The sequence below is a fragment of the Limanda limanda genome, chromosome 5 (assembly GCF_963576545.1).
Source record: "Limanda limanda chromosome 5, fLimLim1.1, whole genome shotgun sequence".
Taxonomy (NCBI): domain Eukaryota; kingdom Metazoa; phylum Chordata; class Actinopteri; order Pleuronectiformes; family Pleuronectidae; genus Limanda; species Limanda limanda.
Window position 1 is genome coordinate 28,310,858 of NC_083640.1, and position 72,089 is coordinate 28,382,946.

Below are 72,089 nucleotides of genomic sequence, written 5' to 3' on the forward strand. Positions count from 1 at the left end.
AGATGGCGCCCGGAGAGCCGCGGGTGGAGAAGACTACATCTTCAGGGCACAAACGGAATATGCCAGCCCCTCAGAGCAACGGCTGCAGATCCAGAGGAAGGGCCTAATCGTGGACACGGGCGCGTCGTCCCACATCATCAACGACAGGAGCAAGTTCAAGAGCTTCGACAGCACCTTCAAGCAGGAGAGACACAGCATGGAGCTGGCAGACGGGAAGCGAACCGTCGGGGTGGCAAAAGGCAGGGGAGACGCACAGGTATGCCTCATAAACAGCGAGGGGCGCAGGTGTGCAGTGACTTTAAAGAACGCTCTCTACATCCCCTCCTACCCCCAAGAACTCTTCTCAGTGAAGTCTGCTACCGCTCACGGTGCCAAAGTGTTCTTCGAAGAAGGTAAAGATGCCATAGTGTTGCCGAATGGAACCAGGTTTAATATTTATGTATGTAAGAGGATGTATTACTTACAAACCGAGTGTGATGTAGATGATATGTGTCATGTCAGCTATGATATCCAGACATGGCATGAGATAATGGGTCACTGCAATTACGAGGATATACTGAAGCTACAGGATATAACAGAAGGCATGCACATTAAAGGTGCAAAGCGTAGGCCTGATAAAGAATGTGCAGTGTGCATAGAGGGAAAGTTCACTCAAACGAGAAACAGAGATCCGACTGAAAAAGTAAAGACACCACTTGAGCTGGTGAACACAGACCTAGCTGGTCCAGTAAACAATGAGTCCATAGATGGTTTCAAATACATGCAATCTTTCACAGATGTGTGTACGGGGGCAGTGTTTGTTTACTTCCTGAAAGCAAAAAGTGATGCAGTTCAAGCCACTGAGAAGTACCTGGCAGATGTGGCGCCTTATGGCACTGTGAGATGCATTAGATCAGATAACGGAACCGAGTTCACTAACAGAGAGTTTCAGACACTACTGAGAAAGAACAAAATCAGACACGAGACCTCCTGTCCTTATTCCCCGCACCAGAACGGGACAGCTGAAAGGGAAGGGCGCACTCTTTTCGAGATGGCCAGATGTAAGCTTATTGACAGTGACCTACCTAAGAGTCTTTGGCACTATGCCATCCAGGAGGCTGCCTACACTAGGAACCGGTGCTTTAACAAGCACACAGGCACAACCCCATATACAGCACTGACAGGTAAAAAGTGTAATCTAGCCAGGATGCATAAATTCGGGTCAGTGTGCTATGTCTACCAGCAGGACCTAGGAAAACTAGATTCTAGGTGTGGGAGAGGACTCTTTGTAGGGCATGACAAGGGCAGTCCCGCCTATCTCGTTTACTACCCCGATAAAGGAAAAGTGCAGAAGCACAGATTAGTAAAGTTTGTCACCAAGACAACCTGTGAAAATGAGACTCAGACACAGGAGGTAGAACTGGACCCCAATGTAAGTTGTGACAGCAGAGCAGAGACTCCACAGCCTAGTGGACTGAGTACAGAGGTACAGCGTGACGGTCCACGGTCAGCACAAGAGGATGATGGCGAGAAGCACCCCAGGGTGACGTCACATGCCTCAGACAGTGGGAGATATCCCAACAGAGAGCATAAAATCCCGGGGTATCTGAAAGATTATACCCTGGAAGATACAGATGATGACAGCACACTCACTAGTATAGATTATTGTTACAGAGCAGTTTGTGGTGTACCTTTGACCTTTATAGAGGCCATGACATCAACTGAGTCGGGAAAGTGGAAGAAAGCGATGGACGAGGAGATGAGGTCCCTAGAGGACAACCAGACCTTTACCCTGACTAAGTTACCAGAGGACAGGAAGACAGTGGGAGGAAGATGGGTATACTCGATCAAATGTGACATTGACGGACACGACCAATACAAAGCTAGGTTTGTAGCGAAAGGATACAGTCAGAGAGCAGGAATAGATTATGGCGAGACATTCTCACCAACAGCCAATCTTACAAGTATACGTGTAGTGATGCAGAAGGCAGCACAAGACGATTTAATCTTGCATCAAATGGATGTGAAAACAGCCTATCTACACGCCCCCATTGATCGAGATATCTATATGGAACAACCTGAAGGTTACGAAAAAGAGGGAGAGAAGCTAGTGTGTAAACTAGAGAAGTCAATTTACGGCCTGAAGCAGTCGGGGCGTAATTGGAATGAGATGCTCCACACATGCCTAGTAGATGATAATTTCACTCAGAACCCAACAGACCACTGCGTCTACGTAAAAGAGTCTGAAGAGGCAGGGAAGGTAATAGTAGTTATCTGGGTGGATGATCTTATCATCGCAGCCAACAATGACGAGAGTCTAAAGAAAGTGAAAAACATGCTTTCTACCAGGTTTAAGATGAAGGACCTAGGTAGATTGAAGTATTTTCTGGGCATGGACTTCAGCCAGTCTGACGGCTGTGTAAAAATGTCACAAAAGAGGTATGTTGAAAAGATACTGGAACGTTTCGACATGCAGGAGTGTAGAATTAGAGAAACACCATGTGACACAAAGTTAGACTACTCTGAAGATGCACCAAAAATGTCTGATGTGAAGAAGTATAGGGAGGCTGTCGGCAGTCTCATTTACTTGACAACCTGTACACGTCCTGACCTATGTTTTGTGGTGAGCAAGTTATCACAGCATTTTGCTGACCCTACTGTAGAACATTGGGTTACAGTTAAACATGTTTTGCGCTATCTCAGGGGTACTGCAGACAAACAACTCTGTTTCAGAAAAAGCAGCGAGAGTCTAGGCTTACTAGCATATAGTGACGCAGACTGGGCTGCAGACACTAGTGATAGACGCAGTACCACCGGGTATTGTGTGAGTATGTGCAAAGACAGCTCCTTAGTCTCCTGGAAGGCGAAGAAGCAACCCACGATAGCACTATCCACATGTGAAGCCGAATACATGGCTTTAGCTCTAACAATACAGGAGTGTATTTATTTGGAGCAACTACTGGGGGGTATAGATACCTATGTGTATAAGAAAACTGTTGTTTACGAGGATAACCAGGGGACAATTGCGCTTGTTAGGAACCCTGTGCGTAGACAAAGATGTAAACATGTGGACATTAAATATCACTTCATTAGGTCTACCATAAGGGAAGATAAGATGTCACTTGTTTACTGTCCCACAGACGACATGGTCGCAGATGTTATGACAAAGCCCGCCTCCAGACTTAAGCTGAGGAAATTTGCAGGAGTCATGTTTGGGGTGTAAAATGTTTACACTTGACTATGCCATGTTTTTGTTTTGTTTTATTTATTTTGTTTTGTAAAAGTTGTACAGTATACATGCCATTCATAAGTGGGAGTGTTGAGAGTGAATAAGTGTATGTATGCATGCAACTGTGTTTGTCCAGGAGGAGGCGCTGTTGCGCCTCATATGACATGAAGTCACCTGTGACTGGTGACATCACCATCTTATAAGGGGGTGTTACCGTCTTCCTTCTCTCTGTTACCTGACTCTCCCGGAGAGCAGTATGTTGTGAACACCTCTGCAATAAACAACGCCATTCGATGGATGACCAAAGAAACGCACGTCTGTTTATCAGTTAGGATCATTATTCCGTTGTGCAGGTAGGCAGAAGTTATAAGCCTACCTGTTAACAACACATCATCCCAAATGTCACTAAACAGCTGGAAACGGGGAGATAAGCCTTTTTTGGAAGCAATGGTTAACATTTTGACTTTTTCATCACATATCAGCTCCAGTGTCAGAAAAGCGCTGGAAACAGGGAGATCTGCCTTTTTTTGGAAGAAATGGTTAAATTCTTGAATTTTTCATCACACATCATCCCAAATGTCACTAAACAGCTGGAAACGGGGAGATAAGCCTTTTTTGGAAGCATTGATTAAGATTTCTGACTTTTTCATCACATGTCAGCCCAAGTGTCAGAAAAGCGCTGGAAACAGGGAGATAAGCCTTTTTTGGAAGAAAAGGTTAAATCCTTGAATTTTTCATCACACATCATCCCAAATGTCACTAAACAGCTGGAAACGGGGAGATAAGCCTTTTTTGGAAGCAATGGTTAACATTTTGACTTTTTCATCACATATCAGCTCCAGTGTCAGAAAAGCGCTGGAAACAGGGAGATCTGCCTTTTTTTGGAAGAAATGGTTAAATTCTTGAATTTTTCATCACACATCATCCCAAATGTCACTAAACAGCTGGAAACGGGGAGATAAGCCTTTTTTGGAAGCATTGATTAAGATTTCTGACTTTTTCATCACATGTCAGCCCAAGTGTCAAAAAAGCGCTGGAAACAGGGAGATCTGCCTTTTTTTGGAAGAAAAGGTTATATTCTTGAATTTTTCATCACACATCATCCCAAATGTCACTAAACAGCTGGAAACGGGGAGATAAGCCTTTTTTGGAAGCATTGATTAAGATTTCTGACTTTTTCATCACATGTCAGCCCAAGTGTCATTAAAGCGCTGGAAACAGGGAGATCTGCCTTATTTTGGAAGAAAAGGTTAAATTCTTGAATTTTTCATCACACATCATCCCAAATGTGACTAAACAGCTGGAAACGGGGAGATAAGCCTTTTTTGGAAGCATTGATTAAGATTTCTGACTTTTTCATCACATATCAGCCCAAGTGTCAGAAAAGCGCTGGAAACAGGGAGATCTGCCTTTTTTTGGAAGAAAAGGTTATATTCTTGAATTTTTCATCACACATCATCCCAAATGTCACTAAACAGCTGGAAACGGGGAGATAAGCCTTTTTTGTAAGAAATGGTTAACATTTTGACTTTTTCATCACATATCAGCTCCAGTGTCAGAAAAGCGCTGGAAACAGGGAGATCTGCCTTATTTTGGAAGAAAGGGTTAAATTCTTGAATTTTTCATCACACATCATCCCAAATGTCACTAAACAGCTGGAAACGGGGAGATCAGCCTTTTTTGGAAGCATTGATTAAGATTTCTGACTTTTTCATCACATGTCAGCCCAAGTGTCAGAAAAGCGCTGGAAACAGGGAGATCTGCCTTTTTTTGGAAGAAAAGGTTATATTCTTGAATTTTTCATCACACATCATCCCAAATGTCACTAAACAGCTGGTAACGGGGAGATAAGCCTTTTTTGGAAGCATTGATTAAGATTTCTGACTTTTTCATCACATGTCAGCCCAAGTGTCAGAAAAGCGCTGGAAACAGGGAGATAAGCCTTTTTTGGAAGAAATGGTTAAATTCTTGAATTTTTCATCACACATCATCCCAAATGTCACTAAACAGCTGGAAACGGGGAGATAAGCCTTTTTTGGAAGCATTGATTAAGATTTCTGACTTTTTCATCACATATCAGCCCAAGTGTCAGAAAAGCGCTGGAAACAGGGAGATAAGCCTTTTTTGGAAGAAATGGTTAAATTCTTGAATTTTTCATCACACATCATCCCAAATGTCACTAAACAGCTGGAAACGGGGAGATAAGCCTTTTTTGGAAGCAATGGTTAATATTTTGACTTTTTCATCACATATCAGCTCCAGTGTCAGAAAAGCGCAGGAAACAGGGAGATCTGCCTTATTTTGGAAGAAAAGGTTAAATTCTTGAATTTTTCATCACACATCATCCCAAATGTCACTAAACAGCTGGAAACGGGGAGATCAGCCTTTTTTGGAAGCATTGATTAAGATTTCTGACTTTTTCATCACATGTCAGCCCAAGTGTCAGAAAAGCAATGGAAACAGGGAGATCTGCCTTTTTTTGGAAGAAAAGGTTATATTCTTGAATTTTTCATCACACATCATCCCAAATGTCACTAAACAGCTGGAAACGGGGAGATAAGCCTTTTTTGGAAGAAATGGTTAACATTTTGACTTTTTCATCACATATCAGCTCCAGTGTCAGAAAAGCGCTGGAAACAGGGAGATCTGCCTTATTTTGGAAGAAAGGGTTAAATTCTTGAATTTTTCATCACACATCATCCCAAATGTCACTAAACAGCTGGAAACGGGGAGATCAGCCTTTTTTGGAAGCATTGATTAAGATTTTTGACTTTTTCATCACATGTCAGCCCAAGTGTCAGAAAAGCGCTGGAAACAGGGAGATCTGCCTTTTTTTGGAAGAAAAGGTTATATTCTTGAATTTTTCATCACACATCATCCCAAATGTCACTAAACAGCTGGTAACGGGGAGATAAGCCTTTTTTGGAAGCATTGATTAAGATTTCTGACTTTTTCATCACATGTCAGCCCAAGTGTCAGAAAAGCGCTGGAAACAGGGAGATAAGCCTTTTTTGGAAGAAATGGTTAAATTCTTGAATTTTTCATCACACATCATCCCAAATGTCACTAAACAGCTGGAAACGGGGAGATAAGCCTTTTTTGGAAGCATTGATTAAGATTTCTGACTTTTTCATCACATGTCAGCCCAAGTGTCAAAAAAGCGCTGGAAACAGGGAGATCTGCCTTTTTTTGGAAGAAAAGGTTATATTCTTGAATTTTTCATCACACATCATCCCAAATGTCACTAAACAGCTGGAAACGGGGAGATAAGCCTTTTTTGGAAGCATTGATTAAGATTTCTGACTTTTTCATCACATGTCAGCCCAAGTGTCAGAAAAGCGCTGGAAACAGGGAGATAAGCCTTTTTTGGAAGAAATGGTTAAATTCTTGAATTTTTCATCACACATCATCCCAAATGTCACTAAACAGCTGGAAACGGGGAGATAAGCCTTTTTTGGAAGCAATGGTTAACATTTTGACTTTTTCATCAAATATCAGCTCCAGTGTCAGAAAAGCGCTGGAAACAGGGAGATCTGCCTTTTTTTGGAAGAAAAGGTTAAATTCTTGAATTTTTCATCACACATCATCCCAAATGTCACTAAACAGCTGGAAACGGGGAGATAAGCCTTTTTTGGAAGCATTGATTAAGATTTCTGACTTTTTCATCACATGTCAGCCCAAGTGTCAGAAAAGCGCTGGAAACAGGGAGATAAGCCTTTTTTGGAAGAAATGGTTAAATTCTTGAATTTTTCATCACACATCATCCCAAATGTCACTAAACAGCTGGAAACGGGGAGATAAGCCTTTTTTGGAAGCAATGGTTAACATTTTGACTTTTTCATCACATATCAGCTCCAGTGTCAGAAAAGCGCTGGAAACAGGGAGATCTGCCTTTTTTTGGAAGAAAAGGTTAAATTCTTGAATTTTTCATCACACATCATCCCAAATGTCACTAAACAGCTGGAAACGGGGAGATAAGCCTTTTTTGGAAGAAATGGTTAACATTTTGACTTTTTCATCACATATCAGCTCCAGTGTCAGAAAAGCGCTGGAAACAGGGAGATCTGCCTTATTTTGGAAGAAAAGGTTAAATTCTTGAATTTTTCATCACACATCATCCCAAATGTCACTAAACAGCTGGAAACGGGGAGATAAGCCTTTTTTGGAAGCAATGGTTAACATTTTGACTTTTTCATCACATATCAGCTCCAGTGTCAGAAAAGCGCTGGAAACAGGGAGATCTGCCTTTTTTTGGAAGAAATGGTTAAATTCTTGAATTTTTCATCACACATCATCCCAAATGTCACTAAACAGCTGGAAACGGGGAGATAAGCCTTTTTTGGAAGCATTGATTAAGATTTCTGACTTTTTCATCACATGTCAGCCCAAGTGTCAGAAAAGCGCTGGAAACAGGGAGATCTGCCTTTTTTTGGAAGAAAAGGTTATATTCTTGAATTTTTCATCACACATCATCCCAAATGTCACTAAACAGCTGGAAACGGGGAGATAAGCCTTTTTTGGAAGCATTGATTAAGATTTCTGACTTTTTCATCACATGTCAGCCCAAGTGTCAGAAAAGCGCTGGAAACAGGGAGATAAGCCTTTTTTGGAAGAAATGGTTAAATTCTTGAATTTTTCATCACACATCATCCCAAATGTCACTAAACAGCTGGAAACGGGGAGATAAGCCTTTTTTGGAAGCAATGGTTAATATTTTGACTTTTTCATCACATATCAGCTCCAGTGTCAGAAAAGCGCAGGAAACAGGGAGATCTGCCTTATTTTGGAAGAAAAGGTTAAATTCTTGAATTTTTCATCACACATCATCCCAAATGTCACTAAACAGCTGGAAACGGGGAGATCAGCCTTTTTTGGAAGCATTGATTAAGATTTCTGACTTTTTCATCACATGTCAGCCCAAGTGTCAGAAAAGCGCTGGAAACAGGGAGATCTGCCTTTTTTTGGAAGAAAAGGTTATATTCTTGAATTTTTCATCACACATCATCCCAAATGTCACTAAACAGCTGGAAACGGGGAGATAAGCCTTTTTTGGAAGAAATGGTTAACATTTTGACTTTTTCATCACATATCAGCTCCAGTGTCAGAAAAGCGCTGGAAACAGGGAGATCTGCCTTATTTTGGAAGAAAGGGTTAAATTCTTGAATTTTTCATCACACATCATCCCAAATGTCACTAAACAGCTGGAAACGGGGAGATAAGCCTTTTTTGGAAGCAATGGTTAACATTTTGACTTTTTCATCACATATCAGCTCCAGTGTCAGAAAAGCGCTGGAAACAGGGAGATCTGCCTTTTTTTGGAAGAAATGGTTAAATTCTTGAATTTTTCATCACACATCATCCCAAATGTCACTAAACAGCTGGAAACGGGGAGATAAGCCTTTTTTGGAAGCATTGATTAAGATTTCTGACTTTTTCATCACATGTCAGCCCAAGTGTCAAAAAAGCGCTGGAAACAGGGAGATCTGCCTTTTTTTGGAAGAAAAGTTTATATTCTTGAATTTTTCATCACACATCATCCCAAATGTCACTAAACAGCTGGAAACGGGGAGATAAGCCTTTTTTGGAAGCAATGGTTAACATTTTGACTTTTTCATCACATATCAGCTCCAGTGTCAGAAAAGCGCTGGAAACAGGGAGATCTGCCTTTTTTTGGAAGAAATGGTTAAATTCTTGAATTTTTCATCACACATCATCCCAAATGTCACTAAACAGCTGGAAACGGGGAGATAAGCCTTTTTTGGAAGCATTGATTAAGATTTCTGACTTTTTCATCACATGTCAGCCCAAGTGTCAAAAAAGCGCTGGAAACAGGGAGATCTGCCTTTTTTTGGAAGAAAAGTTTATATTCTTGAATTTTTCATCACACATCATCCCAAATGTCACTAAACAGCTGGAAACGGGGAGATAAGCCTTTTTTGGAAGCATTGATTAAGATTTCTGACTTTTTCATCACATGTCAGCCCAAGTGTCAGAAAAGCGCTGGAAACAGGGAGATAAGCCTTTTTTGGAAGAAATGGTTAAATTCTTGAATTTTTCATCACACATCATCCCAAATGTCACTAAACAGCTGGAAACGGGGAGATAAGCCTTTTTTGGAAGCATTGATTAAGATTTCTGACTTTTTCATCACATGTCAGCCCAAGTGTCAGAAAAGCGCTGGAAACAGGGAGATAAGCCTTTTTTGGAAGAAATGGTTTAATTCTTGAATTTTTCATCACACATCATCCCAAATGTCACTAAACAGCTGGAAAGGGGGAGGTAAGCCTTTTTTGGAAGCAATGGTTAACATTTTGACTTTTTCATCACATATCAGCTCCAGTGTCAGAAAAGCGCTGGAAACAGGGAGATCTGCCTTTTTTTGGAAGAAAAGGTTAAATTCTTGAATTTTTCATCACACATCATCCCAAATGTCACTAAACAGCTGGAAACGGGGAGATAAGCCTTTTTTGGAAGCATTGATTAAGATTTCTGACTTTTTCATCACATGTCAGCACAAGTGTCAAAAAAGCGCTGGAAACAGGGAGATCTGCCTTTTTTTGGAAGAAAAGGTTATATTCTTGAATTTTTCATCACACATCATCCCAAATGTCACTAAACAGCTGGAAACGGGGAGATAAGCCTTTTTTGGAAGCATTGATTAAGATTTCTGACTTTTTCATCACATGTCAGCCCAAGTGTCAGAAAAGCGCTGGAAACAGGGAGATAAGCCTTTTTTGGAAGAAATGGTTAAATTCTTGAATTTTTCATCACACATCATCCCAAATGTCACTAAACAGCTGGAAACGGGGAGGTAAGCCTTTTTTGGAAGCAATGGTTAACATTTTGACTTTTTCATCACATATCAGCTCCAGTGTCAGAAAAGCGCTGGAAACAGGGAGATCTGCCTTTTTTGGAAGAAAAGGTTAAATTCTTGAATTTTTCATCACACATCATCCCAAATGTCACTAAACAGCTGGAAACGGGGAGATAAGCCTTTTTTGGAAGCATTGATTAAGATTTCTGACTTTTTCATCACATGTCAGCCCAAGTGTCAGAAAAGCGCTGGAAACAGGGAGATAAGCCTTTTTGGAAGAAATGGTTCAATTCTTGAATTTTTCATCACACATCATCCCAAATGTCACTAAACAGCTGGAAACGGGGAGATAAGCCTTTTTTGGAAGCAATGGTTAATATTTTGACTTTTTCATCACATATCAGCTCCAGTGTCAGAAAAGCGCTGGAAACAGGGAGATCTGCCTTTTTTTGGAAGAAAAGGTTAAATTCTTGAATTTTTCATCACACATCATCCCAAATGTCACTAAACAGCTGGAAACGGGGAGATAAGCCTTTTTTGGAAGCATTGATAAAGATTTCTGACTTTTTCATCACATGTCAGCCCAAGTGTCAGAAAAGCGCTGGAAACAGGGAGATAAGCCTTTTTTGGAAGAAATGGTTAAATTCTTGAATTTTTCATCACACATCATCCCAAATGTCACTAAACAGCTGGAAACGGGGAGATAAGCCTTTTTTGGAAGCATTGATTAAGATTTCTGACTTTTTCATCACATATCAGCCCAAGTGTCAGAAAAGCGCTGGAAACAGGGAGATAAGCCTTTTTTGGAAGAAATGGTTAAATTCTTGAATTTTTCATCACACATCATCCCAAATGTCACTAAACAGCTGGAAACGGGGAGATAAGCCTTTTTTGGAAGCAATGGTTAATATTTTGACTTTTTCATCACATATCAGCTCCAGTGTCAGAAAAGCGCAGGAAACAGGGAGATCTGCCTTATTTTGGAAGAAAAGGTTAAATTCTTGAATTTTTCATCACACATCATCCCAAATGTCACTAAACAGCTGGAAACGGGGAGATCAGCCTTTTTTGGAAGCATTGATTAAGATTTCTGACTTTTTCATCACATGTCAGCCCAAGTGTCAGAAAAGCAATGGAAACAGGGAGATCTGCCTTTTTTTGGAAGAAAAGGTTATATTCTTGAATTTTTCATCACACATCATCCCAAATGTCACTAAACAGCTGGAAACGGGGAGATAAGCCTTTTTTGGAAGAAATGGTTAACATTTTGACTTTTTCATCACATATCAGCTCCAGTGTCAGAAAAGCGCTGGAAACAGGGAGATCTGCCTTATTTTGGAAGAAAGGGTTAAATTCTTGAATTTTTCATCACACATCATCCCAAATGTCACTAAACAGCTGGAAACGGGGAGATCAGCCTTTTTTGGAAGCATTGATTAAGATTTTTGACTTTTTCATCACATGTCAGCCCAAGTGTCAGAAAAGCGCTGGAAACAGGGAGATCTGCCTTTTTTTGGAAGAAAAGGTTATATTCTTGAATTTTTCATCACACATCATCCCAAATGTCACTAAACAGCTGGTAACGGGGAGATAAGCCTTTTTTGGAAGCATTGATTAAGATTTCTGACTTTTTCATCACATGTCAGCCCAAGTGTCAGAAAAGCGCTGGAAACAGGGAGATAAGCCTTTTTTGGAAGAAATGGTTAAATTCTTGAATTTTTCATCACACATCATCCCAAATGTCACTAAACAGCTGGAAACGGGGAGATAAGCCTTTTTTGGAAGCATTGATTAAGATTTCTGACTTTTTCATCACATGTCAGCCCAAGTGTCAAAAAAGCGCTGGAAACAGGGAGATCTGCCTTTTTTTGGAAGAAAAGGTTATATTCTTGAATTTTTCATCACACATCATCCCAAATGTCACTAAACAGCTGGAAACGGGGAGATAAGCCTTTTTTGGAAGCATTGATTAAGATTTCTGACTTTTTCATCACATGTCAGCCCAAGTGTCAGAAAAGCGCTGGAAACAGGGAGATAAGCCTTTTTTGGAAGAAATGGTTAAATTCTTGAATTTTTCATCACACATCATCCCAAATGTCACTAAACAGCTGGAAACGGGGAGATAAGCCTTTTTTGGAAGCAATGGTTAACATTTTGACTTTTTCATCAAATATCAGCTCCAGTGTCAGAAAAGCGCTGGAAACAGGGAGATCTGCCTTTTTTTGGAAGAAATGGTTAAATTCTTGAATTTTTCATCACACATCATCCCAAATGTCACTAAACAGCTGGAAACGGGGAGATAAGCCTTTTTTGGAAGCATTGATTAAGATTTCTGACTTTTTCATCACATGTCAGCCCAAGTGTCAGAAAAGCGCTGGAAACAGGGAGATAAGCCTTTTTTGGAAGAAATGGTTAAATTCTTGAATTTTTCATCACACATCATCCCAAATGTCACTAAACAGCTGGAAACGGGGAGATAAGCCTTTTTTGGAAGCAATGGTTAACATTTTGACTTTTTCATCACATATCAGCTCCAGTGTCAGAAAAGCGCTGGAAACAGGGAGATCTGCCTTTTTTTGGAAGAAAAGGTTAAATTCTTGAATTTTTCATCACACATCATCCCAAATGTCACTAAACAGCTGGAAACGGGGAGATAAGCCTTTTTTGGAAGAAATGGTTAACATTTTGACTTTTTCATCACATATCAGCTCCAGTGTCAGAAAAGCGCTGGAAACAGGGAGATCTGCCTTATTTTGGAAGAAAAGGTTAAATTCTTGAATTTTTCATCACACATCATCCCAAATGTCACTAAACAGCTGGAAACGGGGAGATAAGCCTTTTTTGGAAGCAATGGTTAACATTTTGACTTTTTCATCACATATCAGCTCCAGTGTCAGAAAAGCGCTGGAAACAGGGAGATCTGCCTTTTTTTGGAAGAAATGGTTAAATTCTTGAATTTTTCATCACACATCATCCCAAATGTCACTAAACAGCTGGAAACGGGGAGATAAGCCTTTTTTGGAAGCATTGATTAAGATTTCTGACTTTTTCATCACATGTCAGCCCAAGTGTCAGAAAAGCGCTGGAAACAGGGAGATCTGCCTTTTTTTGGAAGAAAAGGTTATATTCTTGAATTTTTCATCACACATCATCCCAAATGTCACTAAACAGCTGGAAACGGGGAGATAAGCCTTTTTTGGAAGCATTGATTAAGATTTCTGACTTTTTCATCACATGTCAGCCCAAGTGTCAGAAAAGCGCTGGAAACAGGGAGATAAGCCTTTTTTGGAAGAAATGGTTAAATTCTTGAATTTTTCATCACACATCATCCCAAATGTCACTAAACAGCTGGAAACGGGGAGATAAGCCTTTTTTGGAAGCAATGGTTAATATTTTGACTTTTTCATCACATATCAGCTCCAGTGTCAGAAAAGCGCAGGAAACAGGGAGATCTGCCTTATTTTGGAAGAAAAGGTTAAATTCTTGAATTTTTCATCACACATCATCCCAAATGTCACTAAACAGCTGGAAACGGGGAGATCAGCCTTTTTTGGAAGCATTGATTAAGATTTCTGACTTTTTCATCACATGTCAGCCCAAGTGTCAGAAAAGCGCTGGAAACAGGGAGATCTGCCTTTTTTTGGAAGAAAAGGTTATATTCTTGAATTTTTCATCACACATCATCCCAAATGTCACTAAACAGCTGGAAACGGGGAGATAAGCCTTTTTTGGAAGAAATGGTTAACATTTTGACTTTTTCATCACATATCAGCTCCAGTGTCAGAAAAGCGCTGGAAACAGGGAGATCTGCCTTATTTTGGAAGAAAGGGTTAAATTCTTGAATTTTTCATCACACATCATCCCAAATGTCACTAAACAGCTGGAAACGGGGAGATAAGCCTTTTTTGGAAGCAATGGTTAACATTTTGACTTTTTCATCACATATCAGCTCCAGTGTCAGAAAAGCGCTGGAAACAGGGAGATCTGCCTTTTTTTGGAAGAAATGGTTAAATTCTTGAATTTTTCATCACACATCATCCCAAATGTCACTAAACAGCTGGAAACGGGGAGATAAGCCTTTTTTGGAAGCATTGATTAAGATTTCTGACTTTTTCATCACATGTCAGCCCAAGTGTCAAAAAAGCGCTGGAAACAGGGAGATCTGCCTTTTTTTGGAAGAAAAGTTTATATTCTTGAATTTTTCATCACACATCATCCCAAATGTCACTAAACAGCTGGAAACGGGGAGATAAGCCTTTTTTGGAAGCAATGGTTAACATTTTGACTTTTTCATCACATATCAGCTCCAGTGTCAGAAAAGCGCTGGAAACAGGGAGATCTGCCTTTTTTTGGAAGAAATGGTTAAATTCTTGAATTTTTCATCACACATCATCCCAAATGTCACTAAACAGCTGGAAACGGGGAGATAAGCCTTTTTTGGAAGCATTGATTAAGATTTCTGACTTTTTCATCACATGTCAGCCCAAGTGTCAAAAAAGCGCTGGAAACAGGGAGATCTGCCTTTTTTTGGAAGAAAAGTTTATATTCTTGAATTTTTCATCACACATCATCCCAAATGTCACTAAACAGCTGGAAACGGGGAGATAAGCCTTTTTTGGAAGCATTGATTAAGATTTCTGACTTTTTCATCACATGTCAGCCCAAGTGTCAGAAAAGCGCTGGAAACAGGGAGATAAGCCTTTTTTGGAAGAAATGGTTAAATTCTTGAATTTTTCATCACACATCATCCCAAATGTCACTAAACAGCTGGAAACGGGGAGATAAGCCTTTTTTGGAAGCATTGATTAAGATTTCTGACTTTTTCATCACATGTCAGCCCAAGTGTCAGAAAAGCGCTGGAAACAGGGAGATAAGCCTTTTTTGGAAGAAATGGTTTAATTCTTGAATTTTTCATCACACATCATCCCAAATGTCACTAAACAGCTGGAAAGGGGGAGGTAAGCCTTTTTTGGAAGCAATGGTTAACATTTTGACTTTTTCATCACATATCAGCTCCAGTGTCAGAAAAGCGCTGGAAACAGGGAGATCTGCCTTTTTTTGGAAGAAAAGGTTAAATTCTTGAATTTTTCATCACACATCATCCCAAATGTCACTAAACAGCTGGAAACGGGGAGATAAGCCTTTTTTGGAAGCATTGATTAAGATTTCTGACTTTTTCATCACATGTCAGCACAAGTGTCAAAAAAGCGCTGGAAACAGGGAGATCTGCCTTTTTTTGGAAGAAAAGGTTATATTCTTGAATTTTTCATCACACATCATCCCAAATGTCACTAAACAGCTGGAAACGGGGAGATAAGCCTTTTTTGGAAGCATTGATTAAGATTTCTGACTTTTTCATCACATGTCAGCCCAAGTGTCAGAAAAGCGCTGGAAACAGGGAGATAAGCCTTTTTTGGAAGAAATGGTTAAATTCTTGAATTTTTCATCACACATCATCCCAAATGTCACTAAACAGCTGGAAACGGGGAGGTAAGCCTTTTTTGGAAGCAATGGTTAACATTTTGACTTTTTCATCACATATCAGCTCCAGTGTCAGAAAAGCGCTGGAAACAGGGAGATCTGCCTTTTTTGGAAGAAAAGGTTAAATTCTTGAATTTTTCATCACACATCATCCCAAATGTCACTAAACAGCTGGAAACGGGGAGATAAGCCTTTTTTGGAAGCATTGATTAAGATTTCTGACTTTTTCATCACATGTCAGCCCAAGTGTCAGAAAAGCGCTGGAAACAGGGAGATAAGCCTTTTTGGAAGAAATGGTTCAATTCTTGAATTTTTCATCACACATCATCCCAAATGTCACTAAACAGCTGGAAACGGGGAGATAAGCCTTTTTTGGAAGCAATGGTTAATATTTTGACTTTTTCATCACATATCAGCTCCAGTGTCAGAAAAGCGCTGGAAACAGGGAGATCTGCCTTTTTTTGGAAGAAAAGGTTAAATTCTTGAATTTTTCATCACACATCATCCCAAATGTCACTAAACAGCTGGAAACGGGGAGATAAGCCTTTTTTGGAAGCATTGATAAAGATTTCTGACTTTTTCATCACATGTCAGCCCAAGTGTCAGAAAAGCGCTGGAAACAGGGAGATAAGCCTTTTTTGGAAGAAATGGTTCAATTCTTGAATTTTTCATCACACATCATCCCAAATGTCACTAAACAGCTGGAAACGGGGAGATAAGCCTTTTTTGGAAGCAATGGTTAACATTTTGACTTTTTCATCACATATCAGCTCCTGTGTCAGAAAAGCGCTGGAAACAGGGAGATCTGCCTTTTTTTGGAAGAAAAGGTTAAATTCTTGAATTTTTCATCACACATCATCCCATATGTCACTAAACAGCTGGAAACGGGGAGATAAGCCTTTTTTGGAAGAAATGGTTAACATTTTGACTTTTTCATCACATATCAGCTACAGTGTCAGAAAAGCGCTGGAAACAGGGAGATCTGCCTTATTTTGGAAGAAAAGGTTAAATTCTTGAATTTTTCATCACACATCATCCCAAATGTCACTAAACAGCTGGAAACGGGGAGATAAGCCTTTTTTGGAAGCATTGATTAAGATTTCTGACTTTTTCATCACATGTCAGCCCAAGTGTCAGAAAAGCGCTGGAAACAGGGAGATAAGCCTTTTTTGGAAGAAATGGTTAAATTCTTGAATTTTTCATCACACATCATCCCAAATGTCACTAAACAGCTGGAAACGGGGAGATAAGCCTTTTTTGGAAGCATTGGTTAACATTTTGACTTTTTCATCACATATCAGCTCCAGTGTCAGAAAAGCGCTGGAAACAGGGAGATCTGCCTTTTTTTGGAAGAAAAGGTTAAATTCTTGAATTTTTCATCAAACATCATCCCAAATGTCACTAAACAGCTGGAAACGGGGAGATAAGCCTTTTTTGGAAGCATTGATTAAGATTTCTGACTTTTTCATCACATGTCAGCCCAAGTGTCAGAAAAGCGCTGGAAACAGGGAGATAAGCCTTTTTTGGAAGAAATGGTTAAATTCTTGAATTTTTCATCACACATCATCCCAAATGTCACTAAACAGCTGGAAACGGGGAGATAAGCCTTTTTTGGAAGCAATGGTTAACATTTTGACTTTTTCATCACATATCAGCTCCAGTGTCAGAAAAGCGCTGGAAACAGGGAGATCTGCCTTTTTTTGGAAGAAATGGTTAAATTCTTGAATTTTTCATCACACATCATCCCAAATGTCACTAAACAGCTGGAAACGGGGAGATAAGCCTTTTTTGGAAGCAATGGTTAACATTTTGACTTTTTCATCACATATCAGCTCCTGTGTCAGAAAAGCGCTGGAAACAGGGAGATCTGCCTTTTTTTGGAAGAAAAGGTTAAATTCTTGAATTTTTCATCACACATCATCCCAAATGTCACTAAACAGCTGGAAACGGGGAGATAAGCCTTTTTTGGAAGAAATGGTTAACATTTTGACTTTTTCATCACATATCAGCTACAGTGTCAGAAAAGCGCTGGAAACAGGGAGATCTGCCTTTTTTTGGAAGAAAAGGTTAAATTCTTGAATTTTTCATCAAACATCATCCCAAATGTCACTAAACAGCTGGAAACGGGGAGATAAGCCTTTTTTGGAAGCATTGATTAAGATTTCTGACTTTTTCATCACATGTCAGCCCAAGTGTCAGAAAAGCGCTGGAAACAGGGAGATAATGCCTTTTTTGGAAGAAATGGTTAAATTCTTGAATTTTTCATCACACATCATCCCAAATGTCACTAAACAGCTGGAAACGGGGAGATAAGCCTTTTTTGGAAGCAATGGTTAACATTTTGACTTTTTCATCACATATCAGCTCCAGTGTCAGAAAAGCGCTGGAAACAGGGAGATCTGCCTTTTTTTGGAAGAAATGGTTAAATTCTTGAATTTTTCATCACACATCATCCCAAATGTCACTAAACAGCTGGAAACGGGGAGATAAGCCTTTTTTGGAAGCAATGGTTAACATTTTGACTTTTTCATCACATATCAGCTCCTGTGTCAGAAAAGCGCTGGAAACAGGGAGATCTGCCTTTTTTTGGAAGAAAAGGTTAAATTCTTGAATTTTTCATCACACATCATCCCAAAGGTCACTAAACAGCTGGAAACGGGGAGATAAGCCTTTTTTGGAAGCAATGGTTAACATTTTGACTTTTTCATCACATATCAGCTACAGTGTCAGAAAAGCGCTGGAAACAGGGAGATCTGCCTTTTTTTGGAAGAAAAGGTTAAATTCTTGAATTTTTCATCAAACATCATCCCAAATGTCACTAAACAGCTGGAAACGGGGAGATAAGCCTTTTTTGGAAGCATTGATTAAGATTTCTGACTTTTTCATCACATGTCAGCCCAAGTGTCAGAAAAGCGCTGGAAACAGGGAGATAAGCCTTTTTTGGAAGAAATGGTTAAATTCTTGAATTTTTCATCACACATCATCCCAAATGTCACTAAACAGCTGGAAACGGGGAGATAAGCCTTTTTTGGAAGCAATGGTTAACATTTTGACTTTTTCATCACATATCAGCTCCAGTGTCAGAAAAGCGCTGGAAACAGGGAGATCTGCCTTTTTTTGGAAGAAATGCTTAAATTCTTGAATTTTTCATCACACATCATCCCAAATGTCACTAAACAGCTGGAAACGGGGAGATAAGCCTTTTTTGGAAGCAATGGTTAACATTTTGACTTTTTCATCACATATCAGCTCCTGTGTCAGAAAAGCGCTGGAAACAGGGAGATCTGCCTTTTTTTGGAAGAAAAGGTTAAATTCTTGAATTTTTCATCACACATCATCCCAAATGTCACTAAACAGCTGGAAACGGGGAGATAAGCCTTTTTTGGAAGAAATGGTTAACATTTTGACTTTTTCATCACATATCAGCTACAGTGTCAGAAAAGCGCTGGAAACAGGGAGATCTGCCTTATTTTGGAAGAAAAGGTTAAATTCTTGAATTTTTCATCACACATCATCCCAAATGTCACTAAACAGCTGGAAACGGGGAGATAAGCCTTTTTTGGAAGCATTGATTAAGATTTCTGACTTTTTCATCACATGTCAGCCCAAGTGTCAGAAAAGCGCTGGAAACAGGGAGATAAGCCTTTTTTGGATGGCACTAGCAAGTGCACCAGCCAGGAGGGAGTTACAATAGTGTAGGTGTGAGATGACAAGAGCCTGGACCGGGCCCTTCGCCTTCTGAGTGAGAAGGGGACGTGTTCTCCTTATGTTGTGCAGCATGTATCTACAGGAACAGGTTGTTACAGTTATATTCCCAGTAAGGGAGAGATTACTGTTGAGTGTCACACCCAGGTTCCTAGCAGTCTGGGTGGGGGCTACCATTGAATTGTCAAAGGTAATAATCAGTTCGTGGTTGGGACAGCCTTTCCCTGGAGGGAAAAGTAGTCCGGTCTTATCAAGTTTGATTTTGAAGTGGTGTGCAGTCATCCAATGAGACATGTCAGTCAGACAGGCAGACATTTTTACTTTGAATAAGTACATTTTGTTCATAAGGATTGATTATCTCCAAATAGGTACGAGTGACAATTATGTATATAACATGAAATACTTTCCTACTTGACTTAAGTAAATAATCCGAGGACTTCTTCCACTATGGTGTGTAATCGTTTCTCAGTCTTCTTGTAAACAAAATGTTGAGCTGAATGAAATAGTGAACAGATAAAAACTTACGACTAAACAGTAACAATGTTCTTTACAGCAATGTTCATTTGCATGTATTTTAAGAGCAAAGCTTGTGTCTCGTTGTTTGTGCTTTGGCCAATCAGCTGGTCTCGATGAAAAGAATGAAGACGTTACCCTGAGCATCACGTCAGGCCCTGCTGCTGTAGAGGAATCTTCTCCTGGTGTCACAGTTGCATCACAATGACAGCCGTTGAAGCAAGTTAGTCCAGATGTCTGTTCCTCCCACCGTCCCCCAGGCTTCATCGATGCCCATGTGAGCCTTGAAGCTCCTCAACGGGGCTACTGAATCCCAAAGTGATCTCACCTCATGGACCACACCTATAGGCTCCAAATGGTTGTCTGTTCTCTACATATACTGGCAATAATCAGAGCTGTCCTTGGAGCAACTTGCTGTGCTTTCACTGGTTGTGATCCTCTTTTTCTCCTGCACAGCTGTCCCAGTGCCTTGCAGCCTGGTCAAGACCGGAAAAGGATCAACTGCAGCCCCGGCAGGAGTCTGTTTCCAGAGTCAGTCTTCAGTTTGTCAGTGTTTGATGTAGGCCACAGCTTGTTAAAACCACCAGCAACTGTGTAAGATTGCTGTCAGATGGCAGGAAGGAAACTGTACTGCACCGGAGGAGACTTTTCCACAACCTGTGTGATAGAATCTCAACCACCTCAAGGCTTCGCTCATCTATTTTCTGTTTACATGTTTTCTTTGTGTGCAGCTCTTCAGTTGCTTCATTTATCCCTTGTATTGTATGGATCTATGGTGGTAACCAAGACTGAGCAGTATAACAGGTACTATCTGTTAATTAATAGTCATATGAACACATTTTCCATCTTTTAATTGAAATATATCATTTTTTAAGTACAGAGGAACCAAAAAAGGCCTTATTCATTATCACACGCTTCAAAACATTTCCCCCAAAAAAGAAGAACACAAAGTTTGACAAAAGCCTAAATTGCCTAAATTGCACTAATTTGTCTGTGGAATCCTGGATTAGAGAGACAACCACTCAATCAAGAGTGGTGCAGACGAGTAGCAAAAGTGGGCTATTCAACAAACAGCCACACTGTGCGCTGTGAGACATGAAAAAGGTTAAGTGGCTGCAGGGAAGTACCAGCAGGAAAGGGCTGGGGGTCGGTCTCCTCCTCCATACAGACAAGAGGAAGGAGCGGTGAGATCTGTGTTATAAATACTGGCTTTGAGACAGCAGACAGCAGTGTGTACACAGGACATTCCCTCAGATCTTAGGAACACAACCTGACGCAGGTGAGTGCTAGAGATTAGTTTGTGTAAGATACAGTAGATTTGTTTCAACCATCAGCCCATTGTGTCTGAGCACCTGCTGAGTGTTCCTTCAGATTATTGGATTTTATCTTTTAACTCTGTCCTCATTTGTTATGTTCTCCCTTTCAGCCCTCACAACCACAGACATAATGGCAGGTAAGTGACTAGGAACTATTAAGAAACAAAAACATCATCACTGTCGAGATCTTTGTCATCACAGGTCATAATTAATCCTGTCTGTACCCACGTGTGTGGACAGCCAGGCACAGTAATTGCTCATAGCATGTGTTTTTTTGTGTGCACTTAAAGTTGATACCTTCTTTTCTGCAGATGAAAGCTTTCAGAAGGAGTTCCTGGAGACTCACAATGCCTACAGGGCGATGCATGGTGCGCCGCCACTGACGCTCAGTAGCGACATGAATGATTCATCTCAGAAATGGGCCGATCACTTGGTGGAGCTCGGTACCTTAAAACAAAGCGATACAAAACATGGAGAGAACATCTACTACATGATGGGCTCCGGGGCCATGACAGGTGAGATTCACACAATCACATTCATTCAAACATTTTAAATAAGGAATATGACTATTCTAGACTGATCATTAAAACAACTTAATGAACAAGCATAATATCACACTCGGGGGATTTGGTGCTGCAGCCTCACTTACTGCAGTGTAACCAGCAGCTCCTGGGGGCTGAACTTAACAAGCTTTAAGACATTCCTTAGTCAGTTGTGTAACTTAATGGGACTTCTTTACTCACTATGCTGTTACACTATGTTTAGCATTTACCACTACACTGTAATTTTCTCTTACAGCATCTTAAGTTTGTCATAATGGCATTATCATCATTTTGTTTTTCAATCACATCATTGTAGTTTGTTCATATTGTGTTCTTTTTGTGCGTGTCTTTTCTCTTTAGGGAAAGGAGCTGTGGATGCGTGGTACAGTGAGATCAAAGACTACAACTGGAGCAGTCCTGGGTTCGGCATGAACACTGGTAAAACACATAACATCAGATGGGCTACATAGGGAGACAATGAATGAAGCCAGATTTGAAATGTGCGGGTGAAATATATATCACTTTCAGATAATTACTTTTTTTCTGTAATAATTCAATTCAGTAGAAAAGCAAAACATTTATACCGACCTTTACTTTTGAAATATTACTCATTTTATAAAACACTAGACACAACAATTTAAGTTAGAAACACATCACGACACATTTGTCCTCACTTCACTGCTGTGCTTCTTCTCGCAGGGCATTTTACTCAGGTGGTTTGGAAAGAAACCACTAAACTGGGCGTGGGTGTCGCCTCTGTTGGTGGCAAGGTTTATGTGGTCGCCCAATATTCTCCACCTGGCAACATGAACATGCCGGGATACTTCGAGAAAAACGTCCTTGAGAAAGGTAAGAAATTACCAAATTACGTATCTGTCAACCCTCGACCACTGGTAATCACTCTATTACTTTAGTTTTACTGTTTGTCCACTAAATATTGTATTTTTCTCACACTAAATGTATTTGACCACACTATCATTTATTTTTACTTTGAAGATTCCAGTTTTACATAAAAAACACATGATACACTTCTATAAAAAAATTCATTCATGTATTATTTTATGTATTAATGTGTGATATATAATAGCATTCAAATACAGCATTCATCTAATATATTTACTGTATATGCAAAGGAGTCAGTTTCTAGTTACTTTAGGAATGTTAATCACACTTTGCTTCACAAACTTATGATCTTTTACTCATATATAAATATTCTAAATGCAGTCATTTGACTTGTAAATTAGTATATTTAAACTGCCACTTTTTAAAACTGCAGACACATAATGAGCCAGTTTTGGTTTGAAAAACACACAGAGGAATGCTGCAGCACTGGATTTATAAAAGAATCGGGATATCTTAGATGTGGTTCACTTTTAGTGAGCAGAAACTCATTGTACATCATAACAAACCAGTTATGTTGGATCCAAATCTTCTTGAAGTGTGATGAACTGATCAAGAAAAGTTTTTTTAATGTGCTTGATGCAACAGCTATTAGAGGATTATCTCCTGCTCACACTATGTTAGGTATACAAGGACAGATTTGTGGGTAATCCAGCAGGTTTAAATTGTTCCTATGTATTTTCCTGCAGCAGCAGCAACAGTCGTGTGTTTCAGGTGATTCGGCTTAAGTTTAACAAATTACTTTTACGGGTAGTGGACGAATGGGGAAAGCAACAGGCAGCAGCCCCAGTTGGGATTCTGACAAAAGCCAAAGGAAACGTTGCACACTGCTTGCTCCATGTTGTCAATGAAAAATTAAAGCTTGTCTTATCAAATTGTTTTGATTGAGAATGCTTTTAGGTGTAATTTCAACAACTGATTTAATATCTTCAAAATTAACACAATAAAACGGGCCTTCTCCAGATTGAGCTAAATTGACAGACAGTGTGAAGTTCCAAAATGTACCACGAGGTAGAAGCATAATACAACTAATCGTCTCCCCTCTCTTCATGTTGGATAAATAAAAAAACTGAAATGGTTGTTTTCACATAAATCTGCAACTCAAGGAAAGATCTATGCTTCATATTAGTAGCTAGTGACTACAGTTCCCTTTAAACTATTTTCATAAAGTTTCATTAAGTGAAGCCAAGAGACATGAAACCAGCTATACAGACCTTTCAGAATCAGTTTTTGATGTCAAATAAATATGAAGGATCTCAGTATTTCAGAGTAACATAATGTTCACATACAATTAGTAGACTACAGCCACCATAGTCTTATTTATTCTGCTTCAGCTGATGTATTATCAGTAGGAATAGGGACATAAATGCATGTACTCTGTGTTTGCCCAGATGTGGGGAGCGGGACGGCCTGATCCGAGCAAAAGGCGTGACCTGCTGGATTTCAATTAGGGAACAATAATCTACACTAGTGAGTGTACTTTCATCATCAGTATCTTCCAGAGTATAATCTCTCAGATACTCTGGGGTTTTACGCTCTCTGGTGGGATATCTCCCACTGTCTGAGGCATGTGACGTCACCCTGTGTTTTCTCAGGTGGATCTCATCCCACATGTTCGAGTCTGTCAGTAACGGTGGAAGAAGGTGAAGACGTGAGTCTTTGGTGTGGACTTGTTGTTCCCTCGGTCAACTTGAGGAATTACACGGTGGAAGTTACAAGAACTGACCCCAGGCAGTTCGTCCTCCTGTATCGAGACAGAAGAGTCCTCCTTGATGTCCAGATGGAGCAGTACAGACACAGAACCACACTGGACCTCAGAGGCCTGATCAGTGGAAACGTCTCAGTGCAGATCTCCTCTGTGAAGATGTCTGACAGAGGAGATTACACATGTTTGATCCCCAGACTGAAACCCAGGTGCATCATCACCCTGCATGTCGGTAAGGATCCTGAACTCATGTCTGTACGGCACAGTGGACAAACGGCAGATTGTGAGTGAACGTGTGATGTGAGAAAGTGCTCAACCTGTTTGTATCTCATGTGAAACAGTGGAACAGAGGAACCACGTCAGTGCTGCGCCTCGTCTGGAGAACATCTCCACATCCAACCAGCCGGGGAAAGGTATCTGACTTATTATCCACTAGAAAACTGGAGTCGTGCCTTTTATTCACTTTCCACTTCATCCTCTGTTCTTCTGTGTTTGAGTCCAGAGCAGTAAACCACAGAGGAACTTGCAGAATGAGTCACTGTCATGTTGGTGAAAAGAAGATTCATCTCCTCTCTGTTTGCCTTCACTCCTGCAGGTGCTGTTGCAGCCATTGTTGTTGCTGTGGTCCTCTGTGTTCTTCTTCCTCTTGGTGCTCTCCTGTTGGTGGACTTCATCAGACTGAGAAGTGGAAGAAACAGTAAGTGACCATTTCTGCTCTGTAGCATTTCACTTTCAGTGCATTTACTCCAGTTTAGATGGAGCTTTTAACAAGTGTCTCAAAACCACTTTCAGGTCTCACAGGGAATTGTGTGACGAGATGCAGAGGACAACAGGACCAAGATCCCTTCACTGGTTACCATGTTGCAACCGGATCGGGTCCAGTCTACATCCAGGACCTAGTCCAACCGGATGAAAGGAGAGGGACAGGCCCCTGTGAGCTGCGAGCAGAGACGTCCCCTCACTTGGAGCATTACAGAGAGATTATCTAACTGAATGAAGTTGATGATGAAATGAAACGACTTCTATAACAAATGTTCACTGCTGTTAACACTTTAAAAGTTTGTATTAGATATACGTGATGAAGTGTCTGCTTAACCTCTGATATTAAAATGTTGAAGCCACACTTCATGTGATTGAACCGTTTATTTGTTTATCACAAGTACTGAGGACATTGTACATGGACCTTTTCCTTATAAATATCTAATCTCCCCTTCCTATCTAAAATCTTAGAAAAAGTTGTAGCCAATCAGCTGTGTGAGTTTCTCCAGGAAAATAATATATATTAAGACTTTCAGTCTGGGTTTAGAACCAATCACAGCAGAGACAGCCCTGGCAAAAGTCACTAATGACCTTCTAATAGCTTCAGATCAGGGACTTGTGTCTGTCCTCGTTCTGTTAGATCTCAGTGCAGCATTCCACACAATTGACCATCAAATTTTATTAGAGAGACTAAAACAGTTAATTAACATTAAAGGAACCGCCCTAAACTGGTTTAAATCTTATTTTTCTGATCGCTCCCAATTCGTTCAAATCAATGATGAGTCATCTATGCACACCAAAGTTAACCATGGTGTCCCACAGGGGTCTGTGCTCGGCCCAATTTTATTCTCATTATATATGCTTCCACTAGGAAACATTATCAGGACACACTCGGTAAATTTCCACTGCTATGCGGATGACACCCAGTTATATTTGTCAATAAAACCTGATCAAAGTAATCAATTAACTAAACTTCGAGCATGTCTCAAGGACATAAAAACCTGGATGACCCGCAATTTTCTCTTATTAAACTCAGATAAAACAGAGGTTATAATACTCGGCCCTAAACACCTTAGAGATACATTATCTAATGATATAGCTGCGCTAGATGACATTGCCCTTGCTTCCAATGACACAGTCAGGAACTTGGGAGTGATCTTCGATCCTGATTTGTCCTTTAATAGTCACTTAAAAGTAATTTCTAGGACCGCGTTTTTCCACTTGCGTAATATCTCAAAAATCAGACATGTCCTTTCGCAAAAAGATGCAGAAAAACTAGTCCACGCCTTTGTTACATCGAGACTGGACTACTGTAATTCACTATTATCAGGCTCCAGCAGCAAGTCGTTAAAGACTCTGCAGCTGGTCCAAAATGCCGCAGCACGTGTCCTGATGAGAACTAAGAAAAGAGAGCACATTTCTCCAGTATTAGCATCACTACACTGGCTTCCTGTTAAATCTAGAATAGAATTAAAAATTCTCCTCCTCACCTTCAAGGCCCTTAATGATATGGCACCTCTTTACCTTAAAGAGATGTTAGTTCCATATCAACCTACTAGAGCACTCCGATCCCAGAACTCAGGTTTACTTGTTGTCCCTAAAGTCTCTAAAAGTAGAGTAGGAGCCAGAGCTTTTAGCCATCAAGCCCCACTCCTGTGGAATAATCTCTCACTTTCAGTTAGGGAAGCAGACACGCTCTGTTCGTTTAAAAGTAGACTCAAAACCTTCCTTTTTGATAAAGCTTATAGTTAGAGCTAATTAGTGCGATGTTCCAAAATTGATTAAATGGCAAAAACCCCTGATGATGCTAAGACGCACAGGGAATTTATGACACAAGACACACGGAGCTTCTCTTTCCTGCTTCTCCTTCCTTTTCTCCATATTTATCACATCAAGATAATTCTTATCTGATCAGTACATGTTACTAACTTGACCCCATTTCCTGGAGTTTCTGTGCCTTAGCGCCCGCGGATGCAGGGCCACAGCTGTGGCCGCACCATGGATTATGATTGTGGATCGCGTGTCAGAGGTCGCAATGGTGGATCCAGTTCGGTGGATTCTGTATCGTGCCAGCTGATCGTCGTTGTAATGGAGGATCCTTTGTCGCGTTGGCATCGGATGATGAGGGACCACGACCGAGGCGGCAGCTGATAATGGATTCTAACTGGCGGCGGTGGACAATGACTGTGGATTACAGTGGATCTCATCCTGATGCTGGATCGTGGTCTTGCTGGCTGCTGGCCAGAGACTGTGATTGCAGCGGGACTGCCTGACACATAGTATTGAAAAATGTTTAGCCTCATCGATGCTGCTAAAAATCCTGATGATGTTTTCTTACACTTGACATCTATTGCACTTCTGTCCGTCCTGAGAGAGGGATCCCTCACATGTGGCTCTCTCTGAGGTTTCTACATATTTTTACCTGTGAAAAAGGTTTTTAGTAGTTTTTCCTTACTCTTGCTGAGGGTTAAGGACAGAGGATGTCACACAATGTTAAAGCCCTATGAGACGAATTGTTATTTGTGAATGTGGGCTATACAAATAAAACTTTATTGATTGATTGATTGATAAATAAAACAGGACACTTTGGTGAATTAAGGTTTTCAGTCATCAAATGTTGTCTTTCTGACCCTGATATCGAGGTGTTTGTTAGTGAGGTGGAGGTGGAGAACCATATGGGACAGCAGTGATGTCAGTAATAAAGAGAATACACTGGTCCTCTGCCGCTGCTGTGGATAACAGAATGTGTGAGATCAGAAATCGATGAACCCTCGCTTCCTCCTCGTCCGCAGTCACACATCGAGCAGAACCCCGCACCAGTGTCACGGCAGTATTTATTTATTTAGAGCATCGGATCGATTCCCTCACATCAGTGGATCCTCACCTCTTCTGGGATATAATTTGGAAAGTTTCTTCATTTCATGAAAGTGATCTCCTGTGCGCTCTGTGCACTGTGCGCCTGATGGCACAGTCCCGTTCACTGCAGGGATTCGATGATACACGCACAGTGTTATAAGATATAATTAATAAAACCTATTAATGACTCGGCTCTGTAACTCCGCTGTTGAATGGAATCTCAACGTAATTTGCTGTAAGTTGTTTCATATATTTTTTAATTAAAAGGTGCGCGTGGAACAGATATTGTTTGCGAGCAAAACTAAGCTGTTGGTTTTAATGTAAATGATGAATTGGATCAATAATCTGCTTCAGTTCACCACCTCACGTCTGCGTAATGTTCGGTCGGAGCGAACCAGCGCGTGTCCGCGGCTCTGGAGAGCGACGCTCAGAGACAGAGGAAGACGGAGCGGGTCTAACAGCCGAGTGGTGGTGTCTGCTGCTTCTGCTTCAGAGGAGAGGAGCGGAAAGAGGATTGATATCAACACACTGAGGTCACAACACTTCATGTCGGACATGGTGACCCGAGCTGAGAGACTGACACGGGAAGCACAGAGAAAAGAGACTATAATGATTGCATTTGAAAGAAAGGTGTCTCCACAGGAAGTAGACTTTGGATTCGTGAAATATAGAATTCGGGAGTTCGTACCACACCGGGCTGGAACATCACCAACAGATGTTACGAGACTTTACACGGATCCGTTCTGACCGGCAGTCTGACTGGCAGCAGTGCGCGTCCCGCCGGGTTCACGCCCGCTCTCATGGAACTCAGTGGCGCTGTTCACTTCGGCTGTGATCGCGCTCAGCACCGATGCTTTCCGCGTCAGGTCTTTTCTCTTCGGGTTGTCGCCAGATGCGGAAGCGTTGCGTAGCTCTGTGACGCACAGCAGCCGGGCTGTTCACAAGAGACTTGCATTGCTCCGCGCCCGTCAGCCCGTGATTCTGCTTTCTCCGCGGGTTGTATATGTTCCGTTCAATGTAGGGGTTCGGGGTAAATGATGATGGTCTTCATAGCACCCCCTCCCCCCCTCTCTTTCTCTGTCTGTCGGCTTGTGTGCTTGTAGTGGCGGGGCTGAGGACACATTTAATCATGTGAGGGGGAAAACTCGGGGAAACTGAGACTCCAGGAGAACAGCAGGGAACGCAAAAGTACGGGACACATATTTGATAATTTATATATAAAATGTCATTGTTATCGTTTTAATTAATTTCCCAGTGTGTTTCCCCGAGCGATGCGCAGAAACCATCGGTGCAGAGCGCGAGGCGCAGCCCCGAGCGAACCTGGTCGCCTCCTTTCCGCTCCCATGTTACTCAGATCAGATGTGATGTTCACATCGTCGCGATGCGCCGCCTGTCGCAGAGGGTTCCAACACAGTTGAACAGTTTACTTTCGATATTGGTCGGTCCACCGCTAAATGGTGCGAGTCACCGGTCTGTCACGTTTGAGTTTCTGCCTCTAGGAAGGTTGGCAAAACTGAAGTGATCTGATTTGCCGAATGTGAGTCGAGGGAGGGCCCTATACAAATCCCGAAGTGTAAATCCCGATCATGACACACCCCCTCTACGGCTATAAAGGCTGCACTCTGCAGTCTGTCAGTGCAGGACATCAGCTCCTGTGGGAACACGCGAGCAAAGCGATGATGGAAGCGACACTGACAACACAAACCACCTGAAGGGAGCAACCTGAACTGACCTTATACTGAAGTTAAAGGAACCAAAAGACATGTTCCTAACCTGACTCCTCATCCAGAAACAGGAGAAAACATGGGTTCAACTCAAATGATACCCACCCCCCAAACCGGGCTGGGACATCAACAACAGATCTCAAGACACTTTACAAGGAACAGTTCTGACTGGCAGTCTGACTTTTTGTAACGTGATGATTTTCACGGAGACTTGGCTCGATCCCGGACTCTGCCATGGTTCCCGAGGGGGTCTCCATTCAGCGCCAGGACCGGACAACAAACTCGGGGAAGGGCAAGGGAGGAGGTGTCTGCTGCATGGAGAACAATGTGTGGCGCTCAGATGTGGAGATTATTTATTCGGGATGTTCTCCGGACCAGGAGCAGCTCGTGATCAGATGCCGACCTTATTTCATCCCCAGGGAGTTTACATCTGTCGTAATAACAGCGGTGCACATTCCGCCACATGCCGACATCAGGCCCTGGACGAGCTGCATGCAGTTATCGACAGGACCGAGACATCCCGGCCCGAGGCTGCGTGTATGGTGGCCGGTGATTTTAACAACGGCAAGATGAGGAAAGTCCTGCAGAGATACCATCAGCTCATCAGCTGTCCTACGCGGGGTGCGAACACACTCGACCATGTTCACACTCCCTTCGGGGATGCGTATAAGCTATGAAGACCATCATCACCATTGAACGAAGCAAACAACATCCAGCGGAGGAAGCAGAATCACTGGCTGACCGGCGCGGAGAAATGCGCGTTCGATGTGAACACAGCGATCATTGCTGCCGGTCAGAACTGTTCCTTGTAAAGTGTCTTGAGATCTGTTGTTGATGTCCCAGCCCGGTTTGGGGGGTGGGTATCATTTGAGTTGAACCCATGTTTTCTCCTGTTTCTGGATGAGGAGTCAGGTTAGGAACATGTCTTTTGGTTCCTTTAACTTCAGTATAGGTCAGTTCAGGTTGCTCCCTTCAGGTGGTTTGTGTTTGCTCTTTTGCTGTTCGCCCCCCTGAAGCTAAAGAGTTAACCACGGGGACATTCTGGGACCGATCCCATCAGTGTCGCTTCCATCATCGCTTTGCTCGCGTGTTCCCACAGGAGCTGATGTCCTGCGCGGATGCAACTTCCGTCCGTCCGCTCGCTTTATTCGATCCGTAGACCGGCGGCGAGGACATCGCGTAAAACCCACAGCGCGACGCGGACTGCTACAGTGTAATGTCTGCACTGTAAACAATTGTCATGTGATTTACTTGTCTGTTTATTATTGTTTTAAATGAAATTCAACATAATCTCAAATACTGTACAATGTAATTTAATGTAATAGCAGCATGATGACAGTCAGTTCCTGAAAATTAAAATCCTCTTTAACAAAACCTTGCTTCCCTGTGTTGATGTGATATTGTGAAAAACGTATACTGAATGATTACAGTTAATGAAGTGCAGCAACTGAAATACTTGCTGGTTTTCTTGATAGAAACAAAGTTGTCTATTACAGATGTAGATTTCAGAACATGACAGTTATCAGTCTGTTCATTACATGTGATAAAACTAATGAACCTTGTAAAGCACTTGGAGAAATGATGCATCTGGACACTGCAAGAATTAGGACAAAACATAAATCCCACAAAGAGAATCTATAACACGTGATAATGAAATATAAAATGAATGATTCCTTTCTTTATTCATTTTGAATGGTCCTGGTAAAATAAGAGTGCATCTATCAGACGAATCTCTATTAAAACTATATATTAACAACACAATGGTAGGATATATTAAAAATTCAAGATTCAAGCTTTTTTATTATCAAATGCACAACAATAACATTAAGCAGTCGCTGGCAATGAAATGCTTGAGTCACAGGCTCTCTTCTAGCAATGATCAAGTAAAAAATAAAAATAAAATAGAAATAGTACAAAATAGAATAAAATAGAATATCAAAAATTTTAAATAGAAAATAAAATGTATTTCCCGAGTCCCACAAACGGCTCTTGCTCCTCTTGACTCAGAAGAAGCAGCAGACCACAGGCATCTGAAATTAGAGGTTGCATAGAAATACAGTCTCTGATATATTATGTCAAGTGTTTAAGAAGTTAGGGTTGAAAATACGTCCGAAAAAATCTACTCAATACTTGTGTTAAACAAACAAACTGTTCAATCACATGAACTTTGGCTTCTAAATTTAAATATCAGAGGTCACGTTGTAACAATTCACCTTGCTGTAAAGGGGACATTACATCCGCTCTTCTAAAGGAGCACGGGTGGATCTGTCACGCATCTGCCGCCTGAACATCTTACAACAAACGAATGAACATAAACAAATATATATCATAACGAAATTGTAACAATTGTAATGATTGTGTTCCTTCAATTAAGTCAGGTCCAGGGATCTGAAGAGCCGGCTGCAGGTCCTGTTCTCTCGCTAAGATTCTCACTGATCTGGAGCTGATGTCCTGTGCAGATAAAACTGCAGAGTGCAACCTTTTATCCTCGAAATGTTCGGGATTTACACTGACCGGGATTTGTATAAGGCCCTCCCTCGACCCACATTCGGCAAATCAGATCACTTCAGTTTTGCCCACTTTCCTAGAGGCAGAAACTCAAACGTGACAGACCGGTGACTCACAACATTCAGAGGTGGACCGACCAATATCAAAAGTAAACTGTTCAACTGTGTTGGAACCCTCTGCGACAGGCGGCGCATCGCGACGATGTGAACATCACATCTGATCTGAGTAACATGGGAGCGGAAAGGAGGCGACAAGGTTCGCTCGGGGCAACACACTGGGAAATGATTTTAAACGATATTAATGGCATATTATGTATAAATGATCAAATATGTGTCCCGTACTCAAGATCTCACACATTCTGTTATCCACAGCAGCGGCAGAGGACCAGTGTATTCTCTTTATTACTGACATCACTGCTGTCCCATATGGTTCTCCACCTCCACCTCACTAACAAACACCTCGATGTCAGGGTCAGAAAGACAACATTTGATGACTGAAAACCTTAATTCACCAAAGTGTCCTGTTTTATTTATAAGGAAAAGGTCCATGTACAATGTCCTCAGTACTTGTGATTGTCAGGACCGGCAGAAATGGCAGGCGTGGACCCAATAGCAACGACACAGAAGCAGACTAGGATTAAGCAAAGTTCTTGGTTTATTACGAAGCAGAGGTCAAGATCCAGGCAGGCAGTCCGAAGCAAACAGAACCAGTAGGGAGTAGGCGACAGAGGAATCCAGAAAACAGAGCCGAGGTCAGGAGCCAGGTGGTCAGTCCAAAGGCAAACAATGTCCGACAGGGAGTAGGCGAGAGAGAGGTCCAGAGAACAGGCAGGTAGATAACAAGGAGGTCAGGCAGGCGATAAGTAAGGTAGGTAAACGCTGGAAGGTAAGGTACGAAACACTAACGATCTGGCAGAGGACAAAGGAAACTGGCAGGCAGATATACTGGTGGTAACTAATGAGTCGATTGGAGACAGGTGCGTATGTGGGTGGAGCCGGTGTGGAAGTGCAGAGCAGGAGAGGAGTGGCTGACTCTGAAACGACACAGGGATTAGTATTTGGAAATCTGACAAGTAGAAACATTAATAGGAAGGTTAATTTGTGACAGTGATAAACAAATAAACGGTTCAATCACAAGTGTGGCTTCAACATTTTAATATCAGAGGTTAAGCAGACACTTCATCACGTATATCTAATACAAACTTTTAAAGTGTTAACAGCAGTGAACATTTGTTATAGAAGTCGTTTCATTTCATCATCAACTTCATTCAGTTAGATAATCTCTCTGTAATGCTCCAAGTGAGGGGACGTCTCTGCTCGCAGCTCACAGGGGCCTGTCCCTCTCCTTTCATCCGGTTGGACCAGGTCCTGGAAGTAGACTGGACCCGATCCGGTTGCAACATGGTAACCAGTGAAGGGATCTTGGTCCTGTTGTCCTCTGCATCTCGTCACACAATTCCCTGTGAGAACTGAAAGTGGTTTTGAGACACTTGTTAAAAGCTCCATCTAAACTGGAGTAAATGCACTGAAAGTGAAATGCTACAGAGCAGAAATGGTCACTTACTGTTTCTTCCACTTCTCAGTCTGATGAAGTCCACCAACAGGAGAGCACCAAGAGGAAGAAGAACACAGAGGACCACAGCAACAACAATGGCTGCAACAGCACCTGCAGGAGTGAAGGCAAACAGAGAGGAGATGAATCTTCTTTTCACCAACATGACAGTGACTCATTCTGCAAGTTCCTCTGTGGTTTACTGCTCTGGACTCAAACACAGAAGAACAGAGGATGAAGTGGAAAGTGAATAAAAGGCACGACTCCAGTTTTCTAGTGGATAATAAGTCAGATACCTTTCCCCGGCTGGTTGGATGTGGAGATGTTCTCCAGACGAGGCGCAGCACTGACGTGGTTCCTCTGTTCCACTGTGTCACATGAGATACAAACAGGTTGAGCACTTTCTCACATCACACGTTCACTCACAATCTGCCGTTTGTCCACTGTGCCGTACAGACATGAGTTCAGGATCCTTACCGACATGCAGGGTGATGATGCACCTGGGTTTCAGTCTGGGGATCAAACATGTGTAATCTCCTCTGTCAGACATCTTCACAGAGGAGATCTGCACTGAGACGTTTCCACTGATCAGGCCTCTGAGGTCCAGTGTGGTTCTGTGTCTGTACTGCTCCATCTGGACATCAAGGAGGACTCTTCTGTCTCGATACAGGAGGACGAACTGCCTGGGGTCAGTTCTTGTAACTTCCACCGTGTAATTCCTCAAGTTGACCGAGGGAACAACAAGTCCACACCAAAGACTCACGTCTTCACCTTCTTCCACCGTTACTGACAGACTCGAACATGTGGGATGAGATCCACCTGAGAAAACACAGAACACATTTAGTCCTGTTCACATCACACAGAGCTGATGCCTCTCAGGACAGATGTGGTGTCAGTGTGAACATGGATTAATAAACCCACCAGACACAAGTCGGGCAATGAGCAGTAAAGTGAACAGAGTCTTGTCCATTTTCCAGAGTTTTGTCCGCAGCAGAGCCGGCTGCAGGTCCTGTTCTCTCGCTAAGATTTTCACTGATCTGGAGCTGATGTCCTGTGCAGAAAAAACTGCAGAGTGCAACCATTTACTGGTAATGTACGGGATTTGTATAAGGCCCTCCCTCGACTCACATTGGGCAAATCAGATCGCAGGGGTGTGTGTCTGGAGAGTCGGAGGCACAAAGGGGGCGTGTCTGGAGAGACGCCTCTCGAAAGTAAACTGTTCAATCCGCATTGGTTCTGCGTAATGTTCGGTCGGAGCGAACCAGCGCATGTCCGCGGCTCTGGAGAGCGACGCTCAGAGACAGAGGAAGACGGAGCGGGTCTAACAGCCGAGTGTTGGTGTCTGCTGCTTCTGCTTCAGAGGAGAGGAGCGGAAAGAGGATTGATATCAACACACTGAGGTCACAACACTTCATGTCGGACATGGTGACCCGAGCTGAGAGACTGACACGGGGAGCACAGAGAAAAGAGACTATAATGATTGCATTTGAAAGAAAGGTGTCTCCACAGGAAGTAGACTTTGGATTCGTGAAATATAGAATTCGGGAGTTTGGACCAAACCGGGCTGGAACATCTCCAACAGATGTTACGTCTCCAACAGATGTTACGACACGTTACAAGGATCCGTTCTGATCCCCCCCCCCCCCCCCCCCCCATGGAACTCAGTGGCGCTGTTCACTTCGGCTGTGATCGCGCTCCGATGCTTTCTGCGTCAGCTCTTTTTCTTTGGGTTGTCACCAGATGCGGAAGCGTCGCGCAACTCTCTAGCGCGCAGCAGCCTGTGATTCTGCTTTCTCCGCGGGTTGTATAGGCTCCGTTCAATGTAGGGGTTCGTGGTAAATGATGATGGTCTTCATAGCACCCCCCCCCCTCTCTCTTTCTCTGTCTGACTGCTTGTGTGCTTGTAGTGTGGGGGGGGGGGAACTCGGGGAAATTGAAACTCCGGGGGAACAGCAGGGAACTCTTGAGTACGGGACACATATTTGATCATTTATATATAATATGCCATTAATATCGTTTAAAATCATTTCCCAGTGTGTTGCCCCGAGCGAACCTGGTCGCCTCCTTTCCGCTCCCATGTTACTCAGATCAGATGTGATGTTCACATCGTCGCGATGCGCCGCCTGTCGCAGAGGGTTCCAACACAGTTGAACAGTTTACTTTTGATATTGGTCGGTCCACCTCTGAATGGTGTGAGTCACCGGTCTGTCACGTTTGAGTTTCTGCCTCTAGGAAAGTGGGCAAAACTGAAGTGATCTGATTTGCCGAATGTGGGTCGAGGGAGGGCCTTATACAAATCCCGGTCAGTGTAAATCCCGAACATTTCGAGGATAAAAGGTTGCACTCTGCAGTTTTATCTGCACAGGACATCAGCTCCAGATCAGTGAGAATCTTAGCGAGAGAACAGGACCTGCAGCCGGCTCTTCAGATCCCTGGACCTGACTTAATTGAAGGAACACAATCATTACAATTGTTACAATTTCGTTATGATATATATTTGTTTATGTTCATTCGTTTTTTGTAAGATGTTCAGGCGGCAGATGCGTGACAGATCCACCCGTGCTCCTTTAGAAGAGCGGATGTAATGTCCCCTTTACAGCAAGGTGAATTGTTACAACGTGACCTCTGATATTTAAATTTAGAAGCCAAAGTTCATGTGATTGAACAGTTTGTTTGTTTAACACAAGTATTGAGTAGATTTTTTCGGACGTATTTTCAACCCTAACTTCTTAAACACTTGACATAATATATCAGAGACTGTATTTCTATACAACCTCTAATCTCAGATGCCTGTGGTCTGCTGCTTCTTCTGAGTCAAGAGGAGCAAGAGCCGTTTGTGGGACTCGGGATATACATTTTATTTTCTATTTAAAATTTTTGATATTCTATTTTATTCTATTTTGTACTATTTCTATTTTATTTTTATTTTTTACTTGATCATTGCTAGAAGAGAGCCTGTGACTCAAGCATTTCATTGCCAGCGACTGCTTAGTGTTATTGTTGTGCATTTGATAATAAAAAATCTTGAATCTTGAATTTTTAATATATCCTACCATTGTGTTGTTAATATATAGTTTTAATAGAGATTCGTCTGATAGATGCACTCTTATTTTACCAGGACCATTCAAAATGAATAAAGAAAGGAATCATTCATTTTATATTTCATTATCACGTGTTATAGATTCTCTTTGTGGGATTTATGTTTTGTCCTAATTCTTGCAGTGTCCAGATGCATCATTTCTCCAAGTGCTTTACAAGGTTCATTAGTTTTATCACATGTAATGAACAGACTGATAACTGTCATGTTCTGAAATCTACATCTGTAATAGACAACTTTGTTTCTATCAAGAAAACCAGCAAGTATTTCAGTTGCTGCATTTCATTAACTGTAATCATTCAGTATACGTTGTTCACAATATCACATCAACACAGGGAAGCAAGGTTTTGTTAAAGAGGATTTTAATTTTCAGGAACTGACTGTCATCATGCTGCTATTACATTAAATTACATTGTACAGTATTTGAGATTATGTTGAATTTCATTTAAAACAATAATAAACAGACAAGTAAATCACATGACAATTGTTTACAGTGCAGACATTACACTGTAGCAGTCCGCGTCGCGCTGTGGGTTTTACGCGATGTCCTCGCCGCCGGTCTACGGATCGAATAAAGCGAGCGGACGGACGGAAGTTGCATCCCCGCAGGACATCAGCTCCTGTGGGAACACGCGAGCAAAGCGATGATGGAAGCGACACTGATGGGATCGGTCCCAGAATGTCCCCGTGGTTAACTCTTTAGCTTCAGGGGGGCGAACAGCAAAAGAGCAAACACAAACCACCTGAAGGGAGCAACCTGAACTGACCTATACTGAAGTTAAAGGAACCAAAAGACATGTTCCTAACCTGACTCCTCATCCAGAAACAGGAGAAAACATGGGTTCAACTCAAATGATACCCACCCCCCAAACCGGGCTGGGACATCAACAACAGATCTCAAGACACTTTACAAGGAACAGTTCTGACCGGCAGCAATGATCGCTGTGTTCACATCGAACGCGCATTTCTCCGCGCCGGTCAGCCAGTGATTCTGCTTCCTCCGCTGGATGTTGTTTGCTTCGTTCAATGGTGATGATGGTCTTCATAGCTTATACGCATCCCCGAAGGGAGTGTGAACATGGTCGAGTGTGTTCGCACCCCGCGTAGGACAGCTGATGAGCTGATGGTATCTCTGCAGGACTTTCCTCATCTTGCCGTTGTTAAAATCACCGGCCACCATACACGCAGCCTCGGGCCGGGATGTCTCGGTCCTGTCGATAACTGCATGCAGCTCGTCCAGGGCCTGATGTCGGCATGTGGCGGAATGTGCACCGCTGTTATTACGACAGATGTAAACTCCCTGGGGATGAAATAAGGTCGGCATCTGATCACGAGCTGCTCCTGGTCCGGAGAACATCCCGAATAAATAATCTCCACATCTGAGCGCCACACATTGTTCTCCATGCAGCAGACACCTCCTCCCTTGCCCTTCCCCGAGTTTGTTGTCCGGTCCTGGCGCTAAATGGAGACCCCCTCGGGAACCATGGCGGAGTCCGGGATCGAGCCAAGTCTCCGTGAAAATCATCACGTTACAAAAAGTCAGACTGCCAGTCAGAACTGTTCCTTGTAAAGTGTCTTGAGATCTGTTGTTGATGTCCCAGCCCCGTTCATTCAGACTAACAGAGGAACTAATTAGATTCCGGTGGTCAGAGGTCGAGGTCATAGAACATGTTCATGGCCTCTTGAACATGATATCTCAAGTCTGTCTTTAGGAGATGTCTTCACATTTTGACTCAAAGATAAACTGGTTTGATTGCAGTGGTCAAAGGTCAAAGGTCACAGTGACCTCATATTATTGTGAAGTCAACATGTCAGGAACCTGGAGGGACGGACACTGCACTGGTTGGTGGTGGAGGACAAACGCAGGGTGGGAAGTTTGACCAGAAAGAATAATAATAATAATATATTTCCTGCATCTTCAGTTTCAAGGAACCGTCAGTGATTCTCATCCAAAACACTGATTCAGTGATCGTCTCCTCACACTGTGCTAGCTGTTTGATCATATATTTATTAATATATACAGTATATACAATAACCTCCCTTGGACTCCACATGATCGTATGTCTGAACCCTCAAACTTCAGCACAGTGACCACATTGGATTTCACTCTCCACATCTGAACTAGTTGTTCTCATATGTACATGAGAACAATGAGAATGTATAATAATAACTTGATTACACACACACACACACACGCACACACGCACACGCACACGCACACACACACACACACACACACACACACACACACACACACACACACACACACACACACACACACACACACACACACACACTGAGTGTATTTGAAGAACGTCTCATCTCCACTGATTGAACATGTTATTGATCATGTCTGGACTCACAGAGCCTTCCTGAAGTTCCTCACAGCTGGGATCAGTCTCAGCCGACCCTGGACTGATGTTTTCAACTTCATCAGGTTCAACTCATCCAGAACCTCCTCTGACATCTGCAGCATGTAGGCCAGAGCTGAGCAGTGGATCTCAGAGATTTTCTTCTTTGATCTGTTCTCTGACGTCAGGAACTGTTTCATCTGCTGATGAACTGAGTGGTCGTTCATCTCAGTCAGACAGTGGAAGATGTTGATGCTTCTGTCAGGAGAACCACCACTCGTCATCGCCTTCAGGTTGTTGATGATTCTCTTGATGATCTTTGGATTGTTCCCTGTCCGACCCAGCAGGCCTCCTAAGACTCTCTGGTTGGACTCTAGACTGAGGCCGTGAAGGAAGCGAACGAACAGGTCCAGATGACCATTTGTACTGGTGAGGGATTTCTCCATGGTTAACTCCAGGGGCCGGTTTTTCAAAAGTAATCTGATCGGATTACGGCTATCGGATTGGATCAAATCTTGAAAATGGGTTTTTCAAAAGAAAAAAAGGATTCAGAAATTGGATTGGATCACGTAATCTAATCTTGTTGTTGATCCGGATCAAACCTTGAGTTTGGGTTTTTCAAAACGTTTTGGTAGGATTGGGATCATTGTGATCCCAAAAAACAGGATTAAACTGATCCCAGCAGGAGGGTGGATTCATGGTGGATATCAGTAATAAAACTAGGTAACTAAAATTGGTTAGTTAAATAATACAACATTTATATCATGCATTTTACAGTATTTATATTTATTAATCAATTTCACTTGAATTGTTCAACAGGAAGTACATAAAGTAGGTAGGCTATGTAATCTGTAATCGAAGGAGAAGGTCAATCACAGGTGGAGCCAGAAGGCCTAGTTCCCACAGGACCCCCAGAGAGAGGCTCAAAGCACCCAAAGAAAGATGACGCCTATAAGGTACTTCTGCAAAAAGAGAGTGAAAGGGCAGAAGTACAGATCCATCTAGCAGAGGAACAGCTTATTCTTGCCCGACGAAGCAGATGATGATGATGAAGAAGAAGGAGAACTCATAAGAAGAACTACTCATAACAAGAACTAAGAAGTAATTTATTTTGTTAAGTATTGGACATTTAAGCCTTTTTTTATCCAGTTCAATTCAATAAATCTTTGTTTGAAACCTGTTCGAAACATCCATAATGTATTTGTGAGTAAAGTATGTATTTATTTATTTATTTATTTATTTGTTGTAGGTCTCAGATGAGTGGACTGCCTGTTTCCAAGAAATGGACAATGGATGGGGATGTTTATATTGTTTGTTTGCTGTTCCGTTCAGTCCTATTTTCTGTTCAAATAAAGCATATTGGAGTGACCCCACACTATTCTACCTGTTGTTCTTTACATAGCTACATTGTGATAGTCCCATTTAGACCACAGGTAATCCAGATTTGGTAATCCTGAAAAGTTTGAGTCCGGATCAGAGTAATCCAATCCCACATTGCTTTGAAAAACCAGCATACAAATAAAATGGATTACGTGATCCTGGATAGCAGAAAAAGAGATTTCCTAATCTGGATAAATTTGATCCAGATTAAAACTTTTGAAAAACCGGCCCCAGGGGCCGGTATTTCAAAATGATCCGACAGGATTAATCCACCTGGATTGGATTAAATCCTGATCAGATCCTAAAAACGGGTATTTCAAAGCAAATCTGATCCTGAAGATTCAGATTCAGATTTGGCAATCCAATCCTGCCTTTGATCCGGATTAAAAGCTGCTGTTGAGTATTTCAAAACTTAAGTGGGAAATCTGGATCAGTTTGATCCTAAAAATCAGGATCACCCTGATCCCACCTCGGAGGTGGATTTGAGGGAGATTACATGTTAAGATTTGAACAGTTGAAGTGTAACTGCTCCCAAAGTTCTTTGTTTAATACAACTAAGCTTCACTGCTGTTTGATCAATGTTTATTTCCTTTTCACGTTCCTTTTTTTTTTCTGCAAACATGCACGCTGTTCACTGCAATGCTTTAACAAATCGGCGTCAGAAGTGCCACACAGAATAAACATTACACTACTGCGTGTAAGTGACATTACAAACTCCAATTAACAAGGAATTATGAAGGAAAAACAATGTGATTTATTAAACAAACAGTGTTAAACTATGCAGTATACATTTCAGTCTTTTAACTGCTTTTCCAGCAACTGAATTCTTAACTTCACTTCTTCTTGTTTAAGAAGTGTTAGTTTGATTTGTTCATTTGTTAGAATTATTTGTTGCTGAGCCCGTTCCGTTTCCACCTTCAGTAGTTCATTGTAGCCATCCCCCTTCTCAGCTTGCCTTTTGCACTTACATGGTGGTGGTGGTTAATTTGTATTTCTCTTGATCCTCATTGATAAGGTCTGGTGCTTTTGTTTAACAAAACTTCGATTTGTATGTTTAAGTTTGAATATGAATGCCTTATTTAAGTAACAGTTTTTTTTGTTAAGTTACCCACTGATAAAGGCCTCCACTGAAACTCTGTCAAATGTTTTTATTCACATGCATTCAGCACACACACTTAATTTTCATAGCCAAAGCTCAAAAAGTAATGCCATTTGGAGCAAGTCTGTGCAAGTCTCTTCCCACAGACATCTGTAAAGAAAATCTAATATTAAGGTTTTAGGGCTGTCCCCTTTGTTAACAACTGTTTCCTAAAAAGATATGTACAACACATTTTAAAATCTACACACAATGCCTTGCGAGTGAATGCATTCAAATGGACTGTGGACCGCGACATACAGACGCTAGCCTATTTACTAGCTTGTTAGCTCCTTAACACAGGAGTCAATGGAGCAGCGTTAGCTCGCATTAGCGCGAACTCTGCTTAATTAGAGATCGCCGAGCTCTTCTTTCAACTTTGTGCTGATTTACATAATTGGTTAACTCAATATAATGATTGCCTTTCATCTAGTCTGAGGACGCATCAACACTGGCTAAGATTATATTTTAATTCAGAGACAATAGTTGAGCTAGCTTCTCCTTTTTCTGTAAAATGTTGGCTCCATTTCCTGTTTCCTGTCTGTGATCCAGGGGGCGGGACGGATTTGGACATCCCAATCTGCCGGTATCAGGATCACTCTGATCCAATCCAGCAAAGTTTTGAAATACCGGGATAGATCAGGTTGATCCGTGGCTGAGGACAGGGGGATTTGGTTATCCGGATCATTCTGATCTGGATTACAAGTTTTGAAATACCGGCCCCAGGTGGTCATCCAGGGAGAAGGTACTGTCTGTGTCCCCAAATGTTCCCAAGAAGTTGTTGAGTTCTTCTGTGTTCCTCTCGGTGTAACAGTGGAACATGTAAACTGCAGCCAGAAACTCCTGAACGCTCAGATGAACAAAGCAGTAGACTGATTTCTGGAAGATCACACACTCTCTTCTGAAGATCTCAGTACAAACTCCTGAGTACACCGAGGCCTCTGTGACATTAAGACCACACCGCTCCAGGTCTTCTTGGTAGAACATGATGTTTCCTTCCTCCAGATGTTTAAGTGCCAGCCTCCCCAGCTTCAGAAGAACGTCCCTGTCAGCCTCCGTCAGCTGCTGTGGAGTCGTCTCATGTCCCTCACCGTATTTGTTGTTCTTCCTCTTTGTCTGAACCAGCAGGAAGTGTGAGTACAGGTCGGTCAGGGTCTTGGGCAGCTCTCCTCTCTGGTCTGTGGTTAACATGTGCTCCAGAACTGTAGCACTAATCCAGCAGAAGACTGGGATTTGACACATGATGTGGAGGCTCCTGGACGTCTTGATGTGTGAGATGATTCTGCTGCACAGCTCTTCATCACTGAATCTCTTCCTGAAGTACTCCTCCTTCTGGGCGTCAGTGAAGCCTCGTACTTCTGTGACCCTATCAACACATGTAGTAGGGATCTGATTGGCCGCTGCAGGTCTGGAGGTTATCCAGACAAGAGCCGAGGGAAGCAGATTCCCCCGGATGAGGTTTGTCAGCAGCACGTTGACTGATGACCTCTGTGTGACCTCAGACACAAGCTCCCTGTGGTTGAAGTCCAGAGAAATTCTGCTTTCATCCAGGCCGTCAAAGATGAACAAAGGTTTACAGACAGCGAGCGTCTCTGCCGTGAGCTTCTGTAACGCTGGATGGAAAACACGGAGCAGCGTGAGGAGACTGTGCTGCTGGTCCTTCACCAGGTTCAGCTCCCTGAACGAAAGCACAGTCAGCAGACCCACATCTTGGTTTTCTAAACCCTCTGCCCAGTCCAGAGTGAACTTCTGCACAGAGAAGGTTTTTCCAACGCTAGCGACGCCGTTGGTCAGGACGACTCTGATGCTGCTCTGCTGGTCAGTGGAGGCTTTAAAGATGTCGTGGCACTTGATGGGAGTGTCTTGGAGGATCTTCTTCTTGGAAGCCGTCTCAAGCTGCCTCACCTCATGTTGAGTATTCACCTCTTCATTCTGTTCCTCTGTGATGTAGAGCTCAGTGTAGATCCTGTTGAGGATGGTTCTACTTCCTGTTGCATCACTTCCTTCAGTCACATGTTCACATCTCCTCCTCAGACTGAGCTTATGTTCATCTAAACCCTCCTGCAGACCACGATCTGCTGAAAGACAAGAAACAATGTCAGAGACAGAGAATCTGCTGATTGTGTTCATAAGATACAGAAAAACTACAGAAAATAAAAGCTTTATAACTTTGTGCTTTTCTAACGATGTTAAATGTTGATGCTGTATGAAGAAACAAAATAAAACAACATGTGCTGTTGTCAGAAGTGAAGACATCAGCAGACACATGTACAGTGCTGCTCTGACCGGCTGTCTGACCTCCAGCTCCTGTTCTGGATCTTTGTCCACACTGGGGACAGGAGGAGTCTCCTGAAGAACCAGACTGGTCCCAGTAGGAGGTGATGCATTGTCTGCAGAACCAGTGTCCACAGCTGGTGGAGACTGGATCCTTCAGGACGTCCTGACACGAAGCACAGCAGGACGACTGCTCCTCCTCAGAAACATGAGTCCTCTTCCTCTCCCTGTGAAGACATTTCCTGATAACTCACATGTCACAGTTACAGGTTGTCATTACTTCTGTCAAAGAGGTTTTGTTTACCAGTTAACTTGATGGAAGGTTGTGGTCTGTGAAACAGATCGGGGGGGGGGGGGGGGTCACAGTAGAAACAGTCTCTTACTCTGTGTGTGAGGGTCCAGTTTCTTTACTGAAGTTTGGAGGATGTCCCATGGACCAGTCACTCTTCAGAGACAGACAGCTGGACCCTGGAGACTCTGCTCTCAGTCTGTGGTCCTGACCTCTGCAAACACAAACATGTTTTTATTCAGAACACATCATTCACTGGTTCATTCTCTGAGGATTCAGTTTGGAGGTTCACATGTTTGTAGCAGGTCTCTTACTTTGTGTGTGAGGGTCCAGATTCATTACTGAAGTTTACAAGAGGATGATCTTTGGACCAGTCACCCTTCAGAGACACTCAGCTGAACACTGGAGACTCTGCTCTCTCCTCTTCCTCCTCATAACTACTCATCTTCAGTCTGAGAGGAAAAACACTGTGAGCTCAAACACACACAATGAAGCCAGGTACGTAAACTCAGTGTTTCTTCAAATATAACAGAGTCAACCCTGCTACACTGTTTCCCTGTAGACATGGTAACCTGAGACAGTCGTAGGTTTAATTTGTTGGACTCAGCCAATCACAGCTTTGAGTCAAACTAGAAAACTGACCCAGACTCTGTGACAGTGAAATAATATGAATGAATAATATAAAGGTTGCTGAACACTCACCAGCCTCAGACTTCACGTCTCCTCCGTCTGCTCCTTGTAGTTAGAACGAGTCTGAACACTTTCACTTGTGGCTTCTCCTCCCTCTGCAGTTACTGGAAATCACATGACTGTCTGTGTGTGTGTGTGTGTGTCTGTGTGTGTATACAGGCTATACTTGTAAACTGGTAGTATTGATATTTGGAAGTCTGGGGCATGTCCATAAGCTTTCGGTCAGTGGACTAAGACTGGCAGGACTTAGTAAGAGACGATCTAAACAACTAGCGAGGTTCTGCTCTGTATCAGCTGCTATAGGTAGTCTTGCTGTTTGGTGTAGGAGATGTTTCTTGTACCCATGAGTCACTAAGCTGTATTCAACCTCTAAGAAATGTTTGAATCCTTTTTGTACGAATATGATTGGTGGATTCAAATAAATTATTTAATTGTGTCTGTGTGTGTTATAAAATTAAAACTGCTGTGTGTAACTTAACTCATGAAATATTTTTTACAGACATATAAATACAATCATTATTATTATTATTATTATTATTATTATTATTATTATTATTATTATTATATTAATTATTGTTATTAACTGTAACAACATCATGTGAACACGATGAAGACGAGTTTCCTTGCCAACGGTCTGATCCGTCAATAGTTTGTTAAAATGTGGAAAACTCCCAAACGGCCCAACTCCATCAAAGGAAGCCTGAGCTCAAACCCATGTTTCCTCCTGTGATCCGGTGCCGTGAGATACACAGTCAAATTCATTGAAATATTTGAAATAAGGAATGCCACTATTCTAGACTATATATTTATATAATAATTTGAAAACTAAATGAATACACCTAATATCACACTCGGGGGATTTGGTGCTGCAGCCTCACCTACTGCAGTGTAACCAGCAGCTCCTGGGGGCTGAATTTAACAAGCTTTAAGACATTCCTTAGTCAGTTGTGTAACTTAATGGGACTTCTTAACTTACTATGCTGTTACACTATGTTTAGCATTTACCACTACACTGTAATTTTCTCTTACAGCTTCTTATGTTTGTCATAGTGGCATTATTATCATTTTGTTTTTCAATCACATCATTGTAGTTTGTTCATTTTGTGTTATTTTTGTGTGTGTCTTTTCTCTTTAGGGAAAGGAGCTGTGGATGCGTGGTACAGTGAGATCAAAGACTACAACTGGAGCAGTCCTGGGTTCGGCATGAACACTGGTAAAACACACAACATCTGATGGGCTCCATAGGGAGACAATGAATAAACATAGATTTGAAATGTTCGGGGTGAAATATATATCACTTTAAGATAATAACTTATTTTTTTCTGTAATAATCTATCAAATTCAGTAGAAAAGCAAAACATTTATATCGACCTTTACTTTTGAAATATTATTCATTTTATAAAACACTAGACACAACAATTTAAGTTAGAAACACATCTCCACACTTTTGTCCTCACTTCACTGCTGTGCTTCTTCTCGCAGGGCATTTTACTCAGGTGGTTTGGAAAGAAACCACTAAACTGGGCGTGGGTGTCGCCTCTGTTGGTGGCAAGGTTTATGTGGTCGCCCAATATTCTCCACCTGGCAACATGAACATGCCGGGATACTTCGAGAAAAACGTCCTTGAGAAAGGTAAGAAATTACCAAATTACGTATCTGTCAACCCTCGACCACTGGTAATCACTCTATTACTTTAGTTTTACTGTTTGTCCACTAAATATTGTATTTTTCTCACACTAAATGTATTTGACCACACTGTCATTTATTTTTACTTTGAAGATTCCAGTTTTACATAAAAAACACATGATACACTTCTATAAAAAAATTCATTCATGTATTATTTTATGTATTAATGTGTGATATATAATAGCATTCAAATACAGCATTCATCTAATATATTTACTGTATATGCAAAGGAGTCAGTTTCTAGTTACTTTAGGAATGTTAATCACACTTTGCTTCACAAACTTATGATCTTTTACTCATATATAAATATTCTAAATGCAGTCATTTGACTTGTAAATTAGTATATTTAAACTGCCACTTTTTAAAACTGCAGACACATAATGAGCCAGTTTTGGTTTGAAAAACACACAGAGGAATGCTGCAGCACTGGATTTATAAAAGAATCGGGATATCTTAGATGTGGTTCACTTTTAGTGAGCAGAAACTCATTGTACATCATAACAAACCAGTTATGTTGGATCCAAATCTTCTTGAAGTGTGATGAACTGATCAAGAAAAGTTTTTTTAATGTGCTTGATGCAACAGCTATTAGAGGATTATCTCCTGCTCACAGTATGTTAGGTATACAAGGACAGATTTCTTCTCATGCAGCCAATTGTGGGTAATCCAGCAGGTTTAAATTGTTCCTGTGTATTTTCCTGCAGCAGCAGCAACAGTCGTGTGTTTCAGGTGATTCGGCTTAAGTTTAACAAATTACTTTTACGGGTAGTGGACGAATGGGGAAAGCAACAGGCAGCAGCCCCAGTTGGGATTCTGACAAAAGCCAAAGGAAACGTTGCACACTGCTTGCTCCATGTTGTCAATGAAAAATGAAAGCTTGTCTTATCAAATTGTTTTGATTGAGAATGCTTTTAGGTGTAATTTCAACAACTGATTTAATAACTTCAAAATTAACAAAATAAAACTCTTCTCCAGATTGAGCTAAATTGACAGACAGTGTGAAGTTCCAAAATGTACCACGAGGTGACAGCATAATACAACTAATCGTGTCCCCTCTCTTCATGTTGGATAATTTAAAAAAAAGAAATCGGTTGTTTTCACATAAATCTGCAACTCAAGGAAAGATCTATGCTTCATATTAGTAGCTAGTGACTTCAGTTCCCATAAAACTATTTTCATAAAGTTTTATGAAGTGAAGCCAAGAGACATGAAACCAGCTATACAGACCTTTCAGAATCAGTTTTTGATGTCAAATAAATATGAAGAATCTCAGTATTTCAGAGAAACATAATGTTCACATACAATTAGTAGACTACAGCCACCCTAGTCTTAGTTATTGTGCTGATGCATTCTTGTATTCTTAGGATGGCCTGATCGGAGCAAAAGGCGTGACTTGCTGGATATCAATCATCAGGTAAATACATGGACTGCAAAGGTCATCATTATATGTGAAGTATATGACGATGAAATATCTGACGAGGCGGGAAAACATTTGCCTGGTCCCTCATGAACTTTGTCAGTGGCTGACATACAGCGCCCCCTGTGGCTATGGGTGCTCACAGACAAAGTTTTAACCAACATAGAAAAAATTGTTTTGGCTCAAAGGATCTGGCCCACATACCACGTGTAATGATGGCACTTGGACGGTCTGCTCCTATTTGCCAGATCTGGGCCACAAGTTAGCCATAGCAATACCTATGTTAGCCAAAGGTACCGAAGGGGGCACAAAATTTTACCATTTGGGCCAAATTCACCTTTACCACACTGGACATTTTAGGTTCACATCCAAACTACTCCTTGCCAAGAGCACAAAAAAAAGCCCACTTTTTTTTAGATATTTGGGACACATTTGCTATTTTACAACGGGGCCACTTTAGGCCCACATTCGTTTTGTCCAGACCGCATGAAGGTCAGATGGAACGGTTCAGTATACTGCCCAAGGACACTTTGGCATGCAGATGGGCAAGACTGAGGATTGAACCGCCAACCTTCTGGATGACAAAGCACATGTCTGAAATTTGTTTTAAGTGAGTATTAAAGGACAAATCGATCAAAGATCACACCCAAGTTCCTGACTGTTTCATTGGAAGCAAGAGCAATGTAGTCTAGCACAACTATATCATTATATAATGTATTTCTGAGGTGTTTAGGGCCAAGTATTAGAACCTCTGTTTTATCTGAGTTCAGTAAGAGAAAATTGCAGGTCATCCAGGTTTTTATGTCCTTGAGACATGCTTGGAGTTCAGTTAATTGTCATCCGCATAGAAGAGGAAATTGATTGAGTGTGTCCTGATAATGTTTCTTGTGAAAGCATATATAATGAGGATAAAATATGGCCGAACACAGAACCCTGTGGAACACCGTGGTTAACTTTGGTGAGCACAGATGACTGATCATTAATTTGAACAAATTGGAATCAATCTGAAAAATAGGATTTAAACCACTTGAGGGCGGTTCCTTTAATGCAAATTAACTTTTCTAGTGTCTGTAATAAATTGTGATGGGCGTATAGTGTTGAATGCAGAACTAACATCTAACAGAACGAGGACAGACACAAATCCCTGATCTGAAGCTATTAATGGGTAAGTAGTGACTTTTACCAAGTCTGTCTCCGTGCTGTGATTGGCTCTAAAACCCGACTGAAAGTAGCATTTTAGATCGGAAGGGGAGGTTGAATATCGGTCTGTAGTTGGTGTGATGTTCTGTCATTTTAGTTTGTTAAATTCGGTCTCTCTGTGTTTTCTGTTTTCTGTTTCCTGTTTTATTTTGCTTTCTTGTGTGTTGTTCCAGCTTCTCGGGTGTGTCACTTCCTGTCTTGGTGATTGTCTTCCCAAATCCTCATGTGTTGCACCTGTGGCTAATTACCCCTGCCTTCCCTGTGTCTCTTTATAAGCCTCCTTGTTCCCCTTTGTCCCTTGTCGGTTTGTTACTCATGTTACACGTTGTCGCTTATGGTTTGTCTTGTCTTGCTGTCTCGTCCAGCTTTCCCGTCCTGGATCTTCTGTGTTCTCCGTCTGCCTTGTCGCTTGGATTATGATCCTCATGTTCTTGTTTCCCTCCAGTGTTACCTGTTAGTGTTTTATGTTTTGTTTTGGTCTTGTTAAAAGACTCTTGTTATATTAAATACCCTTTCTGTTCATACCTCTGCATCCTCAAACCGTGACAGTTGGCTAAAACATCGAAACCGGAGTGGGTTTTTTCAGAAGTGGTTTGATTACAGCTAGTTTAAAGGACTGTGGTACATATCCTGATGATGAGAGATTGATTGTGTTCAGTAACGTACTATCAATTAAGGGGCAGAATTTCTTGAAGCAATTTTGTAGGAATGGGATCTAAGATACAAGTTGTTAGTTTAGAACATGAGATTATTTTGGTCATCTGATCAAGGGTGATCAGAGAGAAGCTGTCTAAATAATTGGTAGGATTCTCAGCTGTTCCTGAGATTTCTGTTCATGATAGGGTATTGGTAACAACTAATATCCCTATGAATAGCAGAGCTGAGATAGTTGGTGTACAGAGAGAAGAGTAGGGTACCACGGACAGAACCTTTAGGGACCCCAGTAGTGAGAGGACAAGGTTCAGACACAGGTCCTCTCCAAGTGCGGTCGTTGAGGTAGGATGAGAGCACAGAGAGAGCAGAGCCTGGGACACCCAGGTCATGAAGGGATCTGGTGGTAAACTGTTTTAAATGCAGCAGAACTGTCTAGAACAGGGGTCACCAACTGGCGGACTCCGGTCCACATCCAGACGCGAGAGATTTCCATCCGGACCTAGACTCTCCATTAAAAAAATATATATAGAAATACTGCGGCGACCTTGTTTGACTTTAAGAGACTTTTAATCAGGCATAACGACGGCAGCCAAGTGGAGCCACTTGGGTCCTATGGGTTGCTATCATACTGTGTATCCGGGTTGCTAGGTAGAGAGAAGCATGCAGACGGAGACACACGGAAGAAGGCGTAAAACAGCGTTATCAAAAGTTAGGAAAGTTGACGTTGAAAACCGAGTCTTCCGAGCAGAGTGGACAGAAAAGTCTGTGTTTGCTCTTCCTGCAGTGAGTCAACAAGACCGGTGTGCCTCATTTGCTCGTGAACTGATAGAAAAAATTCAACAAATCCCCGTCTCAGCCACAAGACGCACAGAAATATTAGGAGTGAATGTTCGGTCACAGCTCACTGCTGCTATTAAAAGTGCACCGTGCATAGCCTTAACAGTTGATGAATCAACTGATATTAGTAACAATGCTCAGCTTTTGGTATATATCAGATTTTATCACGCAGAGAGGAAAGATTTCTGTGAGGACATTTTAGGCATCACATCAATTACAACACACACCATAGATCAGGGGTTCTCAAACTTTTGCAAGCAGGGCCCCCCCAAAGCTGGTTAGGGGTAGTTGGGGCCCCCCCCATCCCCCCGCGACCGCCGCCCTCAACTACCCCACCATATATAGATAGATAGATAGATAGCATATTGTTATTGATAGGCCTGAAATGTCAAGGTTAGGCTATTGTTATTCTTAGGCCCATACAGACAATTATTATTATATTATACAGTGTGTGTGAAGTTAATAAAGTTCTAATTGCAACGTCGTGGTCTTGTGAGTGTGTTTGTATGTGTGGCTGTGAGCGACTTGCACACAAATAATGAATAAGGCTGTGCTAGGCAATGGTTCCTAACAAAACGAACAGTACACAATTCAAGTCCTGGTGTTTTATTTGTTGCAACACGGTGGTTGATTGAAAATGTAAAGGTAGGTGTTAAGGAGAAAAGGGCTAGCTGCAGTTGGAAGAAGCTAGAAGGCCCTAACCCTTTCTAAAAAGACTCTGGACCAAATTACTCCTTAGATGACGCCGGGTTCACACCGGACGCGGAAGCAACGCCGAAGCACGCGCCCAATAATCCCTAGCGCGCCGGAGCTTGGCTGTTCACACCGGACACTGAAGCGATGATGAAGCGCCGGGCAGCGCTTATAATATCACCCGTTGACCCAGTAGTATAAAAGCATATAGTCACTTGTTGCACCAACATTAACTGCAACAGCGTCCCAACATTTGTCCTTTTTGGAGTTGTCTTTATACAACATGTGCCGAGGATCATACAGCTCACTGTACTTCTCCACTTCAATTATTAATTTAATGTCATCCATCTTCAAGAACTTCTCCGCTGTTTGCTCCGTTCAATGTCGGGTGTCGAGGGTAAATTACGTATTCTCCACTCAAGCCTATGGGGAGAGTACGTAGACCCCCCCACCCCCACCCCCACCTCTCTTTTTATCTTTGTGTGTCTGTAGTGGATGGGCAGAGGGGGACATTTAATAATGTGATTGGTGAAATTGGTAAAATTAAAACTGCAGGACAACAGAAGGGGAATACAAAATATGGGATGCATATTTTATCATTAATATCATATAAAATATGTCATCAATATCGTTTTAAAAAAAATTTCAGTGTGTTTCCTGGCGCGATTCGCTCGCGTCAAGTGATCGCTGCACGCCGCAAGGCAGCCTTGGTGCAGCGCGGGGCTTCAGCCTCCGGTGGGACCTGCACAAAGGATTAACATGGGAGTGGATGGGAGCCAGCTGTTATTTAAGGCTTGGCGCTGCGCTTACGCGTCACTTTGGCGTCGCTTCAGCGTCCGGTGTGAACCCGGCGTTAGGCTACGAATAGGCCTACTGCAAGTGCAGGAAGGTATTACTAAGGAAGGAGTGAGTCTTTAAACGGAATGTTTATAAAGAAATTAATATCTGAATGATAGAGGAAACAAGAGCAATCGCACAAACTCTGCAGGGTGTCGTCTCAGTGAGGGTGAGCACTGACCATGCCTGCAGTTACTTTTATATTCAAAAGCCTACGTGCAACTTGCGTTCAAATGATAACACTCCTCTTTTGATTGGTGGATCAGGAACGAAACAGTATTTTATTTGTTTTTATGTCAGTCAAGCCCCTTGCATTTTGCCACTGAGGGAGCTTTCACTTAACTGTGACAGGTCAGCGGTCTTTTTTTTTTAAATTAAAAAATCTGTGACATCGCGCCCCCCCTGGAGAGTGTGGGGGGCACTTTGAGAACCACTGCCATAGAGGAAGACATATACTTAGCTATAAAAGAAATGTTAAAACAGAGAGGCATCAGAATGAAATATGTTGTGTCCATCACCACCGATGGAGCTCCCTCAACGATGGGTAAAGAAAAAGGAGCAGTAACCGGAACGAGAGAGGACAATGCAGACCTTTCCTCATATCACTGCATTATCCACCAGTCTGTTATGTGCTCTACCGTTTCAGAAGAGTATGCAGAGGTTATGAATACTGTGATGAAACGTATCAACTTTTCCAGGGCATCTTTATCACATAAACATCACCTCCTTCGAGAATTCCTGACCTACGTTGATGCAAATTCAAATGCGAACTGCTGCAATGCAATGTTAGATGGTTGAGCAAAGGCAGAGTTCTAGCACGCGTTTAGGCCATTATAAGTGAAATAAAAATGTTCCTGGAACCACAGAAAAATCATATGGCCAGACAGTTTGCTCAGTTTTTGGAAGATGACAGAAAAAAAGATTTTATGGTCTTCTTAGTTGAGCTTCTGGCTACAGACTGTACCTGAGAAAGTTTTCCTTGGTCTCACTAAAGTGGCTGTACACACCTTGACGAATGTTTGGCTCCACATACAGTAGCCAATCAGCATTCTCAACACTTAACATTATTAAGACCAAATACCGTTCAAGAATGACTAATGAACATTTACAAAATGATGTTTGAGAATGGCACTGACCCCATTCCTCCCAAGATTCAAAATACTAACAGAAAAAGCTAAAGCCAATTTCTCCCCCTGAATTGGGGAAGTAGGCATACAGACAATAGGCTACATGTGAATGAACCTATGAAAATAAGTTCTTGTTACTTTTTCTAAAAAGTTTTTGCTTCAATCTTAAAGTGGTTGTTAAGGAATGTAGACCTTTATGCAAATGCCAAGACAAAATGTTTATTGCACTTTGTTTCATGTTTGTCCAGCATAGGCATTGTATTTTTGCCAGTTTGATTTTGTATTGTTACAAAAGCTTGTGCAATAAAAATAAATAAACTGGTTTAGTCAGGTTGATGTCTGGACCTCTTGCAATTTTAGTTGAAGACCCCTGGTCTAGAAGGACGAGGACAGAGGAGAGAGAGGCTGCTCTAGCAGTGTGAAGTTGCTCAGAGACCGAAAGAAGGGCAGTGTCACCAGCCTTGAAACCAGACTGATGAGGATCAAGAAGATTGTTATGGTGAAGATAGGAGAAAAGTTGATTGTAGAGCTTTGGAAAGAAAGGGAAGAAGAGACACAGGTCTGTAGTTGTTGACTTCAGATGGGTTGAGGGTGGGTTTCTTCAGGAGAGGGTTTACTCATGTCTCCTTCAGATAGTTAGGGAAACAGCCAGTTGACAGGTTGGGAGCAATAGACTGGAGGATGTGAGATGGGATGGAGTCAAGGGAGCAGGTGGTTGGGCAGGCGGAGGTTACCAAGGTAAGAACTTGATTTGGGGACAGGGGTTGAAAGAGGGAAGTGAAGGGGATGAAGATGAAGTTGATGGAATTGTAATTAAAGAAAGTGGATTTGAAAATGAGGAGCGTATGTCATCTATCTTTTTTGTAAAGTAGTTGACAAAGTGGCTTGGTAGAAGGGTGGAAGAAGAGGGGGACTCAGGGGTCAAGGAGGTTGGAAAAGATGGAGAACCGCTTTTTGGGGTTTGAAGAAGGGTCCATTTCTTTTTTTTTAATTTAAACCAGGGGTGTCAAACATACGGCCAGGGGGTCCAGCTCGGCCCGCCGATTGCAAGGCATGCCCTAATTTAAAAAAAAAAATGAAGAACAAAAAAAAACCTCACTCTATGCCAGTGATTCTCAAACTGGTTAATAAAAATGGGCGCAGAGGCCGCGACGGGGAGGGGAAAATGTCTTGTCATGCTCTTGGGTTCACAGTGAATGAAGGAGGACATGGGGAAAGACCAGTGTGTATTTTAGGTCTGAAAACTCTGGCAGCTGACAGTGTGAGACCCAACAAATTTAGAAAACACTTAGAAACATTACAACTAGTCACATGCATGTGTTCTTTTTGGTTGAACTTTATCATCGTAACAAAGTGATTATAACTTAATTGATTTTTTCTCTATTTTTGAAAAAGTACAGACTGATGGAGGAATGTAATGATACATGTCACCAAAAGTACTTCAATTAAGTTGAATTTAAGCAAAGTTGAAACAGATTAACAGAAATAAATGTTGCATGTTTTAATATATCTGTTTCCTACCATCACTGTTGTGGAAATCATTGTTAATAAGTATTGACATTGTATTGACAAATAGTTAACATTGACGTCATCAGACATCTCTTCACATATATTATTATTATTATTATTAAAAGGTGATCTTTGCAAATTTGTTTTCCAGGAAGTTTGTATCAAACAAGTAGCCCTTCGTACTACTCAGTTGGTGACCCCTGCCCTACGGGCTACGCAAAGTGGTTCAGGTACGCAGTGGTGTGCACGGAGCAGGCTGGAATCCCACCTCAGTAGGTGCGTGGGGGCACGTCTGCGGTTGGCCAACCTCTCATTCCTGGCGGCTGTGCAGACAAACGCCGCCCGAGCCTCCCTCAACATCTTATGGCAGCAACGCAGGTGAGCCTGGACAGAAGGGACAGCCACGTCCTCCTCCTGGGAGGGAACATGACGGTGAAAGGTGTCATACTTGTGTCGGAGCTGGTCAAGGAGTTGTCTGCATATTCCACTGTCCAGAACACTATCTAAATGTCAGCATATAGATAGTGTAGAGTCTATAAACACAACATCAACGTGTTTGTCTTATTTGTTGTCAGGGCACAAAGATGAGTCAACCCAGGTCTCTTCATCACAGTTGGTTTTACATTGGCCACAATTGAGACAGGGTGGTTTATCATGACATTTAATATCCATCAATCTACAAAATGTAATTGTCTCTGTTTGGCCAATTACAAGAATAAGCTTATGTATCAGCATGTGTTTTACACATTTACAGTGAAAAGAATAGTTCAGGCTGCAGCAGTAAAGGTTTCATCATTTTGGGTGAACTATTTCAGGGTAACAGCATTGCAGACAGGATGTAAAAAAAAAACTGCTAACGTGTTCTGTGTAATTACAGAGAGTGAGGCCAGTGGGGCCAACTCACACAACTATCATTACTTTGCAGGCAAGAACATAGTTACATATTTCACAGTTACCTCTAGGCTTCAACATCTTTACATCCCTCTAATCTTGGGAATGCATTGAGAGGTTCATCTTTGAACAAAAGAGACAAATATATATTTGCATATCTACAGGTGACATTTGAAGGAATCTCTCAGAGACATGTCCAAACCAGTTCCTGTCAGTCTCCAGTATATGCAAACAAGGTCTCAGACTGATGCAATAAAATGTAGCTGGAATAAATAACAACTGTACAATTTGGTCTTATAATGTGGTGTGGTGAGACATATTGCTGGTGCATCTGTCTTTAGGCTGCAAAAAGTAATTGTATAATTGACCAACAACAAATAAAGTCAGTGTTATTTAAGGTAGCATTATCTAGATACTAATATGCACCTTTAAGTGGCTGCATTACATGCATATACTCAATTATTATCTATTTACTCTGCAGAGAAGTGTTCTCTCTCACTACCTGAAAAATCCAATTGAATAATTTTTAGAAATAGCAATGCTAATTAAATATACCTACATTTTTTTTCATTCACCCATTTTTCTTGATGTGAATCCTATTAAGTCATTAAAATGTCCATCTGTATAGTTACAACTATTCAACTTTTACCATTGACTGTTACTCAATTACAGATAATTTGGATGGGTTTGTTACGGGTGGAAATCATGTGATCATGCGTGGGCCCAGGCATGGGCCTCCAGTCTTACGCAGTAAGCTGCACGGGAAAAAAGGCGCTTACACAAAGTCCGTACATAGCTTATATATTGATATACTGGGCGTGACAGAGGTTCTTGTACGCGCGGCAGTGCCTCTTTGGCTGGTTCACAAGGCAGTCCTGGCGTCGCGGGTTGATGATGCTGAAAACCGCCTGTATGATTAACACCTGTCAAGAGAGGGACCGTTGAGCTAACACTAAAACTGTTTCCCTCAATTTGAATGATGTACAGCCGTGGCCAAAAGTTTTGAGAATGGCACAAATATTCATTTTCACAAAGTCTGCTGCCTCAGTTTTTATGATCGCAATTTGCATATACTCCAGAATGTTATTAAGAGTGATCAGATGGATTGCAATTAATTGCAAAGTACCTCTTTGCCACGAAAATTTACTTATCCCCCAAAAAACCATTTCCACTGCATTTCACCCCTGCCACAATAGGACCAGCTGACATCATGTCAGTGATTCTGTTGTTAACACAGGTGATAGTGTTGACGAGGACAAGGCTGGGGATCACTTTGTCATCCTGATTGAGACAAAATTGCAGACTGGAAGCTTTAAAAGGAGGGTGGTGCTTGAAGTCATTGTCCATCCTCTGTTAACCATGGTTACCTGCAAGGAAACACGTGCAGTCATCATTGCTTTGCACAAAAAGGGCTTCACAGGCAAGGATATTGCTGCCAGTAAGATTGCACCTAAATCTACTATTTATCGGATCATCAAGAACTTCAAGGAAGGTGGCTCAATTGTTGTGAAGAAGGCTTCAGGGCGCCCAAGAAAGTCCAGCAAGCGCCAGGATCGTCTCCTAAAGTTGATCCAGCTGAGGGATCGGGGCACCACTAGTGCAGAGGTTGGTCAGGAATGGCAGCAGGCAGGTGTGAGTGCATCTGCACGCACAGTGAGGCGAAGACTTTTGGAGGATGGCCTGGTGTCAAGAAGAGCAGCAAATATCCACTTCTCTCCAGGAAAAATATCAAGGACAGACTGATATTCTGCAAAAGGTACAGGGATTGGACTGCTGAGGACTGGGGTAAAGTCATTTTTTCTGATGAATCCCCTTTCAGATTGTTTGGGGCATCTGGAAGCAAGCTTGTCCGGAGAAGAAAAGGTGAACGCTACCATCAGTCCTGTGTCGTGCCAACAGTAAAGCATCCTGAAACCATTCATGTGTGGGGTTGCTTCTCAGCCAAGGGAGTGGGCTCACTCACAATTTTGCCTAAGAACACCGCCATGAATAAAGAATGGTACCAAAACATCCTCCGAGAGCAACTTCTCCCAACCATCCAAGGACAGTTTGGTGACGAACATTGCCTTTTCCAGCATGATGGAGCACCGTGCCATAAGGCAAAAGTGATAACCAAGTGGCCCGGGGAACAAAACATTGAAATTTTGGGTCCATGGCCAGGAAACTCCCCAGACCTTAATCCCATTCAGAACTTGTGGTCAATCCTCAAGAGGCGGGTGGATAAACAAAAACCCACAAATTCTGACAAACTCCAAGCATTGATTATGCAAGAATGGGCTGCCATCAGTCAGGATGTGGCCCAGAAGTTAATTGACAGCATGCCAGGGCGAATTGCAGAGGTCTTGAAAAAGAAGGGTCAACACTGCAAATATTGACTCTTTGCATAAACTCTATGTGATTGTCAATAAAATCTTTTGACACTTATTTAATGCTTGTAATTGTACTTCAGTATACCATAGTAACATCTGATAAAAAGATCTGAAAAAACTGAAGCACCACACTTTGTGAAAACCAATACTTATGTCATTCTCAAAACTTTTGGCCACGGCTGTACATCTTCTCGACTCAGGCACAAGGTGAGACACAGAGCAAAACCACAGAAAGTGCAACAAGCATAGCAACGAACTGGTAACCATGCACATGAGAGAGGGCGTCCCAGAACCAACACAATGAAGCGATTCATGAAAAGAAGATATGAAAGCCTGCTCCAAGTCCAATCTGTCCGCTGTGGCAGACTCCCTTTTTGATAAGGAGTCAAAGGCAGGAGTTGAGAAGAAGAACCACATGTCGTAGTGTGTGTGTGTGTGTATGTGAGGGAGGGAGGGCAGAGGTCCGCTCATTATCCTTGTGTGTGTGTGTGTGTGAGGTGCATGCTGAAGTTGAGAAGCAGAAGAAGAATGTATGTGCGTTTACGCTCAAAGGACATTATGTGTATCTGACTACACGTTAAAGTGTGTGTATGTGTGTGAACAGTTAGGTATTGTCAATAGGTTCCAAGTTACCCACTACATAATGTGATTGTCCAATCCTAATTAATGATATCATCAATCTAGCTTGCTGGTCAAATTGTTCGTTCTTGATATCAACATTTCAGTTTTCAAAAGTAGAAATGTCAATCATTGATAACAACAATTCAGTTCTTACTTCTGGCGATGTTGCAGATACCATCAACTTTTGTTGCATTACAGGTATCATAAAATGCATACATGGATTTTGAATATGTAAAATTATTATTATTATTATATTATTATTATTATTATTATTATTATATTATATTATTATTATTATATCTGGCCACTCAAGATTAAATCACTGATATGTTAGTTTAGAACTGTGGTGGAAGTTTAACAGAAAATGTGAAATAAAGAGTTTCTCGAACCGGAGTTGTGTTTGAGTTTTTAATTGTAAGCTCTGCAGAGGGTTACACAGTCTACATGCTACTTACAGCGACATATATTTATTAATCAATCATTCAAATTTATTTTGTAAAGCCCATGGTCACAGTTCACAATGTTTGTCATTGGGCTTTAAGAAGATGTGATATCCTCTGCCCTTCAACTTCAACAAGAGTGAGGACAAGCTAGCAACATTTTAACAGGGGGAAAATGTAGAAACCTCAGAGAGCAACATGTGAGGGATCCTTTTCCCAAGATGGACAGAAGTGTGGATATGTGGGTGAATAAAGTTGTATCAATAATTGCATTGTGTAACTGAGAACATCAACAAAATTATAATATTTACAAAATCATTGCAAGGAACAGTTTGTAAAATAATGAAAACGTGTCCATTTTTATTGTCAGAAATTTTAGAAATTGTGAGTAGGCATATTGTTTATCAAGCACTCTTTTTGTTATCAAAATCAGGATCCAAAACCACGATATCTGACGGTCATCCTCCATCATTTAAAGAATATGCAAATTGGGGCAGATATCTGAAAAGAAAGAAATGGGAAAATGACAGTAACACATCCTGAAATGCTGGCAAGTCAATTATATTAAAAAAAGCAATTGCGGATTTCAGAAATTTAAATTATATTTTATACTTACAATACAAATGTGGAATTGCAGTTGTAAATATCTGTAATAAATTATCATAATTGTGAAATTTTTCTATTTTTACATTACATTTTATTTAGCTGACACTTTTATCCAAACCAACTTACAATAAGTGCATTCAACAATTAGGGTAAAAACCCAGAACAATAAGAATCAAGAAATTACAATTGTATTCAAGAACACCAAACTACAGTGTGCTATATGTAAGTGGCATATAAGTGCTACTAAAGCGGTACTTTATTTTTATCTATTTATTTATTTTTTGTATTAAAGGTATAGTCGGAAGGAAAAATAGCTCGGTCTTGTTGATTTTCAGGTGGTGTGCAGACATCCACTGAGATTCGTGCTGCTACCTGTGTTTCAGATTGGGGTAAATAGAGGATTAATTGGGTGTCATCAGCATAGCTGTAGTAGGAAAAGCCATGTGAGTGAATGACAGAGCTGAGAGAGTTAGTGTACAGAGAGAAGAGTAGGGGACCCAGGATGGCACCTTGAGAGACCACCTGGCCTGTAGTGACAGGATAAGGTTCAAACACAGATCCTCTCAAAGTTACACGTTAAATGCAATTGTTGAGGTAGGATGAGAACAAGGAAATAGCAGAGCCTAAGAAACCCAGGTCCTAAAGGGAGGAACAAAGGATCTGGTGGTTCACTGTGATACATGCAGCAGAACGGTCTAGAAGGATGAGGACAGAGGAGAGAGAGGCTGCTCTAGCAGTGTGAAGTTGCTCAGAGACAGAAAGAAGGGAAGTTTCAGTTGAGTGCACTGCCTTGAAACCAGACTGGTGAGGATCAAGAAGATTGTTATGGTGGAGATAGGAGTGTTGTTTAAAGACAGCTTGCTCGAGATCTTTGGAAAGAAAGATAGGAAGAGAGACCGGTCTGTAGTTGTTTACTTCAGACGGGCTGAGGGTGGGTCTCTTCAAGATAGGGTTTACTCTTGCATCCTTCAGAGAGTTAGGGAAACAGACAATTGACAGGTTGGGAGCAATAGACTGGAGAATGTGAGATGGGCAGTGTTGTGCAAGTTCACACCTCTCATGAACTAGTTCTAAGTTCAGTTCATACAAGTAAACATGAATAGTTCACGTTCATAGTTCACCATTTAAATTCTGAACGAGTTCATAGTTCAGTTCATTTCATAGTTTTAAGGTGGAAAGTGAGAATAAAAGACTTAACTTGTTAAAGAAAACCTTATCCATCACTACCCCTTGCCTTTACTGTCGGAATCTTTATCAGACAGTGTGTAAAAATCCCTCAGATAATAATAAGGTGCATCGGATGTAGTCGCTGAGTCTGCGTCTCTGCTTTCACTTGCCATTTGTGTATAAGACCGAGAGCTGTTGTGTTAGTTGGTTTAGGTTAGGCTACATCGCAGACATTTTACGGGCACTGAGCAACGACATGGTGCAAGCATTCGATTTAGACGGCGTCTCTCCTGAGGAGAAAGTATTGAAATGACCTGGTCAGTGAACAGGTAGGGAGGGGGCATGTGATAGTTCTAGGCCAATGGCTGTAGGGTTTTGTGGGATAGCAGGCTCTCATTGGCTGATGAGTTGGCGTGTCAAGGGTGAATGAGAAAGTGGAGTGAAGAAAGCAGTGGTGGATGATAGGAGTGTCGGAGTTACGTGAAGTGTGTCGTGTTCGTTGGACTTTAATAAAGTTACACATAAAGAGAGAAGTTTCCTTCCTTCTGTAGCGAGGACGCTACAATATGAACATGTTCACCATTCAAATTCATTATTTGTCATTGAGTTGCGTTCAGTTCATCGTTCTCATAAAAGTGAACGTGTTCTTTTGCGTTCGTTCATGCACAACACTGGAGAAGGAATGGGGTCAAGGGGGCAGGTGGTTGGATGGGCGGAGGTTACTAAGGTAAGAACTTGATTTGGAGACGGGGGTGAAAGAGGGAAGAGAAGGGGATGAGGATGAAGTTGATGGAAATGTAATTAAAGAAGGTGAATTTGAAAATGAGGAGCGTATGTCATCTATCTTTTTTGTAAAGTAGTTGACAAAGTGGCTTGGTAGAAGGGTGGAAGAAGGAGGGGGACTCGGGGGTCAAGGAGGTTGGAAAAGATGGAGAACAGCTTTTTGGGGTTTGAAGTTGGGTCCATTTCTAAGACAGTACATTTTTCCACTATTTAAACTATTTAAATTGTTCAGTCACACGCAAAGAAACATTTCAAGTATGCCGGAGTTAAACTGAGAGACTTCTTACAATACTTATAATCAATAATAATTTGAATCCAATCTATGCAAATGATATCACTCTGCAAGAAGCAATAATCAAAATTAATCCTTTTACATTGAATAAGTACATTTTTTTAATAAATAGGTATGAGCTACAATTAGGTATATAACATGAAATACTTTAATACTTGTAAGAAGTAAATTATTTGTGGACTTCTTCCACTACAGTGTGTAATCGTTTCTCAGCTCTATTATAAACAAAATGTTCAGCTGAATGAAATAGTGAACAGAAAAAACTTATCTGACTTAACTGACTAGCAATGTCATTTACAGCAATGTGCATTTGCATGTATTCGAAGAGCCTGTGACGATCAGAGTATCTTTGGACCCTAGCGCAGAGACAGAACACAGAGCAATAGTCAGAGTGGAAGTACAAAAGCATTTACTATCTGATCCAAGAGAGTATACGATGATCAATCAAAATCAAATTGTATTTGTATAGCCCATATTCACAAATCACAATTTGTCTCATAGGGCTTTAACATGGTGTGACATCCTCTGCCCTTAACCCTCAACAAGAGTAAGGTAAAATTACTAAAAAGCCCTTTTAACAGTGTAAAAATAACGTAGAAACCTCAGAGAGAGCCACCTGTGAGGATCCCTCTCCCAGGATGGACAGAAGTGCAATAGATGTCAAGTGTAAAGGAGAACATCATCAAGATAAAGGTTAAAAAAGTATTGATAAGGTGAAACATTTTGAACAGTTTCACACCTTTACAGTGAAAAGAGTTATAAGGGAAAATTCAACTGACCAGGTGTCTCACTGCTGTGACCTTGATAAACGGAGTTTGCTACAAACACAGCAGTTAGACACAGATGATGATTTCATGTATTTATTTCAAATTAAGTTTTATGACGCGCCTCTTTGTAATAGTTCTGGCTTGTCTTTTTTTCATATTTTATTTTATGAAACGCCTCTGCGTACAAGTTCTGGCTTTTGTGAACTTGCGGCCAGTTCCATTTTGAGCATCCGTGCTTGTTGTGTAAACTCTGCAAAGCTTACTATTAAAACGACTCAAGGGCAAATCCAGTCTGAGAATTTAATTATTTCAAATCTCAAGATGAATTTCCATTACAGAGTAGTTCAGGATGCAGCAGCAAATGTGTCATCATTTTGGGTGAACTATTAAAGGGAACAGATGTTAAGACAGGTTGTAAAAAAAAACTGCAAATATCTTCTGTGGAATTACAGAGAGTGAGGCCACAACTCACACAACTATAATTACTTTGCAGGAATGAACCCAGTTACATATTTAAAAGTCACTTCTAGACTTCGACATCTTTACATCTCTTAAATCATTGGAATGGAATGAGAGGTTCATCTTTGAACAAAAGAGACAAATATTTATTTGCATATCTACAGGTGAAATTGGAAGGAATCTCTCAGAGACCTGTCCAAACCAGTTCCTGTCAGTCTCCACTGTTAGGCTTTCTCAGTATAAGGACCCAATCGCAGACCAAGATGCAAAACTACTTATTTATTTCAAAAAGGAAAAAACCAAGGATCCAAAAAGGCAAAAAATGACAGCAGCAAAAAACGTAAAATCCAATTCAATAGCTGGCAAAAACAGAATTCCAAAAAAAGGAAAAAACAAAGAGGATCAAAAATCAGAATGTCAAAATATCATACAAGATAACAGACCTCAAAAACTCAGAATCCTGGCATGGCTTCTCACAGGCAAAAACGATACAATCAGACAGGGGACAACAGAAAGACTGGGTTTATATAGAAGGAGGAACAAAGGCAAGACACAGGTGAACAAATGAGGCAAACACTCAGGGTGATGATAGGGAACAGGAGGAGAAATGCAGACTGCTAAAAGCTAAAGTGAGCCTGTACAAATAGGATACAGAGGTACCTTTATCACTTGTCCTGGGGGAGTTCGATGAAATCATCCTAATGAAACATGAATCTCCACAGCAGCCTTGTTTACACTCTGACCTGTATTGTCTACATACTGTACATAGGTTTTGGACAAAAGTGACATCCTGGACAATGGATTTATATGCTGAGTTGGTTCACAGAGATTTAACAGGTGCTATGAAACCGCTGCACAGAAATATGGTGTGATGGTAGAACGCTGGTCAAAGTTCAAATAGTAAAAACTTTGTAGAAATCATGATCAATTTATGGATGAATTACTTTCTTTCTTTCGAAAATGACAGGCACATCCAGAAATTCTACCATGTCAATCATATTAGATTTCTTAAATTTGAAATTATATTTTATATTTACAAAACACGTGTGGAATTTCAGTTGTAGATATCTTTAATCATTTTATTACTTGTCAAATTTTTCTATTTTTACATTACATTTCATTAAGCTGACGCTGTTATCCAAACCAACTTACAATAAGTGGATTCCACCATTAATCTACAAACTCAGAAAAAAAAAGTCCCTTGCCTTCTGACTGAGAAGGGGACGTGTTCTCCTTATGTTGTGCAGCATGTATCTACAGGAACAGGTTGTTGCAGTAATATTCACAGTAAGCGATAGATGACTGTTGAGTGTCACACCCAGGTTCCTAGCAGTCTGGGTGGGGGCTACCATGGAATTGTCAAAGGTAATAATCAGTTCGTGGTTGGGACAGCCTTTCCCTGGAGGGAAAAGTACTCCGGTCTTGTCTTTGATTTTGAAGTGGTGTGCAGTCATCCAATGAGACATGTCAGTCAGACAGGCAGACATTTTTACTTTGAATAAGTACATTTTGTTCATAAGGATTGATTATCTCTAAAAAGGTACGAGTGACAATTATGTATATAACATGAAATACTTTCATACTTGACTTCAGTTAATAATCCGAGGACTTCTTCCACTATGGTGTGTAATCGTTTTTCAGTCCTCTTGTAAACAAAATGTTGAGCTGAATGAAATAGTGAACAGATAAAAACTTACGACTTAACAGTAACAATGTTCTTTACAGCAATGTTCATTTGCATGTATTTTAAGAGCAAAGCTTGTGTCTCGTTGTTTGTGCTTTGGCCAATCAGCTGGTCTCGATGAAAAGAATGAAGACGTTACCCTGAGCATCACGTCAGGCCCTGCTGGTGTAGAGGAATTTTCTCCTGGTGTCACAGTAGCATCACAATGACAGCCGTTGAAGCAAGTTAGTCCAGATGTCTGTTCCTCCCACCGTCCCCCAGGCTTCATCGATGCCCATGTGAGCCTTGAAGCTCCTCAACGGGGCTACTGAATCCCAAAGTGATCTCACCTCATGGACCACACCTATAGGCTCCAAATGGTTGTCTGTTCTCTACATATACTGGCAATAATCAGAGCTGTCCTTGGAGCAACTTGCTGTGCTTTCACTGGTTGTGATCCTCTTTTTCTCCTGCACAGCTGTCCCAGTGCCTTGCAGCCTGGTCAAGACCGGAAAAGGATCAACTGCAGCCCCGGCAGGAGTCTGTTTCCAGAGTCAGTCTTCAGTTTGTCAGTGTTTGATGTAGGCCACAGCTTGTTAAAACCACCAGCAACTGTGTAAGATTGCTGTCAGATGGCAGGAAGGAAACTGTGCTGCACTGGAGGAGACTTTTCCACAACCTGTGTGATAGAACCTCAACCACCTCAAGGCTTCGCTCATCTATTTTCTGTTTACCTGTTTTCTTTGTGTGCAGCTCTTCAGTTGCTTCATTTATCCCTTGTATTGTATGGATCTATGGTGGTAACCAAGACTGAGCAGTATAACAGGTACTATCTGTTAATTAATAGTCATATGAACACATTTTCCATCTTTTAATTGAAATATATCATTTTTTAAGTACACTTCAAAACATTTCCCCCCAAAAAGAAGAACACAAAGTTTAAAAAAGCCTGAATTGCACTAATGTGTCTGTGGAATCCTGGATTAGAGAGACAACCACTCTGCATCAATCAAGAGTGGTGCAGACGAGTAGAGAATGTGGGCTATTCAACAAACAGCCACACTGTGCGCTGTGAGACATGAAAAAGGTTAAGTGGCTGCAGGGAAGTACCAGCAGGAAAGGGCTGGGGGTCGGTCTCCTCCTCCATACAGACAAGAGGAAGGAGTGGTGAGATCTGTGTTATAAATACTGGCTTTGAGACAGCAGACAGCAGTGTGTACACAGGACATTCCCTCAGATCTTAGGAACACAACCTGACGCAGGTGAGTGCTAGAGATTAGTTTGTGTAAGATACAGTAGATTTGTTTCAACCATCAGCACATTGTGTCTGAGCACCTGCTGAGTGTTCCTTCAGATTATTGGATTTTATCTTTTAACTCTGTCCTCATTTGTTCTGTTCTCCCTTTCAGACCTCACAACCACAGACATAATGGCAGGTAAGTGCTTCAGAACTATTAAGAAACAAAAAATATCATCACTGTCGAGATCTTTGTCATCACAGGTCATGAATAATCCTGTTTGTACCCAAGTGTGTGGACAGCCAGGCACAGTAATTGCTCATAGCATGTTTTTTTTACTGTGCACTTAAAGTTGATACCTTCTTTTCTGCAGATGAAAGCTTTCAGAAGGAGTTCCTGGAGACTCACAATGCCTACAGGGCGATACATGGTGCGCCGCCACTGACGCTCAGTAGCGACATGAATGATTCATCTCAGAAATGGGCCGATCACTTGGTGGAGCTTGGTACCTTAAAACACAGCGATACAAAACATGGAGAGAACATCTACTACATGATGGGCTCCGGGGCCCCGACAGGTGAGATTCACACAATCACATTCATTCAAACATTTTAAATAAGGAATATGACTATTCTAGACTGATCATTAAAACAACTTAATGAACAAGCATAATATCACACTCGGGGGATTTGGTGCTGCAGCCTCACTTACTGCAGTGTAACCAGCAGCTCCTGGGGGCTGAACTTAACAAGCTTTAAGACATTCCTTAGTCAGTTGTGTAACTTAATGGGACTTCTTTACTCACTATGCTGTTACACTATGTTTAGCATTTACCACTACACTGTAATTTTCTCTTACAGCTTCTTAAGTTTGTCATAATGGCATTATTATCATTTAGGTTTTCAATCACATCATTGTAGTTTGTTCATATTGTGTTCTTTTTGTGCGTGTCTTTTCTCTTTAGGGAAAGGAGCTGTGGATGCGTGGTACAGTGAGATCAAAGACTACAACTGGAGCAGTCCTGGGTTCGGCATGAACACTGGTAAAACACATAACATCTGATGGACTCCATAGGGACACAATGAATAAAGCCAGATTTGAAATGTGTGGGTGAAATATATATCACTTTCAGATAATGACTTTTTTTCTGTAATAATCTATCAAATTCAGTAGAAAAGCAAAACATTTATATTGACCTTTACTTTTGAAGTATTATTCATTTTATAAAACACTGAGCAGTTTAAGTTAGAAACACATCACCACACTTTTGTCCTCACTTCACTGCTGTGCTTCTTCTCGCAGGGCATTTTACTCAGGTGGTTTGGAAAGAAACCACTAAACTGGGCGTGGGTGTAGCCTCTGTTGGTGGCACTGTCTATGTGGTTGCCCAATATTCTCCACCCGGCAACATGAACATGCCGGGATACTTCGAGAAAAACGTCCTTGAGAAAGGTAAGAAATCACCAAATTATTTATCAGTCAAACCTAGACCACTGGTAATCACTTTGTTACTTTAGTTTTACTGTTTGTCCACTAAATATTGTATTTTTCCTACACTACATGTATTTGACCACACTATCATTTATTTTTTACTTTGAAGATCCCAGTTTTACATAAACTTCTATACAAAATGCATTCATGTATTTAATGTTTTAATGTGTGATATATAATAGCATTCAAATACAACATTAATCGAATATATTTACTGTATATGCAAAGGAGTCAGTTTCTAGTTACTTTAGGAATGTTAATCACACTTTGCTTCACAAACCTATGATCTTTAACTCATATATATATATATATTCTAAATGCAGTCATTTTACTTGTAACTCAGTATATTTAAACTGCCACTTTTTAAAGCTGCAGACACATAATGACACGGGTAGTGGACAAGTGGGGAAAGGAACAGGCAGCAGCCCCAGTGGGGAATCTGACAAGAGCAAAAGGAAATGTTGCACACTGCTTTAGATGACCTAGACCATCCCGGCAGCTGCCTCTTAATATTCCATGTTGTCAATGAAAAATTAAGGCTAGTCTTATAATTTATTTTGATTGAGAATGCTTTTAGGATAGAATTTCAGTCAGCAAACACAATAAAAACAGGCCATCTCCAGATTGAGCTAAATTTATAGACAGTGTGAAGTTCCAAAATGTACCACGAAGTAGAAGCATGATATAACTAATCGTGTCCCCTTCTCTTCAGGTTGGAAACTTTAACAAAATGAAATTGGGTGTTTCAGATAAATCTGCATTTCGAAGAAAGATCTATACTTTATATGTGTAGATAGTAACTACAATTCCCATAAAAACATTTACATAAGGTGTTATGAAGTGAAGCCGAGAGACAAGAAACCAGCTACACAGACCTTTCAGAATCAGTTTTTGATGTCTTATTAGAATATGAAGCATATCAGTGTTTCAGAGTAACATAATGTTCACATACAAGCAGTAGACTTCACCCACCATAGTCTTATTTATTCTGCTTCAGTTGATGTATTATCAGTAAGAATAGGGACATAAATGCATGTACTCTGTGTCTGTCCAGATGCCTGATCGGAGCAAAATATGTGACTTGCTGGATTTCAATCATCAGGTAAATATATGCACTGCGAAGGTCATCATTATATGTGCAGTATATGACCATGAAATATCTGACAAGGCTGAAAAACATTGGCTGGCCCCTCATCAGCCATGTTAGTGGCTGACATACAGCGCCCCCTGTGGCTGTCGGTGCTCACAGACAAGGTTGTAACCAACATAGAAAAATTGTTTTGGCTCAAATTGACCTGCACTGTGATCTGGCCCACATACCACCTGGAATGATGGCACTTGGACGGTCTGCTCCTATTTGCCAGATAGCAATACCTATGTTAGCCAAAGGTACTGAAGGTGGCACAGAATTATACTATTTGGGTCAAATTCACCTTTACCACATGGGCCATTTTAGGTTCACATCCAGACTACCCCTTGCCAAGAGCACAAAAAAAGCCCCATTTGTTATGTTGATATTGGGGACACATTTGCTATTTTACAAGTGGGCCACTTTAGGCCTCATCCGTTTTGTCCAGACCACAAGAAGGTCAGATGTAATGCATCTTTGTCTGAAGAAGCCCACATATGAATACTATTTTTCGAATGTATCTGTTTCGACTCCAACTCACTGATAACACTTTCTTCATAAAGTGCAGGTCATCTTCCACTGAGTCCACCATGTTTCCACAGAAGACCAGAAGTAAGCTACGAAACACAGACTCCAGGTCCATAAAGGCTCATGGAAAGTCTTAAATAAAATTAAGTCTTTGTTTGTTTTTATTTTGAACATCGTCTATTACTCAGGATGTGTGAAACTGTTTTGGACAATAAACATTCAATGAATTACACAAGATTCTCCGTTATATCTTTCCTTGATCTCAACCTTTTCAACTGCTGCCAGTGACTCAAAGGGTGAACATATTTAATGTCTCAATGTCAATGTCAACTTTATTTATACAGCACATTTAAACAACTTGGTTGACCAAAGTGCTTTACAGATGTATTGGTACAACAAAAGGACAGTAAAACGTAATACATTATAGTGCAAGTAATACAAATAAAATACAATTATTAATGTAAATAAATAAAATATAAAATAAAATATAAGATATACGATAAGATAAATTAAATCAGCCGCGATGAAACGTACTCAGCTCAAGGAGAAAGCCTTGGAGAACAGGTGTGTTTTTAGTAGTGGTTAAAAGTGTGTTAAAGACGGGGCAGATCTAATGTGAAGGGATAGGTTTCTTCGACAGGTTTGGGGCGGCTACTGCGAAGGCGCGATCACCTCTGGTAACTAGCCTTGTCTGAGGTTTGTTTAGGGGCAGTTGACTGGCTGATCTCAGTTCACTCACTGGAGTGTGCATAAAGAGAGGTTCGGATAAGTAAGACGATGCCAGTCCGTTAAGAGATTTAAATGTTAAAATTACGATTTTAAAAAGGGTCCTGTGACTAACAGGAAGCCAGTGTAGGAGGCGAAACATGGGTGTGATATGGTCTCTCTTTTTTTCCTAGTCAGCATGCGTTTAATGGAGGATTTGTCTAAGCCTTTACCTTTGCTATTGTCGCAGTTGAAAAAAGTAACCACTGACTACTGAGGAAATTTGATTTTCAAAATTAAAAGGTCTGTCAAAAACAACACCAAGACTCTTTACAGTGGAGTGAGTATTAGGAGCCAAAGGCCCAAGATTGTCCACATCTTGCAGTTCTGATTGTCCAAATATGATAACCTCAGTCTTCATTGTTGTTTAATTTGAGGAAGTTTGAATCCATCCATGATTTTATGTAATTTAAGCATAGTTGTATGGTTCAGGGCCAGTATATTTGAATGTCGTCTGCCAGGCAGTAAAAGGAAACGTTATGTTTTTCCAAAATTAATGCTAGCGGCAGCATATATAGGGAGAAAAGGACAGGGCCTGGAACTGATCCTTGAGGTACCCCACATGTAAGTGGGGCCTTCCCAGAGGAGAAGTCACCCAGATGGACAGAGAAACTCCTATCTGTAAAGTAAGACGCAAACCACCTGAGTGCTGTACCTTTAATCCGTACAAGGTCTCCAGGCGTGATATTAGGATTGCGTGATCCACGGAGTCGAAAACAGCCGTAAGGGCAAGGAGAACTAGGACAGCAGAATCTCCTGAATCAACAGAAGATGGATACGCACTGAGAACATCACTACAATCCAAGTTACAGAGCAGAGTCTTTAAAAATAGCAGATAAATGCAACAGAGTTTGACTAATTATACGGCGGCAGCCTGGAGGAGCTGGCTCGACTATAGAGCAGGGGACAGTAATCGTAAATAAAACCGGCAGATGATGCGATATACAAGTATCACAGATTTCATTGACATGAACATGAGGCCATAAGACAACACAAGGTCTAATGTGTGCCCCTTGTCATTTGTGGGTCCAGACACTGACTGGGTGAGATTAAAGGAATTTATAAGATTTATGAAGTCTTTAGCCATAGGTTTAGTTTCACAGCATATATGTTGGGTTAGGGTTAGGGTTATAATGGTCATGATCCATCGAAATGCCCACTATGAATTCAGCAAACTCTTCAATAAAGTCCTTGCTGAATTTCAGGGGACGGTACACTACAGCACACAACACAGGGGAGGATTTGTTTAACTCAAACAGCTGAAGCTCGAAGATAGAATAGGTTAGAGTTACCGACTGTCAACATCAAGATGGATTTAAATCGATGGCTACCCCTCCACCTCTACCAGAGGTCCAGGGAGAGTTAAAAAAAAGTACAGTCAGGAGGGAGAAGCTCATAAAAAGCTATGGACTCACTAATATGTAGCCAGGTCTCGGTCAGGTGCATAAATCCAAGATCACGGGATGTGACTTTAAGGAAACTACAATTCCCAGGAGCAATGTAGTTGTATGATCCTCTCCTTTGCTGGCATCTTGTCATGATGCAAACCTGAGGCTGCCAGGAAATCTGTACTGGCAACCAGTCTTTTAGATCAGTGGTCCCCAACCTTTTTTGCGCCACGGACCGGTTGGATGGCAGACAATATTTTCACGGACCGGCCTTTAAGGTGTGGCTACGGAGCCTCACTACGGAGTCCCCCTGGTACGGCCTCTGGTGACATCGGTAGATTTTTTTTTTTATTTAACGAAATTAAGGAATTGTTAATACACGGCCTCAAATTAATTATTGCGAGGTAAGTTACCAGCAAGACGGAGACGGACAGATACCAAAGCTCCATCCCACACAGGCTGCGCTTCTGTGCGCTTTTAGAGTTTTTTTTGTTAAAAGGGTCGCAGGGTATTCTGCCGTGACTTTAATCCACAACACCGGCAGAGTTGTTTTCTCGAACATACTTTTAAGGCCGCCGTCATTTGCGATCTCCAGAAGCTGATCTTCGTCTTGCACAGACCTGCTGGATTCACCTGGTTTGTTGACAAAAGGGTCCGACAGATACCGTCTGGGTTTGTGTTCAGCGAAAAAGTCATGTGACCGAGACAAGCGTCTTGAAATGCGTAAAGCATGA

At 41.4% G+C, this 72,089-nt stretch overlaps 2 protein-coding genes and 1 long non-coding RNA gene across 3 annotated transcripts; all 3 read left to right on the forward strand.

The window, feature by feature from the left end:
* The first annotated feature begins 19,954 nt into the window (after positions 1–19,954).
* LOC133002210 (Golgi-associated plant pathogenesis-related protein 1-like) lies at positions 19,955–24,605 on the forward strand. Its single transcript, XM_061071975.1, has 7 exons — positions 19,955–19,998; positions 20,178–20,239; positions 21,148–21,174; positions 21,349–21,552; positions 21,940–22,017; positions 22,279–22,428; positions 24,526–24,605. Exons 1-7 carry the CDS (start codon positions 19,955–19,957, stop codon positions 24,603–24,605), a joined length of 645 nt encoding a protein of 214 aa, XP_060927958.1.
* A 15,291-nt stretch (positions 24,606–39,896) lies between these two features.
* LOC133001730 (uncharacterized) lies at positions 39,897–40,405 on the forward strand. Its single transcript, XR_009678235.1, has 2 exons — positions 39,897–40,131; positions 40,280–40,405. It is a non-coding gene; the product is annotated as an uncharacterized LOC133001730 (long non-coding RNA).
* A 5,000-nt stretch (positions 40,406–45,405) lies between these two features.
* LOC133002211 (Golgi-associated plant pathogenesis-related protein 1-like) lies at positions 45,406–68,022 on the forward strand. The gene is made up of 8 exons (XM_061071976.1): positions 45,406–45,430; positions 45,934–46,011; positions 46,281–46,430; positions 66,226–66,252; positions 66,428–66,631; positions 67,019–67,096; positions 67,357–67,504; positions 67,935–68,022. Exons 1-8 carry the CDS (start codon positions 45,406–45,408, stop codon positions 68,020–68,022), a joined length of 798 nt encoding a protein of 265 aa, XP_060927959.1.
* The last annotated feature ends 4,067 nt before the right edge of the window (positions 68,023–72,089 follow it).

Bases quoted from the DNA above. Each gene is read 5' to 3' on its own strand.
- LOC133002210 (XM_061071975.1), top strand. From the start codon at position 19,955: ATGTCTGTTCCTCCCACCGTCCCCCAGGCTTCATCGATGCCCAT. The intron at 20,240-21,147 runs GTCTGTTTCCAG...TCTCCCTTTCAG, and splicing joins CAACTGCAGCCCCGGCAGGA to CCCTCACAACCACAGACATA. The intron at 21,553-21,939 runs GTGAGATTCACA...TTTTCTCTTTAG, and splicing joins GGGCTCCGGGGCCATGACAG to GGAAAGGAGCTGTGGATGCG.
- LOC133002211 (XM_061071976.1), top strand. From the start codon at position 45,406: ATGAAGACGAGTTTCCTTGCCAACG. The intron at 67,097-67,356 runs GTAAAACACATA...TTCTTCTCGCAG, and splicing joins TGGGTTCGGCATGAACACTG to GGCATTTTACTCAGGTGGTT. The intron at 67,505-67,934 runs AGGTAAGAAATC...ACATAATGACAC, and splicing joins GAGAAAAACGTCCTTGAGAA to GGGTAGTGGACAAGTGGGGA.